Raw genomic sequence first — 72,089 nt, 5'->3', positions numbered from 1 at the left:
CTGACAAGCCAGACCCACATCAAGATTTTTGGTCTGGAAACTCACCATAGACAGGGTCTGGAAACTCACTTAATCCGAGGGGTTGTCTTTCAAACTCTTTCTGCACGCGATAGGATAGCGCTACACCAACCGGAGCAACGTCGGTGAAGGGGAGCTCGCTGACTGATTAAACATTCGCCGTATCCGTTCGGCTAAACTCCGAACACATCTTCCCTTTTTAAGAATGACTTCAGTGCCGTTCTTTGTTCTTTTCTCAGAGGAAAGCTTAACTCCAAGTCTTCCAGAGACGCGGGCAGAGCTGATTCGAAAGACCGCCGCCGTTTGCCAGTTTCTGTGTTTACTAGAAGACTGTGTTACTAGAAGCACGCAAACGCAACTCGGCCGTCGTCATTATGGCCCCGCCCGCCGACTCTATAGCCTACACGATGTGATTGGGCCGTCCAGATTCTGAGGAATACAGCTCAGATAGGAATTGAGAGTTGCTAGACCACACTTGCGGGCAAATAACATTTGCTGCCGCTAGGGTGCGTCTAGATTTCTAGGCTAGCGCGCAGCCAATGGGCATATGAAACGTCATCATGTACCATTACAGCACCGTGTTCTTGGGAAATGTAGGAAGTGCTGCCAGGGGGATAAATGACCGAGAACAGAGCCTTATGTATCATGCATGTAATGCCTCATGCATCACCGGCCAAACTGGGTAGTACGTTTTTATTAAAGGGTCATGAAACCCTAAACCAAATTTTCTGAGATTTTAACAGAAGTATGTGTGTTGAACATCATGGAAAACAATGTAGCCATCTGTTAAGTTTGAATGTGGGAGACAAGTAATACATTTTAAGCCTTTTTGCTCTATTTTCCACTTCCTGGTTTAAATTCACTTCATGTCAGCGTCCTAGGTTGTGACGGTTTCTTGTACTATAGTACGGCGATGACTCATCGCTGTCTCATAATTATTCATGAGACTTTGTGTCTTTATCTCCTATGAGAGGACGCATTGCTTAATTCATGACAGCACATGCTTAATTATTCATGACAGCACGCGTTTGACAGGCATTTCCCACTGACTGACGCAGCGGTGCTTCAAACAGTGAGATCGCATAGAGATGCATTAATGGATCAAAAACAAGTGTTTTTTCCGCTTTGTATGAGTGTCTGTGTTGCCTACGTTCTCTTCAGTAGATCCCGAGTCTTCACACAAACGCGATTCGTCCGCACTGTGAGTGGAATTGCTCTTCACGACTATTTAACCAACCAAATGGCTTATAAAACTGCACAAAAAAGCCTCAGAAATCATCAACGTTATACAACAGTGTGTTCACATATATTTTCAAAGCAGAGTACAAATTGCGAATGGCTGTGCATTAAATTGTGCATTGAATTATAGTCACAGGAAATATGTATTTGTGTAATGGTGAGCTTACAAATCCGTGTATTGGGTTGTGTGTAATGTAATAATCATTTGCAGCGTGCATTTGTGGAAAGCTTTAATGCTTTTAATGAGAGCGAAATAAAACTGTCTGAATCAGAAAAAGCTGTTGCTGTGCCGTCAGCTGTCAGTCTCCCCTCAGCCCCCTACACTCTGCTGTTAAACCAAGCCCAATTTTATAGCATTTTTCAAATCTTTGGGGACAACTGACTGCTGCTGAAACGGGGTATCATGACCCTTTAACACCCGCCAAAATGAATTTTAACCCACTTTTGGTGGGATGGCTGGTGTTAATTTAGAAACCTGGTCATGTTCAAGAAACCAATTTGAAATGATTCGAGCTTTGTGACATGTTGCATTATCCTGCTGGAAGTAGTCATCAGAGGATGGGTACATGGTGGTCATAAAGGGATGGACATGGTCAGAAACAATGCTCAGGTAGGCCTTGGCATTTAAATGATGCCCAATTGGCACTAAGGTGGGCCTAAAGTGTGCCAAGAAAACATCCCCCACACCATTACACCACCACCAGCAGCCTCTACAGTGGTAACAAGGCATTAAGGATCCAGGTTCTCATTCTGTTTACCCCAAATTCTGACCACCATCTGAATGTCTCAACAGAAATCGAGACTCATCAGACCATGCAACATTTTTCCAGTCTTCAACTGTCAAATTTTGGTGAGCTTGTGCAAATTGTAGCCTTTTTTTTCTATTTGTAGTGGAGATGAGTGGTACCCGGTGGGGTCTTCTGCTGTTGTAGCCCATCCGCCTCAGGGTTGTGCGTGCTGTGGCTTCACAAATGCTTTACTGCATACCTCGGTTGTAATGAGTGGTTATTTCAGTCAGAGTTGCTCTTCTATCAGCTTGAATCAGTCGGCCCATTCTCCGCTGACCTCTAGCATCAACAAGGCATTTTCTCTCACTGGACTGACACATACTGGATGTGGCACACCACCCTTTTCACACCATTCTTTGTAAACCCTAGAAATGGTTGTGCGTGAAAATCACAGTAACTGAGCAGATTGTGAAATACTCAGACCGGCCTGTCTGGCACCAATAACCATGCCACGCTCAAAACTGCTTAAATCACCTTTCTTTCCCATTCTGACATTCAGTTTAGAGTTCAGGAGATCGTCTTGACCAGGACCATACCCCTAAATGCATTATATATATGTTGGGGAAACAAAAATTGTTCTTCTATGGCATTAATGTGAAAACCCATTTTTGGTTCTTCCTGGTACCTTTATTTTTAAGGGTGTATAGTGCCAATATCTTGTTGATTTGAGTATGGTGTTTGCATTTTCATATTGAAAATAACCACCAAATAATTATTCAAACTCTATCCGCTTGTTAAGTTGTGACGTAAGGAACGCCGTTTCTGGGTCCAAGCCTCAACTCGTTTCACTTGAGAATGCCATTGACGCCAGTTTATGAGAGCCATTTTTTCATATTAAACATCAAACATTTAAAAAAGTTAAACATTTTAAATACTTAGTCTACACAACATTCTCTATGGTCACAGCGTTACAGACATTAATATTAACGATATACATTAATAGACATTAATAATAACGATTTATAAAAGATGAATCACTGTCTGGCCATCTGGAATTTTGCTATGGAGAAAAAGGTTATTATTATAACTTTTTTTGTAGTATTACACCACATTGTGTGTGTATATTAGCACCATTTGTAGTTTTTCTTGTGGTATAAGATAGAGCGTATGGACCCGGAAGCGCTGCTGCGTGATGTCAGCCTTAACAACCGGATAGAAAACTGCATCTGAAATAGTTAAAAATCTGTTATATATATATAAGAGGTATAATATTATTTGATGGAGTTACTAAAACATACATTCTCTGTGTTACAGGTACAGAATGACGGAGACTAGATGTTAGAGAATCAGGTGTATTTGAGCAACCAGTAGAGTGATAACTTTGACTGAGTGTTGACGTGACGGTGACTGGGTTTCTCAGGGTGAACTTCGGAGGATGTTGGAGAGGCTCAGGAGGGGAACGATGGAAAACACTAAACACACACGCTGGACACAAGAGATAGCTGGAGACTTGGAAGCAGCCGTTGGAGACTTGGAAGCAGCCGTTGGAGACTTGGAAGCAGCCGTTGGAGACTTGGAAGCAGCCGTTGGAGACTTGGAAGCAGCCGTTGGAGACTTGGAAGCAGCCGTTGGAGACTTGGAAGCAGCCGTTGGAGACTTGGAAGCAGCCGTTGGAGACTTGGAAGCAGCCGTTGGAGACTTGGAAGCAGCCGTTGGAGACTTGGAAGCAGCCGTTGGAGACTTGGAAGCAGCCGTTGGAGACTTGGAAGCAGCCGTTGGAGACTTGGAAGCAGCCGTTGGAGACTTGGAACCAGCCGTTGGAGACTTGGAACCAGCCGTTGGAGACTTGGAACCAGCCGTTGGAGACTTGGAAGCAGCCGTTGGAGACTTGGAAGCAGCCGTTGGAGACGGGTAAGAATCTTCGAGGGAGTCCTTAAGGTAAGCATAAGAGGTTAGTCCCTTAGTGCAAACGAGACCGGGCAGTGACTAGGTGCGTGTGTGTCTTTTGTGCTACTGGTGATGGGCGTGGTGATGTGCAGCAGGTGTGCGTGATTAGAACTCAGGTGAAAGTGATCGCTGTGTGTCTGTGACGTGGGAGCCTGGCGTGTCTGTGGAGATTGTTCAAGTTGTAAACATTTTAATTACCCTGGGAGATCTCTGCATCTTTGACAATGTCTCCATTTTATTGTTTATGCTTTAACTCTATAAAGCTTACTGTATCATATATGATACACACATTTAATTGATTAAGTTTAAGTAAAACTCTAAATGATCACATGCACTACATGCCTTCTGTCACCTGATTGATAGTTCATTAAAAAAGGCCTTTAAGTATAATTGTAAAAACATCCACATTTATCTTGTAATTCACATGTCTTTTTAATGTGAAATGTTTACTGGTTTTTATGTAATAAACGTAAGAATAACTTTTATATTGTTAGTAATATTTCAAGATGAACACTTACTGGACAGAAGCAGCTCTCCAGTACTTGAGGTTGACTTGAATTTTTAAGAGTCATGCTGGAATATGACTATCAAATGATCCATCAGGCTTCTGAGAAACCTTTGTTTATCTCTCAATCATCCTTCTATTGCATTGCATTATATGTTTTAAAACTATAGAGCTTTGATCAGAAAACTAATAAATATAATCTAAATAAGACATATCCTATTATTGGCAGATACTGGGTGAACTGATATTTATATGCATTACGCAAGTAGTCTGAAATACTGTCATAAAGATCTTACTCATTTATATTACAAGCTATCAGAAATTCATCTTAATTTTGTGCATATAAATATAAGCAACTGCACCTAATTACATATTTTTGGTATATACATTCAGTTTGGGCCCCCCGAATAAAATCGAAGCATGTTTTACATCAATTACAGCCTCAAGTCTTTTTGGGGTATGATGGAACAAGCTTTAAGCACCTGGAAGCTCTGGGGACTTTCGTCATCTCTGCATTTTGCTGCAATCAACTTTCCTCAAACCCTGAAGTTTCCTAGTGCCTGCCACTGAAAAACATCACCTATTCTTTCATCATAGTTCATGCCGCCATACTTCATTAATTGCTAAATATTTTATCCTGACTTGTGAAATTCATACATGCTGCATGTTGTCTGCCTTTTTGATCAGCTTTTATAATAATGTCTAAACATAGCATTTTAGAATGACAAATGACATTTTACAATGTTAATTAAAATATTTTGTCTAATCTCCTGGTCATTGTTTTGTTCTGTAAAAACATTTTAACCACAGCTTGAAGGAATACCTTTAATTAAAAACAGAACACACCGCTGACAAACCCATCACCTGTCCATGGTAAAATCCATTTCTTGTACCTTGCATTAATTTGACACAATGTGGACCAATTATCTGTGCTGATCATTGGATGGTGCAACGCAGGGCATTGATGCAACAACAGGTGTTGTGACTATATTTAGCACAGCAGATCCATTTAAAGACAGATCAATTTACTCAAACTATACACTCTAAAAGATGCTGGGCTGCTTGTTCCATGTTTGGGTCAAATATGGACAAACTGAACAGTTGGGTTTAAATGTTGTATCAAAAGATGTAAACTAACAGTTCAGTTTGTCCATATTTGACCCAACAATTGTTGAAACAACCCAGCATTTTTAGACTATATACTGTATATGATATATACATGTTTATGAGCTATGATTATTTTGTAGATTTGTTTTACTTCCAAACTTTCACTCTATTCAGGGAGGAAGCTTTGAATGGGTGGATCAGTGTCACCCTCAAATGTGCTTAAATTTCAATATGATCAACAACAAATTTGGATCAAACATGGTTTAAACCAACCATTGGGTTAAAAATGTACATTTTAAATCTAACGGTTGGGTTTGTCCTATTTGACACAAATTTGAGTTGAAACAACCCAACATTTTTTTAGAGTGTAATACAAATCTATTTTGCTTCTTTAAAAGACTCGAAATATATCAGTCAAGTGACATGGATTCATTTCACACTAACTTCATGCCCTTCATTCTTTGTGAACTCTCATATTAAAACTTTCATAAAATAAAACAAAAAACAGCTCAATCATTCTTCAACATATCTTCATCTTTGTTTGGGAGAAGAAAGAAAGTCATACAGGTTTGAAACAACTTGAATGTGGATATTATATCATTTTATTTTTTGGCCAAACTATTCCTTTATGTATCCATTATGTACAGTATGTTTTTTAGGTTATATGTTTAGTAATTTACAAACTTCTAATGCTATTCTTCTCATTGATCTAAATTAGTTGCTATTGATAAGAAAGACATTTGAAAATAAAAGCAGAAGTGTTTAACTAAGAAGTATTATTGGCAAGCTATCTTTTTTTAAAATTAATACACACATGCAGTTATTTGCAAGAATGTCCCAGGGGTGAAAATGAGGTAAACATGTCAAGTCCGCACACAAATATTTTAAAGGAGCCTAATCATCAAGGACAATGTGTGAGAATGTCAAAATTCGCAAGTATTAAAATTATAATCAGACAAATGTTAGTTTGATTATTACATGGCACTTCAACTACACCAATTGTAAATTGTGTTTTTTTTAAATACATTTTAAATGCTTATTATCTACTCTTATTCAGTGTGTTTGTTTTATGTTTTTGTTTTTTGCAATTGTTTGTGATATTTACTAGCAAGTAAAAAAAAAAAAAAACGCCATATCTTTTCCTTCCATTGTACACTTCTGACATTTGGTAATTTCCCTCAGGATATTAATATTCCACTATCATATCATAATAATATTACTTTATGATATAACCAAATAATCTACTTTGTTGTTTGAAACTGTACAGTTTGATTTAAAAATTATTACAATATGCAATTGAGCACAAGAACGTATGTTTTCTTTAAAATGCCATATCATACATTCCTTTATTCTGAGGGTTGTTGACATTTTGACACATAACCACGTCCAGCCCCTCCTAGACCTTCACACGAAAGCGGGTGGTATAAAATGGAAAACACCAGTGGTTTCCATTCTCAAACACCTGTGGATGATCCACAAATCCACAGGGCAAGCATGGAGAGATGTACCAGGAGAATTTTATGGATGCTTCAATGGATAGTACTGTACATTGGACTAAGCGCCTCAAAGACAGGTAACATTTTTTTAATATATATATATATCTTATACATACTACATATTAAGTAAAGTAAATGAACATACAAATTCTTTTATATGAACTTGACTGCTGGATCAGTAGGACCTTTTTAAATTCCCTGCCCTGCTCTTCCAGTTTTTCTATTGTCTTCTTCTATTGTGACACCGTAAGCTAGAGATACAATTCATATTTAAGCAATCCTTAAGAAAGGCATTAGTAATTCTATAAATAGTTTGAAGGCATTGTGGTACATAATCTTAGTTTGACATTGATCAATGATGTCAGCGTGACATAATTTATCAAATGACCAGAATATATGGCTTCAAATTATAAAAGGTTATTCATTATTATACATAATTTATTTACACTTGCTTTTTTTCTTTTTTTTTCTGAATGATTAAGGTTAATGTATGTAAAAGAGATGACTACATATACAGTGCATATTATATATATATATATATATATATATATATATATATATATATATATATATATATATATATATATATATATATCATTTTTTTTATGTGGTTCAGATACAATAATATTTTGAGTTTCTATTTATTAAACAAATTTCCTTCATTGTCTCAACTCAATTTTTTAATTTCAATAAACTCAAAATTTTAAGGCAACCAGGTTACTTACTTTTTTAAGTTAAACCAACAAAAACCAACAAACATTTTTACAGTGTATGTGTATTCCCTCGGCCAGCCATGCAGTCACGTAAAAGTTTCAACTTGCACGTAAAATTTTCAACCCTTATTTGCAACTTGTGAAGCTTGTGAACATATTATAGGGCCCTATAAAATCTTTTTTATTTTTTCCTAAATTAAAAATGATTGTTTCATATTTGTGTAATTGCGACTTTGTCATGGACACACATTTTTTAATTCGTTTCTTTCTTTAAGTGGTTTTCTTTACGTTCATTTGATCCTTTATAATTCATAGTTCCTTCTTGTTACTTCAGGTACATAAACTATTGTTGTATGTTCACAAAATGTGTTTGTGTAAAACGATTGCCTTTTTTGCGGAAATTACATGGCCCTAATATTAGCAACGCAGCTAGTAATGACAGTGTTCAGTTGTATTGATGTCATTAGTTAATACTACGTCTTAATTACATTACATTAGATTTGGCTGATGCAATACATCGTTAATACATCATGTTGTCAATATATTATAACTGTAAGTTTTGGCCACTGCCTGACATCATCAATGTTCACTTTCACCAGTCATTTTATTTCATGAAAATTCATGAATGCCGCTTTGACTGCTGGGTAGAAATCCTCTGCGAAGCTCACAGACTTGCGTGCTCAGCTGAAGGCGCATAGCTCGCGAGCACCCTTCTTTAAGCTTAAATGACGAATGGGGCACACTACGGTCTTGTGGGCTTAACAGACGCGCACGCAAGGGCCATTGTAAGTCCACAAGCATGAAAGTTCACATGTAGTGTGCCATTTGGGACAGGGCCTTATTCGTTTACGTGCAGGCAGTTGCTATGCTATGGTACCTGCTTGTAAAAGCAAATTAACATAAAATTAAAATTTGAGAATGCAACGGCGTGTAATATATTGTAACTCCAAACGATCAGTACATGATTGTAAGCGGTTGATAATCATATATTTTGATGATGCTAAAGATGCCCATGCTCACGCAGTGAGCAAGCAACATGAAAGGCAACATCAAACACAGAGTAATAGATCCAGTCTAGTAAGTCCATCAACACCCCTAATTCTTGCACAGTACAGCTCGTCCTGGGTCGACATTTCATTCTGTAATATATGATGTTGATGATCTTGTTATTTTACGCTTGTTTTTTGCTGTGATTGAAAAATTCTGTGATTGGTGGGGTATGAGGAAGCGTGTCCACCAAAGTGTTTTTAGCAAGCTGAAAATGTTAGGTGCTCTGCTGAAACCGCCTCGCTGTGGGCACTTGAGAGTGTTTTGGCAGCGCAGTTTTTTTTTTTTTTGTTTTCTGTTGAGACTCTTTGCTGGTTAGGGTATGGAATATCTGTGGAAGTATTACTAGTATCTCATTTCACAGGAAGTTTGTTTCTGTATTGATTCTATATGAAAAAAATGCAGATACAATGTAAAGTATATGCTCTGGCTCATGTTTTAAATGATTTTGTTCTGCTATGATGCTGCTTGTTTTCATCTGTTCTGATGATGTTTACGTTGTCCGAATGTGGCAGTTGGACGATGTTGTATTTGTCCCACCCCTCCTCCACTGTGATTGGAGGACTGGGGGAAGAGTGACAGTGATGAGCGCTGCGTTTTATTCAAAGTTGAACAATTTACCAGTAAAAAAATGATAAACGCTCAGCACTTGAGCGTGAAATACTTGCTCAGCGACTCGTTATGCTCATGACACTCTAAAAAAGCTTCCATTAAAAACAATTGAATACAGTAAATTCAGCAATATCTTCCCTTAGTTTCTGTTGAAGCCAATACGGAGGTAACTTAAACTGCAATTCATTGATTGGAAACTAGAGAAATGCTCCAGAAGTGAGCAGAATCTCATATGAGCCCCTTGTTAAAATTCCTTATTTTACAGCAGAAAAAAAAAAAAAAAACCTGGTACAAATTGTGGTTTTGGTCTATAAAGCAAATATTACCCTTCATAACAACCTTTAGAGGGGTATTTATAGAAGTCATTTATTAAAACCAAATAATTTATTAAAATAAGCTATTTTTATTGCTCTAACGTTATCTATCCACAAATGTTATCAGCAGCTTTTCTAGCGTTAGCTAGTTTTCAGTCCATTGAGTGCAAGAAATGTATTAATACCAAATATATTTCCAAATAAACAAATATCGTAAAATAAAAGGTATGCTTCTCTTGCCTTATGCACCATTTTTTCTCCTCCTTTTCCCTCAAGGAGTAAGCACCTTTGGCGAAAGAAATGATTGTAAATGAGCAAAGCACTCTACAGTCTGCCATGCTTTGTTTACATCTACCGCAATTCCTTGCACTCAGGCAGTTTGGCGTGACTTTGTCTGGAATGCAACAACCTCAAAACCTCAAAAACCTACCTGGAATATTTTTTTTTACAGTCTTTGGTGAAAAAACGCTTTGGTGGACGCATGGCCTTAAAGGGTTAGTTCACCCAAAAATATTTAAATTCTGTCATTTATTTACTCTGATGTCGTTTAAAACCCGTAATAACTTTGTCGTTTAAAACCCGTAAGATATTTGTTCATCTTCAGAACACAATTTAAGATATTTCTTTAGCTCTCTGAAACAGCCATAGGCAGCAGTCATTGCAACTTCCAAGATCCATAAAGGTAGTAGGCTAAAGACATCGGTAAAAGAGTGACTACTGTGGTTCAGACATAATTTATTAAGCAACTACAATAATTTTTTTGTGTGCAAATTTTTGGATAAACTAACCCTTTAAAAAAAAACAATATAATAAACAGAAATAACAAAACTGTACCAGGAAAAAAAAAAAGTGTTTTTTAATTTGTTGCCATTTACAGATTAGAAATATATTTCAAAGGATGTAGGACATGAAAAAAAAAAAACAACAACCTTAATTTCCTGTAGGGCTGCACGTTTTCAAGTTTTTCATTAACCGTTAACCGAGGCCCTTAGCGGTTAATACTCGGTTAACCATAGTGTGCGTCAGGGTTATTATTTTTAGTTTATTAATTTGACGACCGCCATCTCCGTATAATGAACGCGCCTATAGAGAGAAATTCACATCATGGATTACATAATCAGAGAGTAGCCTATTTCTTTTCGTTTTAAATTGTTAAAAGACATTTCAAGCTTTCTTAAAGGTCCCATTCTTTGTGTGTTTTCGAAGCTTTGATTATGTTTACAGTGTGCAATATAACATGAGTTCATGTTTCGCGTGTAAAAAAACACAGTATTTTTCAAACAATTTACTTATCTGTACAGCGCTGTTTCCTCTGTCCTAAAAACGGCCTGATGATTTCCTTGTTCTATGAAGTCCCTCCTTCAGAAATACGTAACGAGTTCTGATTAGGCCAGCGCTTCCCGCGCTGTGATTGGACAGCAGCTTAGCACGTTGCCCGGAAAGGTCATAATGGGTAGATACGCGCGCTCAATGTTATTGCAAAAATGTCTATTTGCCTTATCAATTTGAGCCGGAATCAGACCCGGAGAATATCGAAGAGGATCGATTACAACCTGCTCAGGAAAGACTTTTGCTGGATGTTTCAGAATGGTAAGCTGTCTATTCAGTAGTTTAAACTGATCATTACAAACACCAACAATCGAAGGTGTCTGAATGAATTACTACACTTTTAAATGCTAAGTTTTTCGGATTAGTTTCAATTACCATCTAACGTTAGTTAACAAAGCTAAACAGCGTTGCACTTTGTGTCATGAGTTACATAAACTGTTAAACGGACTGACTTAAATAATTAAATACACTTACCAGTTGTGGTCCATATAAACGACGCCTTCTCCAGACAAAGAGGGAACTGCGTCATCTTTTAAGAATAGTCTTTCTGCGAATCCGGCATTAAACTGATTGAGATTGAGGAAGCAGTCCTCAGCAAAATGTGCTGCACATAGTTTTAAATTGTGATTATAATTTTCCGGAACCGAGTTAACCATAAACTGTAGCCATTGATCTCTACATACAGCGTCCATGGGAAGGCCAAACAAAGGTGATTTGACTCCTGGATGAAAATAACAGCGTTTCAATGGCATGGCGACAAACACACTCTACAAAAACAACGCTTCCTATTCTCGACCTGCGAGAGCAAAAGGACAACGCCCCCGAATTTGCGTGTTCTTGTGGGCGGAGGGGTCGTCAACAAACGGTTTTAGTTGCGTCATTAAAGCAGGAAGTGCAGGGCTGTAGTCCAAACCGGCCGTTCGCTGTAGGCTTTGAAAGGGAACTTCGGTTAAATAAAATATCTCGCTTGGCATTGAACTTTGAGCTTTATAATTTTACAGGTATTATTTATGCTCTAACAGCAACATTACACACTAACTAAAGTTTGAAAGATGGAATCGCAAAGAATGGGACCTTTAAGATAAATTTCATGTCTGTGAGGCGTACGCTGAGTTTCGTTAAATTAGGATGAGATGCGCTCCAGTTCACGAGCAATGCAAGTGGCCGCGAGGACGCCTGCATGATTAGGGCATGTAGTAAAATATGCAGCCGAGAATTATTCACACAGCGTTTGACTCGCGCGGCTGAGCCTCTCCCGACAGAGAGTTCAAGCATCTGTGGACTCGTCCCTTCAGCTCTGGCCATCTTGCTTTCAGTCCGCTATTAGCTATTTTTTGTTTTCTTCATTACAGTTAAAGTAACCTCTGCTTTTCGCTAGTCCCTCACAAGTTTCTCACTTCAAACTTTCTTCTGATCCGTTATGTACAGCGCACGCGGCTCCCGCTCTGCTTCTGCCCTAATGCGACTTATAGTCCAGTGCAACTTGTTATTTTCCTCTTCATGACGCATTTTTTGACTGATGCGACGTATTCTCAGGAGCGACTTATAGCCTGAAAAATGCGGTAAGCACTGCATTGCAATACTTGCATTTTGCCCCGTCACTCTCCATTTTAAAGTGCTGTATTTTAAAATGCTGTATTTTTCTTTGCCCGCTTCATGTTAGAAAGCTGGTCATGACTTCTTCTTGTGGATATTACAAATGTCTGGGAGCGCTCTGGCGGTCTCTAGGAGTGCAAAAATATATTACAACTAAATTCAAAGCACGTCATTGACGCCACTTAACCGAGCAAAATGTTTCACTCGGTTACGCAATTTTTAACGGTTAATCGGTTAACCATGAACACCCCTAATTTCCTGCTATAAAAGGATGTCAAAAGTTTATGTAGGCCTTTATTTGTTGTTTGCATAAATCTTGCACCACACAAATTTACTTATAATTATTTTTATAGTGGCTTACATGACAGTGAACTCAATATTAATGGATTAAATGATAAGATAAAACATTATTTCCTGACGACGATAAATTTTTTGATTTATCCCATTGTTTTTGTGTTCTTTTTGTGTTTATTCATTATTTGCCTCTGTCCACTCAACTAAATGCATAGTTATGGTCTCCACATTTTGCTGTGTTTGCTACGTGCAAAAGCCTTCTTGCCATTATTGTCAGACTAGCTATTCCCCTTAAAAAAATCTAACCTGCCACATCTGGGAAAGTCAACAGGCACAGGATACTTACATTGTTTGGTTTTTGAAAAACGAGGTGATTGTTTTTTGTCTCTTCATTGTCTTTATGTGGCATTTATACATTTATAAAGCAGGGCTCGATATTAAGCCTGTTCAGGTGCTTGTCCTTTGGACAAGTAAATCTGTCATTCACTTGTCCGAGTAAAAAAATTAGCTTGTTCGGAATTTTTTATTTATTCATTTATTTTAAATATAATTTATTCTGAAGCAATATTCTCACCAATGTTCAGTCAGCTTTGTCATATTTAAATCTGCATATTTGTGATGTTTTTACCTTTTATAAAAGGCATTTTTTTTCTCTTATCTTATTAAATATAGGCTGTGCTTCAGCTTTCCTTTTATTTTCTTAAATTTGATTAATAAATTAAATTAGAAGACCCTACAGGGCTGTTTGTTCCAGATCAAATTAAATAATTTACACTGAAAAATTAAAACCGCATTAAATAAATGTTTTGAAATTGTTTTAAATATTTTTTGTATTTACAAATAAGAATGTTGGAAAGACCGTCTTAGTAAATGAGTCGATTTGTTGAAACGGCGGATTCACTCAAGAATGAGTCAGTCGTTTACGAACAGGTCACTGAATCTTTGATTCATTCAAAAAGCTGAATCATTAATTAACACGCTGTTGCTGCGAGATGCGTTCTGCTGTGATCTTTGAAACTTTTTCACTGCTGAAATAGAGCAAAAACAGTCTATATTGCATCTAAAATGTAAGTGACTAATGTTAATTCATTGTTTATGGATTGTCATATGAAAACAGTGTCATTTTCAGTCATGATGTTATTCAGGAAAACAGCACTCTGGTGGTGTGACGTTGCGACTGTATCGTGTTATAAATATAAAAAAATATTTTCACCACAGTATGTTAACGGAGTTTCTCTGCAAGCGCGCGCTAGGTCCCCGACCCAGGTCCAATTCGGTAATCAATCCCGGGACGTGCTTTCACACAGAAGGCGACCCGTTTGCGGGTCCGACGCGACTGGCATGAAGTTGGTTTGACGTTAGACGTTTGATATTCGCAAATTTAGGGACCGTCTCTAAAGTTGCATACGACATTGGTATGCACGTTTCAAACTTCAATAACATTTGAATGGAATAATTTACAGTCATAAATCCAACTGTACAGTGTTCATCCAGGTGTCGGCTATCATGCACATCTTTTATATTTTTGATTTATATTAAAATACACTGTCAAATCATACTTAAATATTGCTGTTTTTCACTACTGTATATTGGCTCATACATAAATATGTCATATTTTAGAGCTCAATAACATTTGAATGGAATAATTTACAGTCATAAATCCAACTGTACAGTGTTCATCCAGGTGACAGCAATCATGCACATCTTTTATATTTTTGATTTATATTAAAATACACTGTCAAATCATACTTAAATATTGCTGTTTTTCACTACTGTATATTGGCTCATACATAAATATGTCATATTTTAGAGCTCAATAACATTTGAATGGAATAATTTACAGTCATAAATCCAACTGTACAGTGTTCATCCAGGTGTCGGCTATCATGCACATCTTTTATATTTTTGATTTATATTAAAATACACTGTCAAATCATACTTAAATATTGCTGTTTTTCACTACTGTATATTGGCTCATACATAAATATGTCATATTTTAGAGCTCAATAACATTTGAATGGAATAATTTACAGTCATAAATCCAACTGTACAGTGTTCATCCAGGTGTCGGCTATCATGCACATCTTTTATATTTTTGATTTATATTAAAATACACTGTCAAATCATACTTAAATATTGCTGTTTTTCACTACTGTATATTGGCTCATACATAAATATGTCATATTTTAGAGCTCAATAACATTTGAATGGAATAATTTACCGTCATAAATCCAACTGTACAGTGATCATCCAGGTGTCGGCTATCATGCACATCTTTTATATTTTTGATTTATATTAAAATACACTGTCAAATCATACTTAAATATTGCTGTTTTCACTACTGTATATTGGCTCATACATAAATATGTCATAATTTAGAGCTCAATAACATTTGAATGGAATAATTTACAGTCATAAATCCAACTGTACAGTGTTCATCCAGGTGTCGGCTATCATGCACATCTTTTATATTTTTGATTTATATTAAAATACACTGTCAAATCATACTTAAATATTGCTGTTTTTCACTACTGTATATTGGCTCATACATAAATGTCAAAATTTACCAAAAAGGAGCAAAAAAATTATACATTTCTTAATAATGAAATCGAACAGATTACACAAACATTTTATTATATCAAATTAATATATATATTTATAATATATATAATTATAATATAAAGCGTCCGTGAAAACAAACAGGAACTAGCTTCTGATCCTTCAGCAAGCGATCTGTGTGAACCTGTCTGTCTATTTGGTGTTTTTGTCTGTCTATTGCAAGAGTTTTTCCACCCTTTTGTTATATATTCCATATATATATATAACAAAAAAAGAGAAAATAAAATAGATAGAGAATGGCGAGCGAAAGCAGCAATTTCAGGAAGTGTGTTCATCCCTGCCCACGCTACATCACGGGTGGGGATACACACTCTCTCTGTGTTGCCTGCTTGGGAGCGCAGCATGCCCAGGCAGCCCTTGAGGGGGCTGCTTGCGAGCATTGTGAGAAGTTACCGCTGAGAACGCTGCGCTCCCGCCGGGCACTCTTTGAGGAGGGTGCCTCGGCTCGTGTTCCCCGCGGCTCTGGTCCCGCTTGCTGCCGAGGCGGAGCGGAGGCTGCAGTCGTGGGGATCACAATTGGATGTTGCAGAGGGGTTAGAGATGGGCGCTGCCTTATCTCTGCCCTCACCTGCACCATCCAGCGGCTCTTCTCGGGGCATGGAAGCACGCATGGCGGTTTCTTCCCCCCCGAGAGAGTCGCCGGTGCTTCAACTGTCCAGCTCTGAGGAGGTGGACGTTGAAAGCATCGAGACTGAAGAATCGCCACTTCAGTCCCCTGCATGCGAGGAGCTCGTTGAGGTTCTGACGCGAGCGGTGGCCAGGCTTAACATCGACTGGGCAGCCGAGAGATATGAGGCAGGAAGAAAGCGTACAAGCAAATTAGACGAGAGATTCCTGCCTTCTCACGCCTCAGAGACGGGGATTGCCGTTCTTTCACGACTTGCACACTGAGGTGGCAAGGTCGTGGAGAAGACCGGCATCATATCGTGTTTTCAGCCCACAGACTTCGGTCTACAGTAACATCGCTGGGCTGAAACAGTATGGTTATGGGGCGATGCCAAAGGTCGAGGAGACGCTCGCGAGCCATCTCTCGCCTTCTTCGGCATCGTCCCTTAAAGCCCCGACTTTGCCCACCAGACCTTTAAAAACAACGTCGGCGCTGGTGGGCAAAGCGTACTCGGCAGCGGGTCAGGCGCTGCATGCCTGCACACGATGGCAATCGTGCAGGCGTACCAGGCTGACCTGCTGAGGGATCTGGATAGTAGTGATGTCGTGGGGGGAGATATTATTACAGAGCTGCGTTCCTCCGCTGATCTAGCTCTCCGGGCCACCAAGGAGACGGCCAGATGTGTGGGCCGCTCTATGGCAGCCTTGGTGGCCACGGAGAGGCATCTCTGGTTAAACCCCACAGACATCAAGGAGAGGGAGGAAGCCTTTCTGCTCGATGCGCCGCTTTCTCCTGGAGGCCTCTTCGGTGACGCAGTCCATACTGTCACCGAGAGGTTCCAGGAGACGAAAAAGCAAGCTGCGGCGCTCAAGCAGTTCCTCCCTCTCCGGGTCCAGGTCCCTGGGGCTGCTGCTGACATCAAGCAGCCCAAACCGAGTACGAGCGCCTCGCACAGGGCAAAGCAAAAACAGAGCGTCGCCACCCGAACTCCCCCTCAGCGCGGGGACGAGGGGCGGCGCTCTCAGACGAGGCCTTCGAGGGGCAGGGCTGATCTGAGGACAGTCCTGATCGCCAAGAAGGCCTCGTCGAAGCGTTCCTGATGCCAGAAGCGTCAGGACGCTGAGGGTGGTTCCCCCCGTAGGAAAACGGTGTTTACCCCTGCCAACGGTACCCGTTTCTCTGCGGCACCCTCTGGGGGCCGCGCTGCCAACCCCGCCGCAATGTCGGGGCGCAGTCGGTCTCCGCGGGCCACCCGAGGGTGGTCCGCGCCCCCCTCGGGGGGCCCCCGAGCAGTCAAGTCAGTTGTTCCCTGCCGGTCCGCCGCTTCAGGGCACTGTGCTTGTTGCTCAAAGTACACCAGAGGCCAGCCTCGAGAGGCTGGTTCCCTTAGTAGATTTTCTAGACGAGTGGAAACGTCTATCAAATATATCTCATTGGGTCCTGCAGATAATCGAAAGGGGGTACGCCATTCAATTCAAAAGTCGGCCACCTCCTTTCAACGGTGTCCTACCTACAGAGGTGGGCCCGGAGCAGGCTCTGGTAATGGCACAGGAAGTACAGACACGCCTGCAAAAAGGGGCTATAGAGAGGGTTCCCCCTCCCAGCAGGGAGTCTGGGTTTTACAGCCGTTACTTCATCGTGCCGAAGAAGGATGGGGGCTTACGCCCGATATTAGATCTGCGTCTACTAAATCGCTCGGTGGCCAAGCTCAAGTTCAAGATGCTCACACTCAGACAGATTGTGTCGCAGATCAAACTAGAGGATTGGTTTGTCCCCATAGACCTCAAAGATGCGTATTTTCATGTCTCCATCCTTCCACATCACAGGAAGTTCCTCAGGTTTGCCTTCGGGGGAGAGGCGTTCCAATATCGAGTACTTCCTTTCGGTCTAGCACTGTCACCCCGCACATTCACCAAGTGTGTGGATGCAGCTCTGGCGCCGTTGCGTCTGCAGGGCATCCGCACACTGAATTATATCGACGACTTGCTGATTCTAGCGAATACAGAGCAGATGGCGGTTCAGCATCGAGATGCTGTTCTCGCGCATATGTCGAAGTTGGGGTTGAGGCTGAACGCCAAGAAGAGTGTGCTTTCTCCGGCTCAGAGAACCACTTTTCTAGGTGTGAACTGGGACTCGGTAATAATGCGGGCGCAATTATCGCCAACACGCATAGCATCGATCCTGGCAGCAGTCAAAGAGCAGAAGCTAGACCGGGCCGTCACTGTGAAACAGTTCCAGAAACTGTTACGTCTCATGGCAGCAGCGTCCAACGTAATACCTCTTGGCCTACTGTACATGAGGCCACTGCAGTGGTGGCTCAAAACAAAGGGGTTCTCCCCGAGGGGAAATCCGCTCCGCACGATCAAAGTCACGCGGCGATGCCTACGTGCTCTGGTCATGTGGAAAAACCCGGGGTTTCTATCTCAGGGTCCCGTGTTAGGGGCTCATGTTCGTCGCGTAACGCTAACGACAGATGCCTCTCTCACGGGCTGGGGGGCGACCATGAGTGGTCGCTCATCCCAGGGTCTATGGCAGGAACATCAGCAGCACTGGCACATAAATCGGCTAGAGATGCTCGCAGTGTTTCTTGCATTGAAACAGTTTCTGCCCGACCTCAGGGGCCACCATGTGTTAGTCAGGTCAGACAACACATCGGTGGTCGCCTATATAAATCATCAGGGGGGTCTGAGGTCCCGTCCACTGGACAAATTGGCGCATCGGATCCTCCTGTGGGCCCAAGGGAAATTGCTGTCAATCAGGGCAGTATATATCCCGGGGGTCCTGAATCAGGAAGCAGACAGCCTGTCGAGGCAGGGGCCGAGGCCCGGGGAATGGAGACTTCACCCAGAGGTGGTGGAGCTCCTATGGAAGGTATATGGGAAGGCAGAGATAGATCTTTTTGCTTCGGCGGAGAATTCCCACTGCCCGCAGTGGTTTTCTCTGTCCCATCCAGCCCCGCTAGGGTTGGATGCCATGGTACAGGAGTGGCCGAGGCTACCCCTGTACGCCTTCCCCCCGATTGTCTTGCTTCCAGGAGTTCTGGAGAGGGTACGCCGGGACGGGGCCCAAGTACTTCTGGTGGCTCCGTACTGGCCGACCAGAGTATGGTTTTCGGACCTGGTATCTCTCCTGGAAGGCTCTCCGATGGAGATTCCGACCAGGAGGGATCTACTCTCTCAGGCGGGCGGGAGATTCCTGCACCCACGCCCAGAGATGTGGAAACTATGGGCTTGGCCTCTGAGGGGGCCAGGCTCATAGAGGAAGGTCTCTCGGCCGAGGTCGTTGAGACCATCCTTCACTCCAGAGCTCCGTCCACGAGGAAGCTGTACGCTCTGAAATGGAAGCTTTTCTCAGCTTGGTGCAGAGAACGCCAGTGGGACCCAGTTAACTGCCCGGTTGGTACAGTGCTGGAGTTTCTGCAGGCTAGGTTCTCGGCAGGGTTGACCCCCTCCACAATAAAGGTGTACGTGGCGGCCTTGGGTGCCTTCCACGTCCCTTTGGGTGGAGTGTCTTTGGGAAGACACCCTCTGATTACACGCTTCCTCCGTGGTACTTTAAGGTTGAGGCCGGCTATGCACTCGAGGGTCCCAGCTTGGGACTTGGCCATTGTTTTGAGGGGCTTGTGCGGGCCGCCATTCGAACCCTTAGAGGAGGTTTTGGACAAGTTCCTCACCCTAAAAACTATCCTTCTTTTGGCCATATCGTCTCTCAAAAGAATAGGAGATATTCAGTCCCTGTCAGTGAGGCCCTCATGTTTAGAGTTTGCGCCGGGATGGTGAGGGCCTTTCTACATCCGGGTTACGTCCCCAAGGTTCCTACGAGCCCACGGGGCCCCATTACTCTCCAAGCCTTCTGTCCTCCTCCGTTCACGATGTCAGACCAGGAAAGATTAAATCTGCTCTGCCCTGTTAGGGCATTAGATACATATGTCCACAGAGCTGCCCTGTGGAGAAAGACCGATCAGTTATTCGTCTGTTTCGGAGCCCCTAAGAAAGGGGCTCCAGTATCTAAGCAGAGAATGAGCAAGTGGGTGGTCGAGGCCATTTCACTTGCTTACGATATTTAAGTATGATTTGACAGTGTATTTTAATATAAATCAAAAATATAAAAGATGTGCATGATAGCCGACACCTGGATGAACACTGAACAGTTGGATTTATGACTGTAAATTATTCCATTCAAATGTTATTGAGCTCTAAATTATGACATATTTATGTATGAGCCAATATACAGTAGTGAAAACAGCAATATTTAAGTATGACTTGACAGTGTATTTTAATATAAATCAAAAATATAAAAGATGTGCATGATAGCCGACACCTGGATGATCACTGTACAGTTGGATTTATGACTGTAAATTATTCCATTCAAATGTTATTGAGCTCTAAATTATGACATATTTATGTATGAGCCAATATACAGTAGTGAAAAACAGCAATATTTAAGTATGATTTGACAGTGTATTTTAATATAAATCAAAAATATAAAAGATGTGCATGATTGCTGTCACCTGGATGAACACTGTACAGTTGGATTTATGGCCGTAAATTATTCCATTCAAATGTTATTGAGCTCTAAATTATGACATATTTATGTATGAGCCAATATACAGTAGTGAAAAACAGCAATATTTAAGTATGACTTGACAGTTTATTTCAATACAAATCAAAAATATAAAAGATGTGCATGATAGCCGACACCTGGATGAACACTGTACAGTTGGATTTATGACTGTAAATTATTCCATTCAAATGTTATTGAGCTCTAAATTATGACATATTTATGTATGAGCCAATATACAGTAGTGAAAACAGCAATATTTAAGTATGATTTGACAGTGTATTTTAATATAAATCAAAAATATAAAAGATGTGCATGATAGCCGACACCTGGATGATCACTGTACAGTTGGATTTATGACTGTAAATTATTCCATTCAAATGTTATTGAGCTCTAAATTATTACATATTTATGTATGAGCCAATATACAGTAGTGAAAACAGCAATATTTAAGTATGACTTGACAGTGTATTTTAATATAAATCAAAAATATAAAAGATGTGCATGATTGCTGTCACCTGGATGAACACTGTACAGTTGGATTTATGACTGTAAATTATTCCATTCAAATGTTATTGAGCTCTAAATTATGACATATTTATGTATGAGCCAATATACAGTAGTGAAAACAGCAATATTTAAGTATGACTTGACAGTGTATTTTAATATAAATCAAAAATATAAAAGATGTGCATGATAGCCGACACCTGGATGAACACTGTACAGTTGGATTTATGACTGTAAATTATTCCATTCAAATGTTATTGAGCTCTAAATTATGACATATTTATGTATGAGCCCATATACAGTAGTGAAAACAGCAATATTTAAGTATGACTTGACAGTGTATTTTAATATAAATCAAAAATATAAAAGATGTGCATGATTGCTGTCACCTGGATGAACACGGTACAGTTGGATTTATGAATGTAAATTATTCCATTCAAATGTTATTGAGCTCTAAATTATGACATATTTATGTATGAGCCAATATACAGTAGTGAAAACAGCAATATTTAAGTATGACTTGACAGTGTATTTTAATATAAATCAAAAATATAAAAGATGTGCATGATTGCTGTCACCTGGATGAACACTGTACAGTTGGATTTATGACTGTAAATTATTCCATTCAAATGTTATTGAGCTCTAAAATATGACATATTTATGTATGAGCCAATATACAGTAGTGAAAAACAGCAATATTTAAGTATGATTTGACAGTGTATTTTAATATAAATCAAAAATATAAAAGATGTGCATGATAGCCGACACCTGGATGAACACTGTACAGTTGGATTTATGACTGTAAATTATTCCATTCAAATGTTATTGAAGTTTGAAACGTGCATACCAATGTCGTATGCAACTTTAGAGACGGTCCCTAAATTTGCGAATATCAAACGTCTAACGTCAAACCAACTTCATGCCAGTTGTGAAATGGGCTCTATAGAGAGAGCGAGCGAGCGTAAACGTCGTTGGCATCGTGTATTTATTGACAACAGAACAGCGTGTAGTGAGAAAAGTAGTGAGGCATGTCCGCGCCATATGCGCGCCTGTAGCGTAGCGTTGTGTGTGTGTGTGTGTGTGTGTGTGTGTGTGTGTGTTTGTGATAAAGAAATATCCGCGGTGTTATCTCAGTTCAAAGATTGTTTGTTTCTATATTGTTTCTATATAAAAATGTTGACACAATGTGAAGTATCCGCTCTAGCTCTTATTTTCAATAATTTAGCTCAGTTTTTATGCCTCTTGTTGTAAACTGTTGTATTGGACATTGGACTGTTGCGTTGGTCATTGTACAAACATTGTACGAAATGTGACTGTTGGTCAGTGTGTTTAACAGACCCAGACTTTAACAGCTGGGTTAAAGTCATTCCACAATTTCTGTTTGTGTTCTGCATTGGAGCTGATTTTCGACAAATTTTGTAACAAAAAGTAATTGCTATACTCTCCCATTGACTGAAATTATATAAATATGCTGAAATCCAGCCAACACTGCACACATGTAAAACATTTTGGTAAAACATGATTTAAAGGAGTAATATTAGCTACATTGTGTCTATTTTTTTTTTAAACAATCTGAGTTCATTAAGTTTATTAATTATAATATTAATCATCACCTGGTCAGGCTGTCAGGACTAGGGTGAGAAAGAACATTCAAATAATACAATTTTAATGTATTTAATTTTTAGATTTTTATTGTATTAACAACTCAGATATGTGGACTGGACACCTTTTTTGGGGGTAGAAATGCATATTGCATTTTTTGTTGCAAATAAAACTCTCATAGTCCATAACTACTGTAGTTGTAGCTCATTTTAATATATAAATTGAGTAAATCATCGAATCATCAACTTGCCAGTGACTTTCTTGACCCAAGCTATGATATGACTTGACTTGCTTGACATAAAGCAGTGACATGACTTGATTTGATTTTCACAACAAATGACTTGGACTGGCTTGAGACTTGAAGGTTAAGACTTGAGACTTGCTTGTGACTTGCACATGTGTGCTTCCACCTCTGTCAATTAGTATTACCAATATCGTAAAAAAATAAAAAGGCTGGCAATGTAATTTATTATTTACAAAAATAGTCATATATAAAATATTTAGATTTAAAATTTATATTAAAACAATAACATGAGACTGAAAAATAATAACAAAACTTTAAAGTTTTGAAACAATTAAAAAACAATTAAAGTTTATTTACATCTATAAGTATATTTAATATTATATAACATAACATAATATGATATTATATTTAAAGGGTTACTTCGGCGATTAGCATATGGCTTTGTATCAGTAGAAACCCTGGAGTATATTCAAATGGCCATGCGTTTATGCATTTCATTCCTGGAAAAATTCCTCCTATGACGTAAATATTGTCAATTTGCGTCATCTGAGAAATTTTTGGCCAGAGGCTAAAGACTACACCAGCAGAGGGAGCCATTTCCGCATGTTTTCAACCCCCGCTCGGGCAGCCAACAGTATGAAACTGCAGACTCGGAGCCTGCATCTACAGTCCCGCACTCAGAGTCCCGCATTATCAGACCCCTCGTTTTTTTCGAAACAGTGATCAGATTTCTCTTCAGATGGAGAACACTGAGTTTCAGTCAATCTCATGTCAATCTTGAGTACCTATAGAGTAGTATTGCATCCTTCATATCTCCAAAATGTCTTAAGTTTTATTATATTTATAAAAGAAAGATAGGCTGTACCGAGTCTTTCCGGAAAAAAAAAACGAGCGGATGGAGGCGTATCGTGTCGGCTTACATCAGTAACATGATTGTCAAAAACATAGACATTTGAAGCAGTTTTACTCACTGCCTGCTTCCAAAGCACGGTTGTAAACCTTTATCGTTGGGACCGCTCTGTCAAAAACACTGACACATGTGACGCTTCCCGTCATGTGTGCATTCAAATCGGTTTAAATGCAGCGCTGCCTTCCCGGAATGCTATGCGGGCACGTTAAAGTCGCTTGACGTCACCCATAGGAATAAAGGTGCAGATCCACTTTTCTGTGCAACACTTCTGTCGCGCCGCTCTCCACTTTATTCCTATGGGTGACGTCAAGCAACTTTAACTCAGCCGGATAGCATTCCGGGAAGGCAGCGCTGCATTTGAACCGATTTGAACGGAGAAATGACGGGAAGCGTCACAACATCACGCTTCAGTTGTGTCGCAAAAGTGGATCTCAACGGTAAAGTGGAGTGTGGCGCGACAGAAGTGTTGCACGGTGGATCTACACCTTGAGAGCAGTGTTTATGGAGGTACATTTGCTCTCTCGCTATGGTCGCTCGCACACGCACCCTTCTGGGAGAAGAGCCCAAACGGCCCATACAAGGACATTCGCCGTGTTGACGTCAAGCAGACCCATAAAAAAACTCTCCACGAAACTTGTGAGAAACCGGAAGGAGTATTTTTGACACAGAAATACTTCATCAAACGTCCAACTTAATTTTTGAAACTTTGTTCATGTTTAGGATGGGAATCCAAGTCTTTAACAGAGTAAAAAGCTCAGTATGCATGAAACAGCATCCCCCCCCCCCCCAATATAATATCAATTGGGTCAGGCTTTCTATATAGAAGGCTTCAAGGACAATTCAATGTTTAGTTGAATTAAAAATAACAGCCTTAAGATTGCTTTGTTTGTAAATTAATATAATATTTTGCCATCCCACCTCTTAGACAAACAAGTCTGTAGCACATGGGGTAACTACCACTTCAAGAAGTTTGATGGAGACATTTTCCACCTACCATCCACTTGTAATTATATCATGTGTGCAATGTGTGGGAGCAGTTATGAGGATTTCAACATTCAGATGAGACGAAAAGTGGTAAATGACCAACCAACTATCACTAACATCACAATGAAGTTGAAAAGCACTGTAGTGGAGCTCACCAAAAACTCTGTCAGGGTAGACGGATCACTGTAAGTAAAAGTTATTTATTAAGGTCAAAGTTAAAGTTACTTTTTTGAAAGGCTGTGATTCAATGTATATTTTGTGTTAGGATGACTCTGCCTTTTAGCCACTCTGGTGTTCTTATTGATAAGAGTTCGTCTTACATCAAAGTGACTGCTAAGCTCGGACTAGTGGCCAAATGGAATGAGGATGACTCTTTCACAGTGAGTAGGATATCATTATGAACAATTTCAGATGTTTAGCAAGAAAGAAGCTGTAATTGTTTGTCTTTTGTTTCAGGTTGAATTGGACATGATGTACCAAAATAAGATCTGTGGTTTGTGTGGTGACTTCAATGGCATCAAGTTACACAATGAGTTCATCAAATATGGTAACTAATAAATACATACACCTTGTTTAGTTATGTATAAACTATGTATGTATGTATGTATGTATATATATATATATATATATATATATATATATATATATATATATATATATATATATATATATATCCTTGGATACTAATTTTCACATTACAAAATGTTATAAGTATTTCAACCTGATTTCACAACCTGATACTTCACTATGTGATTGAATTAATGGTAAGCGCTAAAATGACAAACCTAAAATATGTTTTATATGGATAATTATATGAAACTCATATTTAATTAAGATGTTGGCAGATCTATATATGACTATGGATACTTAAAGATGGATAGTTCAACAGAGAGTTGTATGGAACAAACCAGCTCAACAAAAGCATGCAAAAAAATGGTAAGTTCTTTGTCTTCACTATTAAAAATAACCTAATGTTTCTATTAGTTTATTTCATTTTTGTTTTGTTATTGTCTTTGTTCTTGCAAATGTTATTTGCAGCCATGTAATAAAAAAAGCATGAACCTATGGTTAACCTACCTAAAAGCCTAAAACCAAATTTTTACTCTGTATATAACTGTTAACCATTTTAAGCAAAGCTAGAAGCAAAAGTTAGATTTATTTAATTATATTTAAACTTTGCCCATTACACCGTCCACAGCATTAAAATGTGACATTAATGTTTTTCCTATAAATCTTGTCCTTAGTGGCTCAGATAGTTTCCACACCAAGCCACACAGAAATGACTAAACAGAATTTAATTTTTACTGTGGTTTAGAACATGCTATGAAAGCTTGTTTCCGCCACTGAATAATAATAATAATAAAAAAAAAAAAAAAAATTGCAACTTTTTATCCCACAATTATGACTTTTCTCTCAGAACTGTGTGATATAAACTGACACAACTCTTACTGGCCTAAGACTGTTACACTCAACCCCCTATACTGTACATCACTCCCATCTGGGTCACAACATCAAAAGTAACCAGTGCTACTTGACTTGTTCCAAACGGAATTCGAATGGTGGTCTCCAGTGTGGGCACCTAACATGGACACTGCAGCCGCTAGCGCACCAAGGCCAGTGGACTGAGGTTTACATTCACAGCTCTTACTGTCCTACTTCCATTACACTCACCCTCCTAAACGTCACTCCCATCTGGTTTCAGCAGGCTTCAAACCATGGTTTCTGACGTGGGAGGACGGCAAAGACCACAGTCACTAATGCATCTTTTGAGTCAAAAAAGTCTGAATCATAAGTTAAAAAGTTGCAGTTACCTTTTTTATTTTTAATTCTGTGGCGGACACAAGCTTCCATACATTGCAAACGGAACGACAGTGACCCAAAACGAGTGCTGTATCTTACAAACTTGAAATCCAGCTATCTACCATTGCAAATGAGAAGCAAGTTATAAACAATTAAAGATGTTGAAGTGTTTTGTTTGACGAACATATTAAAACATTAAAGAGATGGTTAATTGCGACTTTTGAAATTGAGCACCACTATTTTTGATACCCAGTCTTTTTCATTTATTTATTTTCATTTATTTTTCAACATATCTTGCTTTATGCTTTTTCTAGACAACAGTATGTGAGCAGCTGCTCTCAGGCCCATCTTTCAATAGCTGTAAGGACCTCGTACCGCTTGACTCCTTCATCAAAGCCTGTGAATTGGACATGTGCTACTGCACCAAGAGGACCAGATCCTTTTGTTTTTGCAGAACAATCTCGGAATACTCTCGTCAATGTAAACAGGCAGGTGGAAAGCCTGACTCGTGGAAGACTGAGCAGTTCTGTAGTAAGTTGAAACTTTTTTCAGCAGCCTGTTCCAAATCTGTTTTAAGTTGAAGTGTGAATGGCTTTAGCATTATACATCTCTTTAGGTAAATCATGTCCTTACCACAATATGGTGCACCAAGAATGTGGAAACCCTTGTATCAACACATGTTCAAACCCTGACAGAGGTCATATTTGTGAGGACCACTGTATCGATGGGTGTTTCTGTCCTGCAGGTATAATCTGATTTCAAATGTACAGCTTTAATAGCTTTACAATTTCTTTTTTCATACAAATGCAAAATTATTTCCAAATTAAGAAAATGGCTACATAATATATTGTGTTATAGGGTACCTCTTTGATGATCTCACGGGTAGAGGCTGTATTGCCAAGAATCAGTGTCCCTGCATCCACAATGGAAAAATATACAAACCTGGACAAACTTACAGAAGTAACTGTAAAGAATGGTAAATATTTTTTTATGTACTATATATGTTTCTTTATTTCTTAAAGGTGGGTAAGTGACATTTAAAAAAGTGCCTCAGAAAAGTGTCTCAGGCCGAGTACTAAAACAAACTTGTAGCCAATCATCAGTAAGGGGCGTGTCTACTAATGATGAGGAGAAGAGAGCACTCAGTGCACTCATTATAAGACACGACACACAGCACAGACATTAGCTGAGCGATGACAGAAAAAGAGAAATTAATCGTATTGATCGTATTGTTGTTCAGCGAAGTAAAGACCCATTCATTTACAGACCCGATAAGCCTGGAGCATCTAAAGCTTTACCCCACCTTTAAGTTAATTTGTGATTTTTGTTGTTGTTATTGTTGTCTATGTACTAGAGCATAACATGCAGAGATTTATTAAACATGGCAAGTTAAAATATTTGTTTATTTAAAACATAATGCTAGAGCCAGTTATTCTATCACTGGAATGCCTGTTTTTGTTTTGGTCTTTTTGATCCCGCTCTCTACCAATTTACCCAATAGTATTCCGACGCGTCGTTTTGCCAGTTGGTGGAAAAGACAACATATTACATCTATGGATGGCAGGAAACAAATTGGTTTAAAGATTGTAGATTCAACCCGACCTAAAAAGCCTCAGCATCCATCCAAAAAGTTATATGACCAGAAGCATATTAAAATGCAGATAAATGCTGGAGATGCATTTGAGAGATGGAGATAGCTTAAAGCCCAGAAAAACTTTAAAACAAATGCTGATTTGGTTAATTTCTCATTGATAGGTACGCATAGAGCGTCTGATAAAGTTAGCTAGTTAATGAATTCAGGATACTAGTAGGGATGATATTAGCTGAATAACTTGCAGTGTAAGGCTTCTCGATTTTTCTATTATCAAAAGTGCTTGTTACAACTTTCTCCAATATTTAGAATTTAGAATGCTGTACACATTTTAACCACAATCTGTCAAAATTACATACTGCACATTTAACTGATGCAAAATATACGTTGATAACAAAACTGTAAAAAAAATGTCTCCAATTGAAAATTTTCTAGTGACTGATCAAATCTAAATTTTTCAGTTGGCCAAATTGAATTTATGTTAACTGATGCAATTTAATTAACAGATTTTTTTTTTTACAGTGAAAATTATCGCCTACATTTACATTACATGCACCCCCATAATATGATTGTAATAAGATTTAGGCAATATTTAAATAAGATTTTGCCTCATGTAAACTTCGATCAAATTGATTTATTTAAAGGGGTACTGCCTTTTCATATTAAACTATGTTATTCCCTTAACTTAAACAAGTTGATACATACCTCTCTCGTCTCAGTGCGTGCACTTAATCTCTCTGACGGGCAGTGACGATCTGATAGCATTTAGCTTAGCCCACTAAGCCCAGTTCATTCACTATGGAACCAAACAGAGATCAAGTTAGAAGTACCAAACACCTCCACATTTCCCCTATTTAAATACAGTTACACGAATAGTTGAACGATCAAGTATGGTGACAAAATAAAATTTGGCGTGTTTCTAATTGGATTAAAAAGGAGAACTATAATGTATGGCGGAATAGCACTTCTGAGAGTACTTCGTCCCGCCGAAACATCTTCCCTCACATCTCCCTATTGACAGAAATGAGAGAGTGAGGGGGAGGTGTGAGGAAAGATGTTTCGGTCGGGACTTTTTACTGCGCCGAGCCGAAGTACTCTCAGAAGTGCTAATCCGCCATACATTATAGTTCTCCTTTTTAATCCGATTAGAGAAGTACCATGTTTTATTTTGTCACCATACTTGATCGTTTAACTATTCGTGTAACTGTATTTAAATAGGGAAAACGTGGAGGTGTTTGGTACTTCTAACTTGATCTCTGTTTGGTTCCATAGTGAATGAACTGGGCTTAGTGGGCTAAGCTAAATGCTATCAGATCATCACCACGCTTCAGAGAGATTAAGTGCATGCACTGAGACGAGAGAGGTATGTATCAACTCGTTTAAGTTAAGGGAATAGCATAGATTAATATGAAAAAGCGGTGAAGTAACCCTTTAAGCTCAAAATCGTAGTTATCATATTAGTAGCAAAATATGTGGCTTATGTCGATTTTATTTTTAAAAAAAATCCAGGTCTCCAATAAAAAATGTTCCATTGACTGATCACATCTAAATTTTTCAGTTGGCCAAATTGAATTTCTGTGAATTGATACAATTTATTTCACAAAAATTACATTTGGCCAACTAAAACATTTAGATGGGATCGGTCACTAGAACATTTTCCTGAGATTGACCAGATTTTTTTTTTACAGTGTAAATGGATATATAAACACTTTAAATCCCTTCTATTCCTAGAGATGGGAAAAACAAAGCTTTCTGAAACTTTGGGCCCTATTTTAACGATCTGAAACGCAAGTGTCAAAGCGCGGAGCGCAAGTAACTTTGTGGGCGGGTCTCGGTGCTGTTGCTATTTTCCCGGCGGGATAAATGGCTCTTGCGCCCGGCGCAAATCTAAAATGGGTTGGTCTGAAGTAGCGTCTTTAATTATAGGTGTGGTTTGGGCGTAACGTGAATAAACCAATCAGAGCGTCATCCAACATTCCCTTTAAAAGCAGGTGCGCAAGTTCCATAATGGATTGCTATTATAATGGCGTATTTACCAGGCGCACGCCAGAAGCGGTTCACAGCCGACGTGACTGATGTTCTTGTAAGAGCAGAAAGACAGAGAAGTTGTGTTGTATGGGGATGGGAGAAACCCACCCAAAATGCTGTCGGTTAAACAGTTTTTTCAGTTTTTCAGTCGATTTTTTTCCTGGTTCTTGACGGACAAACCAATTTGTCAGATGTCCTTATATACACATATATGTCTTGCCACTATTGGGCAAACAGGTCTGATCCTTAATTACTACAATTAGCCTGAATAATTTGTAAGCTAGATTTATGCCTATTTTTTCACATCTTCATGGCAAACCACAATGATTTCCGTCATCTCATGTGTTAATATTTTTTTAGTGTAACAATTTAGGATTTGCAAATATAACTGTTGCATCTGTGTAGATTACATGAGCAAAGTGTATGCGCGTTGTGCACGCTATACATTATGGTCAAGCATGCGCCCTTAAAATAGCATAATGAACAACGCGCAACGGGCCACTGACTTTAGACTAGGTTTTTTCTGGTCAGTGGCGCAATTGTTTAATGGAACAGCAAAATAGCACCAGGGATTGTTTGCGCCGGAACACGCCTCCTTTTTTGCGCTGAACCGCCCAGGGAGCGCAAGTTCATTCACTAGTTTAGCGACGTGCTTCTGTGGAGGGAAAAGCGCGCTTTGCGCGGGTGCAAAATAGGAATGACACATGCGTCGGTGTACAAAGTCAATTGCGCTGGGTGCAAGATAGGGCCCTTTGAATCAATTGAACCAATTGCTTTACAAAATGATTTACTTTTTGAAGCATCGGCAGGAACAGCATAATATAATAACAGAACAACATAAATGCAGTGAAAACCTAGTTCTATTAAATGCAAAGTCCTATTAAATGCATTGAACAATTCACAACAAGTGTTATTTTATTAAATTGTAGTATTTGTTTTGTTTGTTTTAGAGAGATTGGTAATCAGATCACTATGAGACTTTTAACTACAGTCTCTGTACATACAGTTTATGTCATTAAATGCCTACAAATTTATAAAACTGATCCTTGATCAGGTAAAAATCCTATGTGAACACTGGTTCATGAGTTCACAGAGACCTCTAGCTGCAACATTTCGAGACAGTTGTGATATAACGAATCCTCGTTTACTCATATCACATGAAAAGTGTGTTTCGAAAGCACCCATCACTTAGCCTAGAAATCTACATGCACCCTAGTGGCAGCAAATGTTATTTGCAGCCAGGGTCGTCTAGCAACTCTCCTTTGGCTTGTGAGCTTGAAAAATCAAAATCTAGTTAGGCCAATCACATCGTGTATAGAGTCGGTGGAAGATGTGTTCAGAGTTTTGCAGACTGGCAAAAGTTTATCAACTTGCTCCTCTTCACCTTCTATGTTGCTCTGGTGGTTGTAGCGCTATCCTATTGCGTGCAGATGGAATTTGAAAGACAACCATTTATCCCACCTCTCGGATTGAGTCCTGCCAATAGTGTGCTCCCAGACCCAACATCTTGATGTGGGTCTGGCTTGTCAGGCTACCCATCGCTATGGCTGCATCCAAAATTGTGTACTTCCCTACTATATAGTAGCCAAAAAGCAGTCTGTGACAGAGTTGCCAAAATGTACACGGCGAGGTTCTATGTGCATGAAGATGGACACTTTACTATACCACTGTGGCTTTCAAACTTTTTTAGTGAATAGATGAATATTAATGTTTAGAATTTAGATGAATATCTTAATTTGCACTAGACTTCTGCAGATGATTGTGCTAAACTAACACAATACAATAAGATGAGGGCGTCAGCTAACACAACATTAAAAAATTACCAGTAAAAGTAGAACATTAAAAAGTATCATAGCAAAAATAAGTAATATTGAGTTAATACATATAAAAATACAAACCAACACATTCTCACCTGTAAAAAGTTATCCCATTTCTTTGGGAATTTAAATCTCTGTAGTGTCACAACCAGAAATTTGTGATGACACGTTGACCATTCCAAGATGGCGGGCGCACCTGAATTGACATGTCTGAAGCAGTCAAATGTGGCATCTATGTATATGGTTGAATCATTTACAATAAAAAAAAAAGCAATATCATACAACATAACTGAATAACTACACTGAGTTAAGTTAGGGCATATCATATACAATAATAAAACTGTACTGAGTTTTCAGAATGAGCTTTTTGACATTTGTAATACATATGTTGAAGTGTCTCGTCCATATGCTGATCTGATGTCATGATCAATCCAGTTATCTATCATTAGTGCAGATTTTTGTTTGTCTCACTAAGGCACATTTTATAGCTATCCTATCTAATTACACAATTAACTGTAAATGTATTTAAACATGATTTCTGCATAACTTTACAAAGTTGATGTTTGATTGGAAAATATATTTAATTAATTATTAAATAAAAATATATTCTGTATATTCTTGTTTGATGAAAACACTTGACTCATGTTTCTTGTCTTTGTTTCCTTGGTAACCAAGTACACTAACCTTTAAAAGTTTTTACCTGGCCTTTTGTAGGTCAATTATGTAGTGTAAAAATAACAAAATAATCATGGTTCTCCAATAATACATTTTGCATCATACCTGTTTGCACAGCAGAATTTGCATTATCGATACTCCTTTTACCCTTTCTCTTATACACTTATGCATCTTTTTGTATCGTATTTTTTCTAAATGCTATTATCTTATGAGTTTTTTTTTCTTCAAGATTGTCTATTTTCAATTGCACAATCTGCTCATATACACATTCATATGAAATCACTAACTTGTATACTAATGAATACTTACATCAACATTTATATCTGTATGTGCAGTACCTGTAATGAAAGGAAATGGCAATGTACCACAAACCTGTGCTATGGAACCTGCACAGTTTATGGAGATGGCCATTACATTACATTTGATGGGAAAAGATACACTTTTGATGGAGACTGTGAATACACATTAATCAGAGTAAGTGCATAATAAACCTATACAAGACACAATACACTTTGGTTTAATTTGCTTGCATAAGAATTTGCCTTCAAATGCTTTATGATGTTATTAAAATAATAATCATAGTAAATATAGCTGCATTTAAAATGTTGGTACGACTTCAAATTGAATTATGGACCCCAAGCTGAAGGATTTCCCTAATGTTATTGGTAAAAATGTAAGAAAAAAAGATAATACATTTTAATATAAATACAGAGACAAATTTGTGTGATTTTCACAGGATAATTGTGGTCATGCCAATGCCAGTGGTACATTCAGTGTTCTCACCGAAAACATTCCATGTGGAACTACTGGCGCCACTTGCTCTAAGGCTGTCAGAGTCTTCCTTGGGGTGAGAGTCCTTGTATTTAAGTAATATTTCAGTTTTTGTTTATCAATATATATATAAACACAGGTGGCTGATAAATAAATGTATTTTACTCTTTTAGAACAAGGAATTCAAATTGAGAGAAGGAGGTTATCAGATTCATCATAGAGATGAGGGGGTGGACATTCCTTATCAAATTTGGATGAGAGGAATTTACATGGTCATTGAGGCAAATAATGGTCTAATTGTCATGTGGGACCAAAGGACAAATATCTTCATCAAACTCAGTCCAAATTTTAAGGTGAAAAATAAATGAGTCAATGACTATTATACTGAATAATTCAATGACTGAATAACTGCCCCAGAGACTACAGTACAAAAATATATGCCTCGGAGATTACAGTTTATTGTTTAGATTTAGTTGTCTTGAAAGGCTGTTGAATGTTTTTGATATATGATAATTTATTTAATATGCCTCTTGTTCTGTCTCAGGGTACTGTGTGTGGTCTTTGTGGGAACTATGATGAGAACACAAACAACGACTTCATGTTGAGAAGTCAGGAGGTGGTAATTAAACCCTTGGACTTTGGAAATGATTGGAAAGAGTCCGCTAGCTGTCCTGTTGCTATGGCAATTAGAAATCCCTGCTCAAATAACCCTTACAGGGAAGCATGGGCTCAGAGACAATGCAGTATCATTAAAAGTCAAGTTTTTACAACATGTCATTCTCAAGTAAGTTTACAACACAGTAAGCATGTACAATACCCTATTGTTCTTGTATAGATAATCAATTGCATTTGTCTCATGAAGGTGGATCCCAGTCATTTTTATAATGCTTGTGTGAGAGACTCATGTGCTTGTGATAGCGGTGGGGATCGTGACTGTTTGTGCGCCGCTATAGCAGCCTATGCACAAGCCTGTAATGATGCTGGAACCTGTGTTGCCTGGAGAACACCTAACATATGCCGTGAGTCACTGATCATTTTCCCAGTTTAATTTTAACCACTGAAAAACAATTACATATAAGAGACCAGCACAAAACGTTTTTTCTTTTGCTTTCTTTTTTCTTTCAGCATTGTTCTGTGATTATTACAACCCTTCGGGTGAATGTGAGTGGCATTACAAACCTTGTGGAGGTCCCTGCATGCAGACATGCAGAAATCCAACTGGGCAGTGTTCAAGTGAGATACTAGCGCTTGAAGGTAAAAAAAAATTTTGTTTTACAGTTTACAAGTTTTACATGTTTTACATAACTGAAAACAACAACAAAAACACTTTAAAAAAATCCAATAATGGTATGTAGGGGTTCAAACAGTTATTCAGTTAACATTTAGGTATTCTGATTCTAATAGCTATAGAAATTAATGAAAAACAAAAAGTACACTATCAGTCAAAATCTTCTCTGTTCACACCGGTTGCATGTAATGAATCTAATAAATAGAGCTGCGTGATGGAGAATGACGATATATATATATATATATATATATATATATATATATATATATATATATATATATATATATATTTTATATACAGGTCCTTGATAAAGATTAAACTTTCATATATTTTAGATTCATTGCACACCAACTTAAATATTTCAGGTCTTTTATTGTTTTAATACTGATGATTTTGGCATACAGCTCATGAAAACCCCAAATTCCCAAAAATCTAAAAAAAATTAGCATATCATGAAAAGGTTCTCTAAACGAGCTATTAACCTAATCATCTGAATCAACTAATTAACTCTAAACACCTGCAAAAGATTCCTGAGGCTTTTAAAATCTCCCAGCCTGGTTCATTACTCAAAACCGCAATCATGGGTAAGACTGCCGACCTGACTGCTGTCCAGAAGGCCATCATTGACACCCTCAAGCGAGAAGGTAATACACAAAAAAGAAATTTCTGAATGAATAGGCTGTTCCAAGAGTGCTGTATCAAGGCACCTCAGTGGGAAGTCTGTGGGAAGGAAAAAGTGTGGCAAAAAATGCTGCACAACGAGAAGAGGGGACCGGACCCTGAGGAATATTGTGGAAAAGGACCGATTCCAGACCTTAAAAATCCAGAGCCACCGTGCACAGGCGTGTGCAGGAAATGGGCTAGAGGTGCCGTATTTCCAAGGTCAAGCCACTTTTGGGCTACAGATAAGCAGCACTGGACTGTTGCTCAGTGGTCCAAAGTACATTTTTCACATAATTTTGCATATCATTCGGAAATCAAGGTGCCAGAGTCTGGAGGAAGACTGGGGAGAAGGAAATGCCAAAATGCCTAAAGTCCAGTGTTAAGTACCCACAGTCAATGATGGTCTGGGGTGCCATGTCAGCTGCTGGTGTTGGTCCACTGTATTTTATTAAGGGCAGGGTCAATGCAGCTAGCTATCAGGAGATTTTGGAGCACTTCATGCTTCCATCTGCTGAAAAGCTTTATGGAGATGAAGATTTCGTTTTTCAGCACGACCTGGCACCTGCTCACAGTGCCAAAACCACTGGTAAATGGTTTACTGACCATGGTATTACTGTGCTCAATTGGCCTGCTAACCCTCCTGACCTGAACCCCATGGGAGAATCTGTGGGATATTGTGAAGAGAAGGTTGAGAGACGCAAGACCCAACACTCTGGATGAGCTTAAGGCCGCTATCGAAGCATCCTGGGCCTCCATAACACCTCAGCAGTGCCACAGGCTGATCGCCTCCATGCCACGCCGCATTGAAGCAGTCATTTCTACAAAAGGATTCCCGACCAAGTATTGAGTGCACAACTGAACATAATTATTTGAAGGTTGACTTTTTTTTGTATTAAAAACACTTTTCTTTTATTGGGCGGATGAAATATGCTATTTTTTTTAGATAGGAATTTTGGGTTTTCATGAGCTGTATGCCAAAATCATCAATATTAAAACAATAAAAGACCTGAAATATTTCAGTTGGTGTGAAATGAATCTAAAATATATGAAAGTTTAATTGTTATCATTACATTATGGAAAATAATGAACTTTATCACAATATGCTAATTTTTTGAGAAGGACACACACACACACACACACACACACACACATATTTATACAAGATTATATAAATAGAAACAATTTAGAACACACTTCACAACTTCCATAAACTTCAAAAACAAACAGAACTGAGGAAACTGAGGGCTTAAATACGATTAAATAAATTAACGACACAGGGAACAGGTGTTTACCAATCAGAAACTATAGTAACAAATGAATGAGAACCCCGTGACAAAGAAAACATTGACCTAGAAACAAAACAGAACATGACAATGAAACTATTAAACTAAACAAGACATGATAAAGAAACTAAAAATGGCATGACTGTGACATAACACACCTCACCCCAGAAAGAGTATCCTTAGTATCCTCAAAAGGACAACAGAGGAAGGAAAGAGGGGGATCTAGAGATGGATGAGGATTTGGAGATGGACTTGATCATGGAGGGGCTTGCATAAGAGAACATTATTGCGACGATGGAGGGAGGAACCATGGAGGAGGCAACAGATGGAGTAGCCAGAGGATAACCCAGGTCAGAGCCAGGATGAAGGCCCATGGTGGAACTGATGAAGGCAGGAGCCAGGATGGAACCAGGAGCCTGAATGACAGTTGTGATAAGAGGAGACCCATGTGGAACCGAGACAAAGACTCATATCTGAGATGGAGACATAGACTAGGTAGTCCAAGTCGGAGTCGGTGCGACTGAAAACCATGGTGGAACTGGAGGGAGGGTGGACCTGCCAAAGGTATGAGGGAGCCCAGCAAAGCCTAAGGAATGACATACCACTGTGGAGCCAATGGGTCGTAGGGCCAAAGTGGAGTCCCTGGTTCGGAGGCTCAAGGTGGAGCTGAGGGATCCATAGCCCAGTGCAGAGCTGACGACCAGAAAACCCAGCTGGAGCAGGGCAGACTTGGAACTGGGCAGAGGCCATGGTGACAAAGGAGACTTGGGACTGGGCTAAATCAGCAGTGATGAAGATGATTTGGGACTGGGCAGAACGATCAGAGATGACGGCAACTTGGGACTGAGTTAAACTGAAGACAACAGGGGACTAGATGGGACCAGCTACCAGACCGGAGACCTTGAAACGTTTCATCATCCAGCTCATCAAATAATACTTTAGTGGTGACCCAGCTCATTGAACGCCCCTTAGCGACTGAAGTGTGGGCGAGGCTGCTGATGAACACCAATAAAATTTTCACGGCTCATGCTCCTATTCAGACTCTGCGATGGGCTCGGAGATGAAATTGGCCTATGGCAAATTGCCAGAGCTTCCTCTGTGGTGCTTATCTTTCTCTTTTGCTGCTTTAATCTTCTCTAGGTTCATCGTTCTGTTATGGTAGTGTTGCAAATCCAATAAACGGAGATGTGTGATGCATGTATAAATAAATGAATAATTAAAGTGTTTTTACTATATTCTCAATAAACATAAAACAAATGTTTTTTTTTAATATCTTAGTCCGTTTGCTAGTGATGTGGCATTTGAACCGAGGCATCGTAGCATAAATTGGCATGCCAGATGAAGTCTCAATTCGAGGCATGTGTTGTTAACGTAGAAATCACGTGACAAATGAATGTCAAACAAAGACTTTTCAATTTCGATCTCTGCGTTATTCATTTTGCGCGTCTGAATGTTCGAACCCCCAGATCTTACTTTATGAGTACATTTTCATTCAGACTTATTCAATTGCATTTTTAAATACTCATTAGTCATTAAAGTAATATGAAGAACATACATTATTTCAACATTTACAGTATGTGTATATTATTCTTCTGTTACATCATATGGTATTCATAGTGGCATTACATTTTTTCTCAATCGATTTGACACATTTCTCTAAATTAATGTATTTGCTCTCAAAACTATTAACACAGCAAACTAAACACACTCTTATGTTGGCAAAACAGTTCAGTATTTACTGCATAATGAAGCACTGCAATTTATTCTATTAATACATTTATTAAAAATAAATACTAACATTAAAACTACAAGTGTGTTCTCTGTTGATTTAATAAAAAAATCAGCTGTAGATACACAAATACATGAATGAAAATACACATTTTTCATGTTCTTTAAAGGGTCATGAAACCCCAAAACACTTTTTTTGAGATGTAAACAGATATGTATAGGCTGCACATCATTGAAAACACTAAGGGTACTCATTAATGGTATTCATATGTGAAAATAGTTATTTTTGCATTTTTCAGAGCGATTTCTGTCTTCTGGTTTGAAAAGCTTAGTCGGAGCAACGTCACAAATGCTGACGTCGGCGCGGCCTTTTCGGCCCAAGTATGGGCTGCTGGGCACATGCTGACGTCGACCGCTCCGAGCGATTCTCGATATATATTCATGACATAAAGCTCATTCAGTCCAGTCCCTGCGCTGTAGTATGCATACAAGATAATTTAGTTAATATGCATGAGACAGTCACTTCTGTCAGGCTCGTCTGACATCATTATTGTAGAGATATGGTGGGGAAGTTTTGGAAGCAGCGTGCGGAAAAGTCTCGGAGGAAAGCTGGGCGTTGTGCTGATACGAAGTAACGTAAAGGGCGCCGAGCGAGCTGTAACCGGCGCCGTCTGTGGAAGTCTTTGCTACAAAGGCTCGGTAAAGTAAAATTCACCTGAGGAATCGCACGCCGAACCTCCAAGCGTTGACTATCTATGTCAGGAGTGCAAAATAACCAATCTGTAATCTGTAGGCTAATGAACAAAAGCCACGTCCTCTCCGTTTTATTTGTCGTCACAGCCATGCACTAAACCGCATGTGTTCGGGCTCTTAGTGAAACAGTGTGCTGCATATTTGGACAAATATAGATTTAGCTGCCGAGTGATAGACAGCGCGGATCGTCACGGCAACCCAGCGTGCGTCGCTCTGCTTCAGATGCGCGGTCGAGACTAGCCTCAAACACCTTCGCTTTTACCCCGATCTAGAATTACACATCTCTGTCACATCGCATGTTGGGTGGTTCACGTTCTCTTATCACGTCGGCGCGTTGTTCATCTTGCCAAACAGCGAGCATATTTGGACAAATATAGTTTTATCACGTTTGCAAAATATTTCGTCATGCAGAATAACATTTATTTTCATTTCTCACTGAATTATGCTGGTTTGAACTTTGAAGAGCTGAATGATTTGCGATCTCTGCTGCACGCCACTCATAGCTCTCTCTGTACTCATCCCTCATTTAATCTCACTGTGGTAAACAATGCCAACGGGAACCAAGAACATGTCTCAGAACCGCTGTAACTGCTGCTGTTGGTATCGCTAATCTTAATGCACCTACTGACAGACACTCCCCTATTTATGCAAACCATTCCCTCTTTCCACACAATACCATCCCACCTTTTCACAGTCGACCACTCCCCTTTTAACAAGCTTTTTCAAATCGAAGGTGTGAAAAAACACCGCTGCAGCAGGGGGGTTTCATGACCCTTTAATTGTGTTCTTCAAAGTTCTTTAATGACGAGTTTATTTGTATACACTGTAAAAAAAAAATCAGGTCTCCAATTGGACATTTTCAAGTGACTGATCACATCTAAATGTTGGCCGAATTAAATTTCTGTGAATGAAATTGCATCAACTCACAGTTTTGTTTGTTGTGTTTTGAAAATGGTACAAAATTGCTTGTGATCTTTGTAAAGACCAATGCAAAAGCTGCAAATGTTTTTCCTGATATATTAAAGATTTGGTTGGCTGTATGAACTGCTGTGATAACATTAGGAAATTTTGTGCATAGTGTTTTGAGAAAATGATGCTTTTGATTTGTAATTTGTATGAAATAAGGAGAATTTATTATCTGTTTAGGAAAATTACAAAGTGTACAGATCACTGTATTAAATGTTTTGAGAGCAGTTACCTGAGTTTGGAGAAATGTACCAAATCGATTGAAAAAAACTGTAAATGCCATAGTTGATCGGTTAAATGAATGTATCACAGAGAAAAAAAAGCCTTCCCAAAAAGCCTTCCCAAATTCGTAATGAGAATCATTTATAAATATGTTGTTGTCAACAAATAGAAGTAGCCTACTAATGTCTTCCTGCGTGAATTTCTGCCAAAATAAAATCTCTGTTTAATGTTTGAAAGAAATTTACCAACATTTCTTGTTTTAAAAGAAGTCTCTTATGCTCACCAAGGCTGCATTTATTTGATAAAAAATACAGTGAAAAAGTCTCGGTTAGGTCTGTAACATTAGTTCCCTAAATTGGGAACGAGACGCTGCGTCACCGCTTTGGGAACGCCTCTGCGTGATTGCGTCGTGAAGCACGTATGTCATCAGTCCAATAGGAAGACGGAACGTCATAGGCGGGTGACGTCATGGACCTGGAAACTATAAAGCACACCGGCAAACACACGCCGTTAACTTCTGAACAGGATGAAACAAGGCGCTTGCGGGCATGCCGGGAGTATGGCACCGTGACGCAGCGTCTTGTTCCCAATTCAGGGAAGTAAGGTTACAGACGTAACCGAGACATTCCCTATCATAGGAACTCGAGCTGCGTCACCACTTTGGGAACTACAATACCCACGCCCCCATAGGAGCCGGATGCCCGCCTGTGAAGTGTCAGGAGGCGAGTACCCGAGCCCCAGGAGTAGAATAAATGTCAAGTTCATAGAATCTGACAAAGGTATGTGGCAAAGACCAACCTGCCGCATCAGACATCCTGCAGGAAGGAACCTGACAAGAGTGCCTGCGAAGAAGCCATACTCCTGGTAGAATGGGACCGGACGGCCAAGGAGAAGGCTGTCCGGCCGTCACATAAGCAAGTAAGATAGCCTCCCCCAGAGGAAATTCGATAACAGACAAATAACTGTACTGTTCTCCTCAACAGTTCAGCTATGTGGACATAAGTGTCTAGGCACAAACAGTGCACGAGCAGATAAGATGTCCTGGTCCGATGTCACCAGAGGCGGAGGACAAAGGCTTGCAGCACAAAGGTTCGAGGAGCCTTAGGAACATAGCCCGGCCTAGGGTACAAGAAGGCCTTGGCCATACCAGGCGCAAATTCCAGACACAAGGGTGCCACTGAGAGAGCTTGTAAATCTCCTATACTCTTAGGGAGAAAAGCATCTTTAGAACAACAAACTTCTCTGAAACTTCCTCGAGTGGCTCAAAGGGAGCCTCGGAAAGACCTTGAAGGACCAAGAGATCCCAGGTCGGCTCCCTGGTGCGTACTGCAGGCTTCAGCCTCCAAGCGCCACGAAGGAAACGAGTAACCAGAGGGAGTCGCCCCAAGAAACACCACCCAAATGAGTGTGGTAAGCACCTGAGGCCGCCACATACACCTTTAATGTTGGGGGAGCTAGCCCAGCTGAGAATCTCCCCTGCAGGAACTCCAGCACCGCGCTCGCAGGGCAGTTAACTGGATCCCACAGGCGATCTCTGCACCATAGGTTGAAGAGCCTCCACTTCAGTGTGTACAGTTTCCTCGTGGAAGGAGCTCTAGAGTGTAGAATGGTCACAACAACCTCGGTTGAGAGACCAGAATTTATGAGCTGGGCCCCCTCAGAGGCCAAGCCCATGGTTTCCACAACTCCTGGCGAGAGAGAATGTCCCTCCTGATCGGACTCTCCAGAGGAGAGCCGTCGAGGAGAGACACAAGGTCCGAGAACCATTCTCGGCCTGGCCAGAACGGGGCTACTAACAGAAGACGGGCCCCGTCCCGACGCACTCTCTCTAGAACTCCTGGAAGCAGAGCAATTAGGGGAAAGATGTACAGAGGCAGCCTCGGCCACTCCTGTACCATAGCATCCAATCCGAGAGGAACTGGAGACACTAGAGAGAACCACAGACGAAAATGCATATTCTCGTGAGTGGCGAGCAGGTCACTTGAGCCCTGCCAAATTTCTCCCAAAGGAGCTCCACCACCTCGGTGTGGAGTCTCCACTCCCCGGGCCTTGGCCCCTGCCTCGACAGGATGTCTGCTTCCACATTCAACCGCCCAGGAATGTACATAGCCCTCACTGAGAGCAGTTCCACTTGGACCAGAGGGGAATAAGGCGCGCCAGCTTGTATAACTGGCGTGACCTCGGACCTCCCTGATGGTTGATATACGAGACCACTGATGTGCTGTCTGTGTGAACGAGCACATGATGGCCCCTGAGATACGGCAGGAAGTGTTTCAGCATTCTAGACAATTATGCCACAAATTATGGTGTTCCTACCATAGGCCCTGGGCCGAGCAACCACTCATGGTCGCCCCTCCCAGCCCGTAAGGGAGGCATCCATGCTCAGAGATACCCGCTGGCATGGTGCCCCCAGTAACGGGCCTTGGCCTAGAAAGCAAGGGTCCCTCCGCATGACCAAGGAGCGGAGACACCGCTGCGTTACCTTGATCACATGGAAAGGATTTCCCCTCAGGGAAAGCCCTTGGTTTTGAGTCACCACTGTAGCGGTCTCATGTACAACAGGCCGCACGGAATCATATTGGCCGCTGCTGCCATGAGACCCAACAGCCTCTGAAACTGTTTCACAGTGAGCAACTGGCCTAGTTTCACCCCTCTTAAGGCCGAGCCGGTCGACCCTATGCAAAGCTCTGAAAACCAGGCCTGCATAGAGGCCGACCTAGATACGTTATTCTCTGCATAGAGAAAGAACGCTCTTCTTGGAGTTGAGCCTCAGCCCAACTCCCTCGTGTGCGCGAGAACAACATCTCGATGTTGAACCGCGAGATGAGCTGACTGTACCAGAATCAGCCAGTTGTCGATTTAATGTGTGTCCAAACTCTGGTGAACGTGCAGGGTGAAGTGCTAGACCAAAGGGAATGGCGACGCTCTGTTTTTGTTGCGCCATATGCGAGGAGCTCGTAACAAGAAAATGCCTCTCTGTACGACCAGGTCTTTGCCATAGTGTTTTAATTCCCTTTTCTTTTTAAAACCTGTGGCATCGAACGACCATCTTTACCATATGGAAGATAGGCTGATAATATCTAGCTTCTCAAAGTCAGATAAACCCTTTAATTCCTCAGAATTAAAGCCATAATCACCCATCAATGAACATGGTCCGAATGATAGACTGAAAGAACATATCTAACTCCTTAAAGTCAGATTATATTAATTTTAATTCCTCAGAATTAAATCAGCCATAATCACAAGACGAGACTGTTTTTATATATTTATTCATACGGAATCGTCATCTACACGCTGCCTCAGCAAACGCGAGATACGATCCGTCTACAACATATTTGGCTTTCATCCCTCGAGATGAAAGACCAAAGATGCAAGGATGAAATCCCCGAAAAACATACGCATTTTCTCTATACGCGTCGAGATATTTCTCAATGAACACAGCCAGCACCCTCAGGAACTGACTGCCCAAACAGTATCACATGTACACTGATGCTTGTGTTTCTATGGACCGAAGTCTGAGGCTGAGCAGAGCGCGCGGGGAGAACGCGCTCGTCAAGCCTGCTTTTAACACAGACTCGCTCATGATGCTCCTCACTAGCAGGGGATTGAAGTGGCGAGTCCTCAACCCCTGCATCGACGCTGCAGACATCCACCTCCTCGGAGGAAGACAGCTGCAGCATCGCGGCCGCTCCCCGGGCGGGAGAAACTGCAGTGCGGGCTCCAAAACCCAGAGAAGCGGCACTGGATCTGACAGGTGAAGGCTGAGAAAGGGCTGGCCCGTCTCACACCCCTCCGTCAGATCCATATGTGAACCCCGCGATCTGAGCTGCCGCTGTACCTTACGAGCCGGGGAACGCGAGCTGGAACGCCCTCCTCATAAGCGCCCGGCGGGATCACAGCACGCGGAGAGGCAGAGCCTCATAATGCTCACAGCTGGCACCCTCGAGTGCCGCCTGGGCGTGCTGATCACCCAGACAAACAATGCACATAGAGTGTGTATCCCTGTCTGTGATGTAGTGAGGACAGGAAGGAACACACTATCTGTACGATCGTTCGCTCGCCATAATCTCCTTCCTCTTATATCAGTGTGAGTGCAAACTTGTAAAACAAGGGTCTGAACTCAGACACAAACAGATATTTGGACAGACAAATGACACAAATGAGCGCTTGTTGAAGACAACAGAAGCTAATGGCGTGTGTTTGCCGGTGTGCTTTATAGTTTCCGGGTCCGTGACATCACCCGCCTACTGATGACAAACGTGCTTCAAGACGCAATCACACAGAGGCGTTCCCAAAGTGGTGACGCAGCTCGAGTTTCCCATGATAGGGAGCAGTTATATTGTGAGATATTATTGCAATTTAAAATAGCTGTTTTCTATGAGGTATTTGTTATGAATATCAAGTAAATTGTAATGTGTTTCTGTAATCAAAGCTGAATTTTCAGCATCATAACACCAGTGTCACATGATCCTTCACAAATTATTATCATCATGATTTGCTGCTCAAGAAACATTATTTTTTTATTATCATGTTGAAAACAGTTGTGTAAACATCTTTTTTTTTTATTCATTGAAAGCTTTATATTTTAGATTAATTCTGTTCTTTTGAACTTTCTATTCATCAAAGAACCCCCGGGGTAAAGAATTGTGAGCATATTTAGCGTAAGAGACTTCTTTAGAATCTTTTAAAAAAAATCGTATATATCCCAGTCTGAACCGTACTGTAAGACTTTGAATATTAAAGTGCAAATGAACACCTGAGCACTCTTGTGGGTTTACTACTGTTACAATTAAAAACTGTATAGGGGTAAAAACATGACAGACAGACATGATGCAAGCAACACAGCTACAACTAATAAAATTGATAAGGGTGTGCAATTATTATCATGAATTGACAATAGTCAATCGGTACTGAGGGGCCACAAAATAACATTCTGCTTAGGGCCACGTGAAGGCTTGGGCAGGCTCTGTGGTTTGCTGGAATGGTAAGTCTTTTAAAAGTAACTCCTCAATCCAGTTGTTTGGTGATCACCATTTGGTCGTTTTTACTTCATTCATGCTGCCTCCTTTATGCTGGCTATTTCCTGTTTTCTGACATGTGATCAATCACATGACAGGTAGCCCAGTAACATTTAAAAACATTAAAACAGATAAGAGGAATAAAATGGCTAAGACAACATGAACACCTATTAAAACTCTAAATTCTATATGCAAATACTCAACTCGTACGTCATCATGATACATTAAATGCAACGTATTGTGCAGATTCTGCGCATATCTGGCTTACTTGAACACACAAGTCACTACCCAACAAATAACGATGTGCTTGTTAATTTGCATTGAAGCAATAGCAAAGATAAAAAACATACTGTGGCGATAGTTACTTGTTACTAACCCCAGTGAAAAAAGGAAAGACCCGCCAAGCAAAAGAAAAGGACACCAACAAAGGAATATTAGAAGTTTTAATACTAGTATTAATACTAGTGTATATAATAGTGGCTAACTGGTCATGAGTGGTTCGTCTTTGACTAAACACACAATGTAATGTATTATGAGGACTGCATGACATATGCTTTGGAAAAACACAAAACAGTTTTGTACTGCATTGTTCTGTCCACCTAAAACATATTTTTTGGTGATGAGGATGAAAGAGGAAGAGGCAGTTAATCTGGTTGAATTCTTCTTCTTTCCCGCCCGTTTGGATAGTATAAGTTCTGGATGGCCGGTAACTAAAAATAATAGTAATTTAGCCAAATTTGCCAGTGAGCGAAAAAGTTAATTTCAATCCCTGCTAACACTTGTGTTATAAACACCTTGCAAAACTTTTAATTGGGTTGATATAATCACTCTATATTTGTGACAATATCTTGCATTGCAATTGACCATGCTTGAGTAACACACAGATGTCAACATTCACCATGCAAAACACAACAATGGTAGCAATTAAATTTTAAAGTAAATGATCAAGTACTATCTGCAGTCATTTTTTACTAAAACTCCTAGTTGCAAGCTATACTAAGCATCTGTCAGTTTAACATACTATTCCTATTTCCTATTTTATGTTTAATTAGTTAGATGTTACATTCTATTAATGAGAGGCAAAGATGAAGAGAACATGACAATAAAACTATTAACCTATTTTATTTTATTTATTTATTTTGTCAATTTTTCCTTTTTCATAAGGTTGTTACCCCAAATGTCCCCCTGGACATCCTTACTTTGACGAGGATGCAATGAAATGTGTTAAAAGTGAGCAGTGTGGCTGCTATGATAAACAGGGGGAATATTACGGCAATCATGAGAGAGTTGTTTCAAGAGAAAACTGTCAAATATGGTATGCTATTATTTCATGTCAAGAATTACAGTCTACTGTCATAAAATCTTGTTTTAATTTAAAAAAAAAAATTTTTTCTATAGCTATTGTGATTCCATGGAGATCAAATGCAAATACAATGCAACAGGTAAGAAAAAGATTTACTCCTCTGTTTTCTTTTATCTTTAATTAGACACTAAACTGATTGAGTAAATGTGTTTATCCCTAAATTTGCAGCTTGCACCTGCATATTCAAAGGGAAAAAATATATGTATGGTGATACAGTATATAATACTACTGATGGACTTGGGAGCTGCATGACAGCTGTCTGTGAAGAACATGGAATAATTCAAAAAGATTCATACACTTGTCAAACATCTCATCCAACAACAACCCATATTCCAACTACTATATTTGACTTCTCCATTGAAACAACTGGTAACTGTTTTACTACTATCTTCTCAAGTACAAAAAGTTTTTAGTTGGAATCAATTAAGCAATCTTTTTTGGATGGGGTGTGTGTGTGTGTGTGTGTGTGGGGGGGGGGGGGGGTGTTGTTAGTATTTTTATATATATATTTATATGTATGTTTTAGTAGCGTTTTAGTATGGAGTTAAAATTATGTAATGTGACGTGGTCACTACCAAGACATTAATGTCCCTACTTCTAAAAAAATGTGCAGTCACGACCGAAACATGGTATGTTTTGACAAAAATATAGTATTGATTTATCAACTAAGATATTATGATAGTGTTTGGTTCAGTGTGTATTCAAACTAACGAATCCTTAACTTTAAAATCTGTATGAATATCTTTATGCCTTTTATAAAGAAAGATTAGATTTCAAATCTTCAAAAAATAAATAACACTTGAAATACTGTTAAAATTGTAATTTTTATTTATTTACCTGTGAAAACCTTTTAAAAAATAGCAAAAAATATATTGACATATACTCAATATATATATATATATATATATATATATATATATATATATATATATATATATATATATATATATATATATATATATATATATATATATTTATTTATATATATATATATATTTATTTATATATATATATATATATATATATATATATACTCAATTCCGTCGGTAGAAATAAATTTGGGAAGAGGAAAAATATTCTAAAACTTTATAAAAGTACAATATGAAAATGACTTGCACAACTACTAGAAATGTGTACCTTGGATATTATACAATTTGCATACATTTAACAGAATAAGATGATGAAAGATGTTTCAAACTCTTACTTTGAACCAGTTCTGTAGAATGGCCCAAATATTAAAATTAGTCATACACCAGTCACAAGGTTTGAGAATGAAGATGCTACATTGCTGCTTGCAATTATGTTGCAGGAAATGGCTTAATTATTGTTATAGTAAAATTACATTAATTATTTTAATTTGGAATATTTTATTGCAGAGACAACTGTTCCAGGAATGTCAACCAAATACACTACAGAAACTGTTCCAACAAAGACCTTTTTTTCATTCAGTACATCCACTACTACTATGACCATATCTACAACTCCAAAAACAACAACTTCTACTTCTACACCTTCACCAAGTTTGTCAACAAGCACGCCTATACCACCAAAAACACCAACAGTTCAAAAATCCAACACTGTTACAAGAAAATCAACAACTATGTCAACAAATGCATTTACTACAAGTGCTTTATCAACTTCTCCAACATCCACAACACTGAAAACAACCACTCTTACTCCTATCCCTGGATGTATTTGCCATTGGTCAGATTGGAATGACCATGGCACCCCAACAACAGGTCCTGGAGGTGGTGAAATAGTACCTATTAAAGTAATTACTGACACCTTACCTAGTATCTGCTCAACACTAAAGGAAGTACAGTGTCGTGCAAAACGTTATCCTGGAGTTCCTCTTACACAGCTTGGCCAGGTTGTAAAATGCAATATGAACAATGGACTAGTTTGCTTGAATAAACACCAAGGCCTTGCACAGCAATGTTATGACTATGAGATTAGAGCTTTCTGTTGTGATGAAAACTGTGGCAACATTACAACACAATCCTTAAATACACCTGTTACAACAATGTCATCAACAAGCATGCATCTACCACCAAGTACAACAGCAGCAGTTCAAAGTTTCTCCACCGTTACAAGCATATCAACAGATTCATCAACAACAATTTCTGTTAGTACACCTTCACCAACTTTTTCAAACAGCATGTCTACACTTCCAAGTACAACATCAACAAGCCATATGTCCTCCACAAGCGTAAACAAATCAACATCTACTGAAGCAACTTCCCCAATAATTTCTGTCAATCCTTCAATCTCTTCAACAAGCAGCTTTACACCAAATGTTACAACACCAACAATCTATAACTCCAATACAGGGGAAAGCATACCCACAACTAGAACCATATCTACACCTTCACAAATGGTTTCAACTGGAATGACTACACCACTGAATGAAATATCTTCAGCCCAACATTCCTCTAATATTACAAGCATGCATACAACTCCAATAGCAAAAACGTCTACAACTCTGTCAATGACTTCTCCAAAATCCACAACATTGAAAACAAGCATCCTTACTCTAAGTCCTGGATGTAACTGTTATTGGTCAGATTGGAAGAACTTTGGTGGCCCAACACCAGGTCTTGATGGGGGTGAAATAGTACCTATTGAACGAATAACGGACACCTCTCCTAGCATCTGCTCAGCACTAAAAGACATACAATGCCGTGCAAAACGTTATCCTGGAGTTCCTCTTACACAGCTTGGCCAGGTTGTGAAATGCAATACAGAAGATGGGTTTGTTTGCTTGAACAAACATCAAGGCCTGGCAAAGCAATGTTATGACTATGAGATCAGAGCATTGTGCTGTGATGAAAACTGTGGCAACATCACAACACAGTCCTTATATACAGGTGCTTCGACTATGTCATCAACAAGCGTGCACGTATCACCAAGTACACAATCAGCAGACCAAAGTGTCTCCACCATTACAAGCAAATCAACTGATTCACCAAAAACTATTTCTGCTAGTACTCCATCACCAACTTTTTCAAACAGCATGTCTAAACCACCAAGTACAACATCAACAAGCCATATGTCCTCCACAAGCCTAAGCATATCAACATCTACATCAGCAACTTCCAAAATAATTTCTGCCAAACCAATGATTTCTTCAACAAGCAGGTTTACAACAAATGTTACAACAGCAACAGTGCGTAGTTCCCCTACAGGTACAACTATAACCACAACTTCAACAATATCTACATCTTCACCAAAGTTTTCAACTGGCGTAACTACACCACTGACTAAAACATCTTCAGTCCAGAATTCCTCCAATATTACAAACATGCCTACAACACAAACATTTACAACTCCATCAACAACTTCTCCAACATTTACAACATTAAAAACAAGCACCATTACTCTTAGCCTTGGATGTAACTGTCATTGGTCAGATTGGAATGACTTTGGTGGCCCAACACCAGGTCTGGATGGTGGTGAAATAGTACCTATTGAACGAATAACGGACACCTCTCCTAGCATCTGCTCAGCACTAAAGGACATACAATGCCGTGCAAAACGTTATCCTGCAGTTCCTCTTACACAGCTTGGCCAGGTTGTGAAATGCAATACAGATGGTGGATTTGTTTGCTTGAACAAACATCAAGGCCTTGCACAGCAATGTTATGACTATGAGATCAGAGTATTGTGCTGTGATGAAAACTGTGGCAACATCACAACACAGTCCTTAAATACAGGTGCTACAACAATGTCATCAACAAGTATGCGTGTATCACCAAGTACAACATCAGCAGTCCAAAGTTCCTCCACCTTTATAAGCATATCAAGATATTCATCAACAATTTCTGCTGGTATACCTTCATCAACATTTTCAACCAGCCTTACTACACCATCAACAACATCAACAAGCCATATTTCCCCCACAAGCATGAGCATATCAAAAACTACAGAAGCAACATCCACAATAATTTCTGCCACACCTTTAGTTTCTTCAACAAGGAGGTTTACACCAAAAGAAACAACACCAACAGTCCATAGTTACACTACGGGTAAGAGCATAAACACTCCTTCAATAACGTCTACACCTTCACAAACATTTTCAACTGGAATTACTACAACACTGACTGAAAAATCTTCAGCCCAGAATTTTTCCAATATTACAAGAATGTCTACAACTCCAACAACACAAATGTCTACAACTCTGTCAATGACTTCTCCAACATCCACAACATTGAAAACACATGTCCTCACTGTAAGTCCTGGATGTAATTGTTATTGGTCAGATTGGAAGAACTTTGATGGCCCAACACCAGGTCTTGATGGTGGTGAAATAGTTCCTATTGAACAAATAACGGACACCTCTCCTAGCATCTGCTCAGCATTGAAGGACATACAATGCCGTGCAAAACGTTATCCTGGAGTTCCTCTTACACAGCTTGGCCAGGTTGTGAAATGCAATACAGAAGATGGGTTTGTTTGCTTGAACAAACATCAAGGCCTGGCAAAGCAATGTTATGACTATGAGATCAGAGCATTGTGCTGTGATGAAAACTGTGGCAACATCACAACACAGTCCTTATATACAGGTGCTTCGACTATGTCATCAACAAGCGTGCATGTATCACCAAGTACACAATCAGCAGACCAAAGTGTCTCCACCATTACAAGCAAATCAACTGATTCACCAAAAACTATTTCTGCTAGTACACCATCACCAACTATTTCAAACAGCATGTCTAAACCACCAAGTACAACATCAACAAGCCATATGTCACCCACAAGCCTAAGCATATCAACATCTACATCAGCAACTTCCAAAATAATTTCTGCCAAACCAATGATTTCTTCAACAAGCAGGTTTACACCAAATGTTACAACAGCAACAGTGCGTAGTTCCCCTACAGGTACAACTATACCCACAACTTCAACAATATCTACATCTTCACCAAAGTTTTCAACTGGCGTAACTACACCACTGACTAAAACATCTTCAGTCCAGAATTCCTCCAATATTACAAACATGCCTACAACACAAACATTTACAACTCCATCAACAACTTCTCCAACATTTACAACATTAAAAACAAGCACCCTTACTCTTAGCCTTGGATGTAACTGTCATTGGTCAGATTGGAATGACTTTGGTGGCCCAACACCAGGTCTGGATGGTGGTGAAATAGTACCTATTGAACGAATAACGGACACCTATCCTAGCATCTGCTCAGCACTAAAGGACATACAATGCCGTGCAAAACGTTATCCTGGAGTTCCTCTTACACAGCTTGGCCAGGTTGTGAAATGCAATACAGATGGTGGATTTGTTTGCTTGAACAAACATCAAGGCCTTGCACAGCAATGTTATGACTATGAGATCAGAGTATTGTGCTGTGATGAAAACTGTGGCAACATCACAACACAGTCCTTAAATACAGGTGCTACAACAATGTCATCAACAAGTATGCGTGTATCACCAAGTACAACATCAGCAGTCCAAAGTTCCTCCACCTTTATAAGCATATCAAGATATTCATCAACAATTTCCGCTGGTATACCTTCATCAACATTTTCAACCAGCCTTACTACACCATCAACAACATCAACAAGCCATATTTCCCCCACAAGCATGAGCATATCAAAAACTACAGAAGCAACATCCACAATAATTTCTGCCACACCTTTAATTTCTTCAACAAGGAGGTTTACACCAAAAGGAACAACATCAACAGTCCATAGTTACACTACGGGTAAGAGCATAGCCACTCCTTCAACAACGTCTACACCTTCACAAACATTTTCAACTGGAATGACTACAACACTGACTGAAAAATCTTCAGCCCAGAATTTTTCCAATATTACAAGAATGTCTACAACTCCAACAACACAAATGTCTACAACTCTGTCAATGACTTCTCCAACATCCACAACATTGAAAACACATGTCCTCACTGTAAGTCCTGGATGTAATTGTTATTGGTCAGATTGGAAGAACTTTGATGGCCCAACACCAGGTCTTGATGGTGGTGAAATTGTTCCTATTGAACAAATAACGGACACCTCTCCTAGCATCTGCTCAGCACTAAAAGACATACAATGCCGTGCAAAACGTTATCCTGGAGTTCCTCTTACACAGCTTGGCCAGGTTGTGAAATGCAATACAGAAGATGGGTTTGTTTGCTTGAACAAACATCAAGGCCTGGCAAAACAATGTTATGACTATGAGATCAGAGCATTGTGCTGTGATGAAAACTGTGGCAACATCACAACACAGTCCTTATATACAGGTGCTTCGACTATGTCATCAACAAGCGTGCACGTATCACCAAGTACACAATCAGAGGACCAAAGTGTCTCCACCATTACAAGCAAATCAACTGATTCACCAAAAACAATTTCTGCTAGTACACCATCACCAACTTTTTCAAACAGCATGTCTAAACCACCAAGTACAACATCAACAAGCCATATGTCATCCACAAGCCTAAGCATATCAACATCTACATCAGCAACTTCCAAAATAATTTCTGCCAAACCAATGATTTCTTCAACAAGCAGGTTTACACCAAATGTTACAACAGCAACAGTGCGTAGTTCCCCTACAGGTAGAACTATACCCACAACTTCAACAATATCTACATCTTCACCAAAGTTTTCAACTGGCGTAACTACACCACTGACTAAAACATCTTCAGTCCAGAATTCCTCCAATATTACAAAAATGCCTACAATACGAACATCTACAACTCCATCAACAACTTCTCCAACATTTACAACATTAAAAACAAGCACCCTTACTCTTAGCCTTGGATGTAACTGTCATTGGTCAGATTGGAATGACTTTGGTAGCCCAACACCAGGTCTGGATGGTGGTGAAATAGTACCTATTGAACGAATAACGGACACCTCTCCTAGCATCTGCTCATCACTAAAGGACATACAATGCCGTGCAAAACGTTATCCTGGAGTTCCTCTTACACAGCTTGGTCAAGTTGTAAAATGCAATACAAAAGATGGATTAGTTTGCCTGAACAAGCACCAAGGTCTTGCACAGCAATGTTATGATTATGAGATTAGAGTATTGTGCTGTGATGAAAACTGTGGCAACATCACAACACAGTCCTTAAATACAGGTGCTTCGACTATGTCATCAACAAGCGTACATGTATCACCAAGTACAACATCAGCAGACCAAAGTGTCTCCACTGTTACAAGCAAATCAAGATATTCATCAACAATTTCTGCTGGTATACCTTCATCAACATTTTCAACCAGCCTTACTACACCATCAACAACATCAACAAGCCATATTTCCCCCACAAGCATGAGCATATCAAAAACTACAGAAGCAACATCCACAATAATTTCTGCCACACCTTTAATTTCTTCAACAAGGAGGTTTACACCAAAAGGAACAACAACAACAGTCCATAGTTACACTACGGGTAAGAGCATAGCCACTCCTTCAACAACGTCTACACCTTCACAAACATTTTCAACTGGAATGACTACAACACTGACTGAAAAATCTTCAGCCCAGAATTTTTCCAATATTACAAGAATGTCTACAACTCCAACAACACAAATGTCTACAACTCTGTCAATGACTTCTCCAACATCCACAACATTGAAAACACATGTCCTCACTGTAAGTCCTGGATGTAATTGTTATTGGTCAGATTGGAAGAACTTTGATGGCCCAACACCAGGTCTTGATGGTGGTGAAATAGTTCCTATTGAACAAATAACGGACACCTCTCCTAGCATCTGCTCAGCACTAAAAGACATACAATGCCGTGCAAAACGTTATCCTGGAGTTCCTCTTACACAGCTTGGCCAGGTTGTGAAATGCAATACAGAAGATGGGTTTGTTTGCTTGAACAAACATCAAGGCCTGGCAAAGCAATGTTATGACTATGAGATCAGAGCATTGTGCTGTGATGAAAACTGTGGCAACATCACAACACAGTCCTTATATACAGGTGCTTCGACTATGTCATCAACAAGCGTGCACGTATCACCAAGTACACAATCAGCAGACCAAAGTGTCTCCACCATTACAAGCAAATCAACTGATTCACCAAAAACAATTTCTGGTAGTACACCATCACCAACTATTTCAAACAGCATGTCTAAACCACCAAGTACAACATCAACAAGCCATATGTCATCCACAAGCCTAAGCATATCAACATCTACATCAGCAACTTCCAAAATAATTTCTGCCAAACCAATGATTTCTTCAACAAGCAGGTTTACACCAAATGTTACAACAGCAACAGTGCGTAGTTCCCCTACAGGTAGAACTATACCCACAACTTCAACAATATCTACATCTTCACCAAAGTTTTCAACTGGCGTAACTACACCACTGACTAAAACATCTTCAGTCCAGAATTCCTCCAATATTACAAAAATGCCTACAATACGAACATCTACAACTCCATCAACAACTTCTCCAACATTTACAACATTAAAAACAAGCACCCTTACTCTTAGCCTTGGATGTAACTGTCATTGGTCAGATTGGAATGACTTTGGTAGCCCAACACCAGGTCTGGATGGTGGTGAAATAGTACCTATTGAACGAATAACGGACACCTCTCCTAGCATCTGCTCAGCACTAAAGGACATACAATGCCGTGCAAAACGTTATCCTGGAGTTCCTCTTACACAGCTTGGTCAAGTTGTAAAATGCAATACAAAAGATGGATTAGTTTGCCTGAACAAGCACCAAGGTCTTGCACAGCAATGTTATGATTATGAGATTAGAGTATTGTGCTGTGATGAAAACTGTGGCAACATCACAACACAGTCCTTAAATACAGGTGCTTCGACTATGTCATCAACAAGCGTACATGTATCACCAAGTACAACATCAGCAGACCAAAGTGTCTCCACTGTTACAAGCAAATCAAGATATTCATCAACAATTTCTGCTGGTATACCTTCATCAACATTTTCAACCAGCCTTACTACACCATCAACAACATCAACAAGCCATATTTCCCCCACAAGCATGAGCATATCAAAAACTACAGAAGCAACATCCACAATAATTTCTGCCACACCTTTAATTTCTTCAACAAGGAGGTTTACACCAAAAGGAACAACAACAACAGTCCATAGTTACACTACGGGTAAGAGCATAGCCACTCCTTCAACAACGTCTACACCTTCACAAACATTTTCAACTGGAATGACTACAACACTGACTGAAAAATCTTCAGCCCAGAATTTTTCCAATATTACAAGAATGTCTACAACTCCAACAACACAAATGTCTACAACTCTGTCAATGACTTCTCCAACATCCACAACATTGAAAACACATGTCCTCACTGTAAGTCCTGGATGTAATTGTTATTGGTCAGATTGGAAGAACTTTGATGGCCCAACACCAGGTCTTGATGGTGGTGAAATAGTTCCTATTGAACAAATAACGGACACCTCTCCTAGCATCTGCTCAGCACTAAAAGACATACAATGCCGTGCAAAACGTTATCCTGGAGTTCCTCTTACACAGCTTGGCCAGGTTGTGAAATGCAATACAGAAGATGGGTTTGTTTGCTTGAACAAACATCAAGGCCTGGCAAAGCAATGTTATGACTATGAGATCAGAGCATTGTGCTGTGATGAAAACTGTGGCAACATCACAACACAGTCCTTATATACAGGTGCTTCGACTATGTCATCAACAAGTGTGCACGTATCACCAAGTACACAATCAGCAGACCAAAGTGTCTCCACCATTACAAGCAAATCAACTGATTCACCAAAAACAATTTCTGGTAGTACACCATCACCAACTATTTCAAACAGCATGTCTAAACCACCAAGTACAACATCAACAAGCCATATGTCCTCAATAAGCATATCAACATCTACAGCAGCAACTTCCAGAATAATTTCCGCCAAACCTTTAATTTCTTCAACAAGCAGGTTTACACCAAATGTTACAACAGCAACGGTGCGTAATTCCCCTACAGGTACAACCATAGCCACAACTTCAACACTATCTACATCTTCACCAAAGTTTTCAACTGGCATGACTACACCACTGACTAAAACATATTCAGTCCCGATTTCCTCCAATATTACAAAAATGCCTACAACACAAACATCAACAACTTCTCCAACATTTACAACATTAAAAACAAGCACCCTTACTCTTAGCCCTGTATGTAGCTGTCATTGGTCAGATTGGATCGACTTTGGTGGCCCAACACCAGGTCTTGATGGTAGTAAAATAGTTCCTATTGAACAAATAACTAACACCTCTGCTAGCATCTGCTCAGCATTAAAGGACATACAGTGCCGTGCAAAACGTTATCCTGGAGTTCCTCTTACACAACTTGGCCAGGTTGTGAAATGCAGTACAGAAGATGGATTTGTTTGCTTGAACAAACATCAAGGCCTTGCACAGCAATGTTATGACTATGAGATCAGAGTATTGTGCTGTGATGAAAACTGTGGCAACAACACAACACAGTCCTTAAATACAGGTGCTACAACAATGTCATCAACAAGTATGCGTGTATCACCAAGTACCACATCAGCCATCCAAAGTTCCTCCACCTTTATAAGCATATCAAGATATTCATCAACAATTTCTGCTGGTATACCTTCACCAACATTTTCAAGCAGCCTTACTACACCATCAACATCATCAACAAGCCATATTTCCCCCACAAGCATGAGCATTTCAAAAACTACAGCAACAATTTCCACAATAATTTCTGCCATACCTTCAGTTTCTTCAACAAGGAGTTTTACACCAAAAGGAACAACACCAACAGTCCATAGTTACCCTACTAGTAAGAGCATAACCACTACTTCAACAACGTCTAAACCTTCACAAACATTTTCAACTGGAATGACTACATCACTGACTGAAATATCTTCAGCCCAGAATTTCTCCAATATTACAAGAATGTCTACAACTCCAACAACACAAATGTCTACAACTCTGGCAATGACTTCTCCAACATCCACAACATTGAAAACACATGTCCTCACTATAAGTCCTGGATGTAATTGTCATTGGTCAGATTGGATCGACTTTGGTGGCCCAACACCAGGTCTTGATGGTAGTAAAATAGTTCCTATTGAACAAATAACTGACACCTCTGCTATCATCTGCTCAGCACTAAAGGACATACAGTGCCGTGCAAAACGTTATCCTGGAGTTCCTCTTACACAACTTGGCCAGGTTGTGAAATGCAGTAAAGATGATGGATTTGTTTGCTTAAACAAACATCAAGGCCTTGCACAGCAATGTTATGACTATGAGATCAGAGCATTGTGCTGTGATGAAAATTGTGGCAACATCACAACACAGTCCTTAAATACAGGTGCTACAACAATGTCATCAACAAGTAGTCGGGTATCACCAAGTACCACATCAGCTGTCCAAAGTTCCTCCACCTTTATAAGCATATCAAGATATTCATCAACTATTTCTGCTGGTATACCTTCACCAACATTTTCAACCAGCCTTACTACACCATCAACAACATCAACAAGCCATATTTCCCCCACAAGCATGAGCATATCAAAAACTACAGCAGCAATTTCCACAATCATTTCTACCATACCTTCAGTTTCTTCAACAAGGAGGTTTACACCAAAAGGAACAACACCAACAGTCCATAGTTACCCTACTAGTAAGAGCATAAACAATACTTCAACAACATCTAAACCTTCACAAACATTTTCAACTGGAATGACTAAACCACTGACTGAAATATCTTCAGCCCAGAATTTCTCCAATATTACAAGAATGTCTACAACTCCAACAACAAAAATGTCTACAACTCTGTCAATGACTTCTCCAACATCCACAACATTGAAAACACATGTCCTCACTATAAGTCCTGGATGTAATTGTTATTGGTCAGATTGGAACAACTTTGGTGGCCCAACACCAGGTCTTGATGGTGGTGAAATAGTACCTATTGAACAAATAACTGATACCTCTCCTAGCATCTGCTCAGAGCTAAAGGATATACAATGCCGTGCAACGCGTTATCCTGGAGTTCCGTTTACACAGCTTGGCCAAGTTGTGAAATGCAATACAAAAGATGGGTTAGTTTGCCTGAACAAGCACCAAGGTCTTTCACAGCAATGTTATGACTATGAAATTAGAGTATTGTGCTGTGATGAAAACTGTGGCAAATTAACAACACAGTCCTTAAATACAGGTGCTTCGACTATGTCATCAACAAGAGTGCATGTCCATGTATCACCAAGTACAACATCAGCAGACCAAAGTATCTCCACTGTTACAAGCAAATCAACTGATTCGCCAACAACAATTTCTGTTAATATACCTTCACCAACATTTTCAAATGGCATGTCTAAACCACCAAGTACAAAATCAACAAGCCATATGTCCTACACAAGCATAAGCATATCAACATCTACAGCAGCAACTACCAGAATAATTTCTGCCAAACCTTTAATTTCTTCAACAAGCAGGTTTACAGCAAATGTTACAGCAGCAACAGTACGTAGTTCCCCTACAGGTAAAACCATACCCACAACTTCAACTATATCTACAACTTCATCGAAGTTTTCAACTGGCATGACTACACCACTGACTAAAACATTTTCACTCCCGATTTCCTCCAATATTACAAAAATGCCTACAACACAAACATCTACAACTCCATCAACAACTTCTCCAATATTTACAACATTAAAAACAAGCACCCTTACTCTTAGCCCTGTATGTAACTGTCATTGGTCAGATTGGAATGACTTTGGTGGCCCAACACCAGGTCGTGATGGTGGTGAAATAGTTCCTATTATACAAATAACTGAGACATCTCCTAGCTTCTGCCCAGCACTTAAGGACATACAATGCCGTGCAAAACGTTATCCTGGTGTTCCTCTTACACAGCTTGGCCAGGTTGTGAAATGCAATACAGAAGATGGATTTGTTTGCTTGAACAAACATCAAGGCCTTGCACAGCAATGTTATGACTATGAGATCAGAGGATTGTGCTGTGATGAAAACTGTGGCAACATCACAACACAGTCCTTAAATACAGGTGCTACAACAATTTCATCAACAAGTATGCGTGTATCACCAAGTACAACATCAGCGGTTCAAAGTTCCTCCAGCTTTATAAGCATATCAAGATATTCATCAACAATTTCTGCTGGTATACCTTCAACAACATTTTCAAGCAGCCTTACTACACCATCAACAACATCAACAAGCCATATTTCCCCCACAAGCATGAGCATATCAACAACTACAGCAGCAACAGTGCGTAGTTCCCCTACAGGTGAAACCATACCCACAACTTCAACAATATCTACAACTTCATCAAAGTTTTCAACTGGCATGACTACACTACTGTCTAAAACATTTTCAGTCCCGATTTTCTCCAATATTACAAAAATGCCTACAACACAAACATCTACAACTCCATCAACAACTTTTCCAACATTTACAACATTAAAAACAAGCACCCTTACTCTTAGCCCTGTGTGTAACTGTCATTGGTCAGATTGGAATGACTTTGGTGGCCCAACACCAGGTCTTGATGGTGGTGAAATAGTTCCTATTATACAAATAACTGACACATCTCCTAGCTTCTGCCAAGCACTAAAGGACATACAATGCCGTGCAAAACGTTATCCTGGAGTTCCTCTTACACAGCTTGGCCAGGTTGTGAAATGCAATACAGAAGATGGATTTGTTTGCTTGAACAAAAATCAAGGCCTTGCACAGCAATGTTATGACTATGAGATCAGAGTATTGTGTTGTGATGAAATCTGTGGCAACATCACAACACAGTCCTTAAATACAGGTGATTCAACTATGTCATCAACAAGCGTGCATGTGCATGTATCACCAAGTACAACATCAGCAGACCAAAGTGTCTCCACTGTTACAAGCAAATCAACTGATTCATCAACAGCAATTTCTGTTAGTACACCTTCACCAACATTTTCAAATAGCATGTCTAAACCACCAAGTACAACATCAACAAGCCATATGTCCTCCACAAGCATAAGCATATCAACATCTACAGAAGCAACTTCCAGAATAATTTCTGCCAAACCTTTAATTTCTTCCACAAGCAGGTTAACACCAAATGTTACAACAGCAACAGTGCATAGTTCCCCTACAGGTAAAACCATACCCACAACTTCAACAATATCTACATCTTCACCAAAGTTTTCAACTGGCATGACTACACCACTGACAAAAACATCTTCAGTCCCGATTTCCTCCAATATTACAAAAATGCCTACAACACAAACATCTACAACTCCATCAACAACTTCTCCAACATTTACAACATTAAAAACAAGCACCCTTTCTCTTAGCCCTGTATGTAACTGTCATTGGTCAGATTGGAATGACTTTGGTGGCCCAACGCCAGGTCTTGATGGGGTTGAAGCAGTTCCTATTGAACAAATAACTGACACATCTCGTAGCATCTGCCCAGCACTAAAGGACATACAATGCCGTGCAAAACGTTATCCTGGAGTTCCTCTTACACAGCTTGGCCAGGTTGTGAAATGCAATACAGAAGATGGATTTGTTTGCTTGAACAAAATTCAAGGCCTTGCACAGCAATGTTATGACTTTGAGATCAGAGTATTGTGTTGTGATGAAAACTGCGGCAACATCACAACACAGTCCTTAAATTCAGGTGCTACAACAATGTCATCAACGAACATGCGTGTATCACCAAGTACAACATCAGCGGCACAAAGTTCCTCCACCTTTGTAAACATATCAACTGATTCACCAACAAAAATGTCTGTTAGTACACCTTCACCAACATTTTCAAGCAGCATGTCTAAACAACCAAGTACAACATCAACAAGCCATATGTCCTCCACAAGCTTAAGCATATCAACCTCTACAGCAGCAACTTCCAGAAAAAATTCTGCCAAACCATTCATTTCTTCAACAAGCAGGTTTACACCAAATGTTACAACAGCAACAGTGCGTAGTTCCCCTACAGGTAAAACCATACCCACAACTTCCACGATATCTACGTCTTCACCAAAGTTTTCATCTGGCATGACTACACCACTGACTAAAACATCTTCAGTCCAGAATTCCTCCAATATTACAAACATGCCTACAATACGAACATCTACAAGTTCATCAATAACTTCTCCAGCAGTAAAAACAAGCACCCTTACTCTTAGCCCTGGATGTAACTGTCATTGGTCAGATTGGAACGACTTTGGTGGCCCAACACCAGGTCATGATGGTGGTGAAATAGTACCTATTGAACAAATAACTGACACCTCTCCTAGCATCTGCTCAGCACTTAAGGACATACAATGCCGTGCAAAACGTTATCCTGGAGTTCCTCTTAAACAGGTTGGCCAGGTTGTGAAATGCAATCCAAAAGATGGATTTGTTTGTTTGAACAAACATCAAGGCCTTGCACAGCAATGTTATGACTATGAGATCAGAGCATTGTGCTGTGATGAAAACTGTGGCAACATTACAACACAGTCCTTAAATACAGGTGCTACAACAATGTCATCAACAAGCATGCGTGTATCACCAAGTACAACATCAGCGGTCCAAAGTTCCTCCACCTTTGTAAACATATCAACTGATTCACCAACAAAAATGTCTGTTAGTACACCTTCACCAACATTTTCAAGCAGCATATCTAAACCACCAAGTACAACATCAACAAGCCATATGTCCTCCACAAGCTTAAGCATATCAACATCTACAGCAGCAACTTCCAGAAAAATTTCTGCCAAACCATTAATTTCTTCAACAAGCAGGTTTACACCAAATGTTACAACAGCAACAGTGCATAGTTCCCCTACAGGTAAAACCATACCCACAACTTCCACGATATCTACATCTTCAGCAAAGTTTTCAACTGGCATGACTACACCACTGACTAAAACATCTTCAGTCCAGAATTCCTCCAATATTACAAACATGCCTACAATACAAACATTTACAACTTCATCAATAACTTCTCCAGCAGTAAAAACAAGCACCCTTACTCTTAGCCCTGGATGTAACTGTCATTGGTCAGATTGGAACGACTTTGGTGGCCCAACACCAGGTCATGATGGTGGTGAAATAGTACCTATTGAACAAATAACTGACACCTCTCCTAGCATCTGCTCAGCACTTAAGGACATACAGTGCCGTGCAAAACGTTATCCTGGAGTTCCTCTTAAACAGGTTGGCCAGGTTGTGAAATGCAATCCAAAAGATGGATTTGTTTGCTTGAACAAACATCAAGGCCTTGCACAGCAATGTTATGACTATGAGATCAGATCATTGTGCTGTGATGAAAACTGTAGCAACATTACAACACAGTCTTTAAATACAGGTGCTACAACAAGCATGCGTGTATCACCAAGTACAACATCAGCGGTCCAAAGTTCTTCCACCTTTGTAAACATATCAACTGATTCACCAACAAAAAAGTCTGTTAGTACACCTTCACCAACATTTTCAAGCAGCATGTCTAAACCACCAAGTACAACATCAACAAGCCATATGTCCTTCACAAGCTTGAGCATATCAACATCTACAGCAGCAACTTCCAGAAAAATTTCTGCCAAACCATTAATTTCTTCAACAAGCAGGTTTACACCAAATGTTACAACAGCAACAGTGCGTAGTTCCCCTACAGGTAAAACCATACCCACAACTTCCACATTATCTACATCTTCACCAAAGTTTTCAACTGGCATGACTACACCACTGACTAAAACATCTTCAGTCCAGAATTCCTCCAATATTACAAACATTCCTACAATACAAACATCTACAACTTCATCAATAACTTCTCCAGCAGTAAAAACAAGCACCCTTACTCTTAGCCCTGGATGTAACTGTCATTGGTCAGATTGGAACGACTTTGGTGGCCCAACACCAGGTCATGATGGTGGTGAAATAGTACCTATTGAACAAATAACTGACACCTCTCCTAGCATCTGCTCAGCACTTAAGGACATACAGTGCCGTGCAAAACGTTATCCTGCAGTTCCTCTTAAACAGGTTGGCCAGGTTGTGAAATGCAATCCAAAAGATGGATTTGTTTGCTTGAACAAACATCAAGGACTTGCACAGCAATGTTATGACTATGAGATCAGAGCATTGTGCTGTGATGATAACTGTGGCAACATTATAACACAGTCCTTAAATACAGGTGCTACAACAACTTCATCAACAAGCATGCGTGTATCACCAAGCACAACATCAGCGGTCCAAAGTTCCTCCACCTTTATAAACATACCAACATATTCATCTACAATTTCTGCTAGTACACCTTCACCAATAATTTTAACCAGCCTTACTACACCATCAACAACATCATCAAGCAATATTTCCTCCACAAGCTTGAGCATATCAACATCTACAGCAGCAACTTCCAGAAATATTTCTGTCAAACCATTAATTTCTTCAACAAGCAGGTTAACACTAAATGTTACAACAGCAACAGTGCGTAGTTCCCCTACAGGTAAAACCATACCCACAACTTCCACGATATCTACATCTTCACCAAAGTTTTCAACTGGCATGACTACACCACTGACTAAAACATCTTCAGTCCAGAATTCCTCCAATATTACAAACATGCCTACAATACAAACCTTTACAACTTCATCAATAACTTCTCTAGCAGTAAAAACAAGCACCCTTACTCTTAGCCCTGGATGTAACTGTCATTGGTCAGATTGGAACGACTTTGGTGGCCCGACACCAGGTCTTGATGGTGGTGAAATAGTACGTATTGAACAGATAACTGACAGCTCTCCTAGCATCTGCATAGCACTAAAGGACATACAATGCCGTGCAAAACGTTATCCTGGAGTTCCTTTTACACAGCTTGGCCAGGTTGTGAAATGCAATCCAAAAGATGGATTTGTTTGCCTGAACAAACACCAAGGTCTTGCACAGCAATGTTATGACTATGAGATTAGAGCATTGTGCTGTGATAAAAACTGTGGTAACATCACAACACAGTCCTTATATACAGGTGCTTCGACTATGTCATCAACAAGCGTGCATGTATCACCAAGTACAACATCAGCAGACCAAAGTTTCTCCACCATTACAAGCAAAGCAACTGATTCACCAACAACAATTTATGTTAGTACACCTTCACCAACATTTTCAAACAGCATGTCTAAATCACCAAGTACAACATCAACAAGCCATATGTCCTCTACAAGCATAAGCATAACAACATCTACATCAACAACTTCTAGAATAATTTCTGCCAAACCTTTAATTTCTTCAACAAGCAGATTTACACCAAATGTTACAACAGCAACAGTCCATAATTCTCCTACAGGAAAAACCATATCCACAACTTCAACAATATCTACATCTTCACCAATGTTTCCAACTGGCAGGACTACACCACTAACTAAAACATCTTCAGTCCATAATTCCTCCAATATTACAAACATGCCTACAACACAAACATCTACATCTCCATCAACAACTTCTCCAACATTTACAACATTGAAAACAAGCACCCTTACTCTTAGCCCTGGATGTAACTGTCATTGGTCAGATTGGAACGACTTCGGTGGACCAACACCAGGTCTTGATGGTGGTGAAATAGTTCCTATTGAATGGATAACTAACACCTCTCATATCATCTGCACAGCACTAAAGGACATACAATGCCGTGCAAAACGTTATCCTGGAGTTCCTCTTACACAGGTTGGCCAGGTTGTGAAATGCAATCCAAAAGATGGATTTGTTTGCTTGAACAAACATCAAGGCCTTGTACAGCAATGTTATGACTATGAGATCAGAGCATTATGTTGTGATGATAACTGTGGGAACATCACAACGCAAATCTTAACTACAGCTGCTACAACATCTTCAACAAGCATACGTATTCCACTAAGTTTGACATCATCGAGCCAAAGTTCCTCTACTGTTATAGGCATATTCACAGATCCATCAACAACCATTTCTACTGCTACACCTTTACCAAATTTTTCAACTAGCATTACTACACCACCGACTACAACATCAACAGTCAAGAATTTCTTTAATACTACAAGAATGACAACACAGTCTTTAAGTACAACCGCTACAAGAAGGTCATCAACAAGAATGCATACAGCACCAACTATAAAATCAACAATCTATAGTTCCTCCATTGTTACAAGCATATCTAAAAATCCATCAACAACAATTTCTTCTGGTACACCTTCAACAACTTATTCAACAAGCATGCATATACCACCAACTACGACATCATTAAGCCTTCCTGCCTCCACAAGTACAAGCATGACAAGTAGAGCAACAACTTCAACTAAGTTTCCTGATACACCTTCCATTTCATCAACAATCAGGTTGACACAACAAGTTACAATACCAACAGTCCAGAGTTCCCCCACTGATAAAAGCATATCCACAGCTCCAACAACAATCTCGACTGATACCTCTTCCCAATTGTTTTCAACTGGCACGACTATACATCCATCTAAAGCATCAGCAGTCCAGAATACTACAAGAATGACAACACAATCTTTAAGATCAACAGCTACAAGTATGTCATCAACAGGAATGCATATAGCACCAAATATAACATCAACAGTGCATAGTTCCTCCGTTGTTACAAGCATGTCTAATAATCCATCAACAGCAATTTCTTCTGGTACACCTTTACCAACTTATTCAACAAGCATGCCTATACCTCCGACTACGACATCATTAAGCCTTACTTCCTCCCCAAGTACAAGCATGCCACCAAGTACAACAACAACTTCAACTAAGTTTCCTGTTACACCTTCCATTTCATCAACAATCAGGTTGACACAACAAGTTACAATACCAACAGTCCAGAGTTCCCCCACTGATAAAAGCATATCCACAGCTCCAACAACAATCTCGACTGATACCTCTTCCCAATTGTTTTCAACTGGCACGACTATACATCCATCTAAAGCATCAGCAGTCCAGAATACTACAAGAATGACAACACAATCTTTAAGATCAACGCCTACAAGTATGTCATCAACGGGAATGCATATAGCACCAATTATAACATCAACAGTGCATAGTTCCTCCATTGTTACAAGCATGTCTAATAATCCATCAACAACAATGTCTTCTGGTACACCTTTACCAACTTATTCAACAAGCATGCCTATACCTCCGACTACGACATCCTTAAGCCTTACTTCCTCCCCAAGTACAAGCATGCCACCAAGTACAACAACAGCTTCAACTAAGTTTCCTGTTACACCTTCCATTTCATCAACAATCAGGTTGACACAACAAGTTACAGTACCAACAGTCCAGAGTTTCCCCACTGATAAAAGCATATCCACAGCTCCAACAACAATCTCGACTGATACTTCTTCCCAATTGTTTTCAACTGGCACGACTATACAATCATCTAAAGCATCAGCAGTCCAGAATACAACAAGAATGACAACACAATATTTAAGATCAACAGCTACAAGTATGTCATCATCAGGAATGCATATAGCACAAAATTTAACATCAACAGTGCATAGTTCCTCCGTCGTTACAAGCATGTCTAATAATCCGTCAACATCAATTTCTTCTGGTACACCTTTACCAACTTATTCAACAAGCATGCCTATACCTCCGACTACGACATCAAGCATGCCACCAAGTACGACAACAACTTCAACTAAGTTTCCTGTTACACCTTCCATTTCATCAACAATCAGGTTGACACAACAAGTTACAATACCAACAGTCCAGAGTTCCCCCACTGATAAAAGCATATCCACAGCTCCAACAACAATCTCGACTGATACTTCTTCCCAATTGTTTTCAACTGGCACGACTATACATCCATCTAAAGCATCAGCAGTCCAGAATACTACAAGAATGACAACACAATCTTTAAGATCAACAGCTACAAGTATGTCATCAACAGGAATGCATATAGCGCCAAATATAACATCAACAGTGCATAGTTCCTCCGTTGTTACAAGCATGTCTAATAATCCCTCAACAGCAATTTCTTCTGGTACACCTTTACCAACTTATTCAACAAGCATGCCTATACCTCAGACTACGACATCATTAAGCCTTACTTCCTCCCCAAGTACAAGCATGCCACCAAGTACAGCAACAACTTCAACTAAGTTTCCTGTTACACCTTCCATTTCATCAACAATCAGGTTGACACAACAAGTTACAATACCAACAGTCCAGAGTTCCCCCACTGATAAAAGCATTTCCACAGCTCTAACAACAATCTCGACTGATACCTCTTCCCAATTGTTTTCAACTGGCACGACTATACAATCATCTAAAGCATCAGCATTCCAGAATACAACAAGAATGACAACACAATATTTAAGATCAACAGCTACAAGTATGTCATCATCAGGAATGCATATAGCACAAAATATAACATCAACAGTGCATAGTTCCTCCGTCGTTACAAGCATGTCTAATAATCCGTCAACAGCAATTTCTTCTGGTACACCTTTACCAACTTATTCAACAAGCATGCCTATACCTCCGACTACGACATCAAGCATGCCACCAAGTACGACAACAACTTCAACTAAGTTTCCTGTTACACCTTCCATTTCATCAACAATCAGGTTGACACAACAAGTTACAATACCAACAGTCCAGAGTTCCCCCACTGATAAAAGCATATCCACAGCTCCAACAACAATCTCGACTGATACTTTTTCCCAATTGTTTTCAACTGGCACGACTATACATCCATCTAAAGCATCAGCAGTCCAGAATACTACAAGAATGACAACACAATCTTTAAGATCAACAGCTACAAGTATGTCATCAACAGGAACACATATAGCACCAACTATAACATCAACCGTGCATAGTTCCTTCGTTGTTACAAGAATATCTAAAAATCCATCAACAACAATGTCTTCTGGTACACCTTTACCAACTTATTCAACAAGCATGCCTATACCTCCGACTACGACATCTTTAAGCCTTACTTCCTCCCCAAGTACAAGCATGCCACCAAGTACAGCAACAACTTCAACTAAGTTTCCTGTTACACCTTCCATTTCATCAACAATCAGGTTGACACAACAAGTTACAGTACCAACAGTCCAGAGTTCCCCCTCTGATAAAAGCATATCCACAGCTCCAACAACAATCTCGACTGATACCTCTTCCCAATTGTTTTCAACTGACACGACTATACATCCATCTAAAGCATCAGCAGTCCAGAATACTACAAGAATGACAACACAATCTTTAAGATCAACAGCTACAAGTATGTCATCAACAGGAATGCATATAGCACCAACTATAACATCAACAGTGCATAGTTCCTTCGTTGTTACAAGCATGTCTAATAATCCATCAACAGCAATTTCTTCTGGTACACCTTTACCAACTTATTCAACAAGCATGCCTATACCTCCGACTACGACATCATTAAGCCTTACTTCCTCCCCAAGTACAAGCATGACAACAAGTACAGCAACAACTTCAACTAAGTTTCCTGTTACACCTTCCATTTCATCAACAATCAGGTTGACACAACAAGTTACAATACCAACAGTCCAGAGTTCCCCCACTGATAAAAGCATATCCACAGCTCCAACAACAATCTCGACTGATACCTCTTCCCAATTGTTTTCAACTGGCACGACTATACATCCATCTAAAGCATCAGCAGTCCAGAATACTACAAGAATGACAACACAATCTTTAAGATCAACAGCTACAAGTATGTCATCAACAGGAATGCATATAGCACCAAATATAACATCAACAGTGCATAGTTCCTCCGTCGTTACAAGCATGTCTAATGATCCATCAACAGCAATTTCTTCTGGTACACCTTTACCAACTTATTCAACAAGCATGCCTATACCTCCGACTACGACATCATTAAGCCTTACTTCCTCCCCAAGTACAAGCATGCCACCAAGTACAACAACAACTTCAACTAAGTTTCCTGTTACAGCTTCCATTTCATCAACAATCAGGTTGACACAACAAGTTACAATACCAACAGTCCAGAGTTCCCCCACTGATAAAAGCATATCCACAGCTCCAACAACAATCTCGACTGATACCTCTTCCCAATTGTTTTCAACTGCCACCACTATACAATCATCTAAAGCATCAGCAGTCCAGAATACTACAAGAATGACAACACAATCTTTAAGTTCAACAGCTACAAGTATGTCATCAACAGGAATGCACATAGCACCAAATATAACATCAACCGTGCATAGTTCCTCCGTTGATACAAGCATGTCTAATAATCCATCAACAGCAATTTCTTCTGGTACACCTTTACCAACTTATTCAACAAGCATGCCTATACCTCCGACTATGACATCACTAAGCCTTACTTCCTCCCCAAGTACAAGTATGCCACCAAGTACGACAACAACTTCAACTAAGTTTCCTGTTACACCTTCCATTTCATCAACAATCAGGTTGACACAACAAGTTACAATACCAACAGTCCAGAGTTCCCCCACTGATAAAAGCATATCCACAGCTCCAAAAACAATCTCGACTGATACCTCTTCCCAATTGTTTTCAACTGGCACGACTATACATCCATCTAAAGCATCAGCAGTCCAGAATACTACAAGAATGACAACACAATCTTTAAGATCAACAGCTACAAGTATGTCATCAACAGGAATGCATATAGCACCGACTATAACATCAACAGTGCATAGTTCCTTCGTTGTTACAAGCATGTCTAATAATCCATCAACAGCAATTTCTTCTGGTACACCTTTACCAACTTATTCAACAAGCATGCCTATACCTCCGACTACGACATCATTAAGCCTTACTTCCTCCCCAAGTACAAGCATGACAACAAGTACAGCAACAACTTCAACTAAATTTCCTGTTACACCTTCCATTTCATCAACAATCAGGTTGACACAACAAGTTACAATACCAACAGTCCAGAGTTCCCCCACTGATAAAAGCATATCCACAGCTCCAACAACAATCTCAACTGATACCTCTTCCCAATTGTTTTCAACTGCCACCACTATACAATCATCTAAAGCATCAGCAGTCCAGAATACTACAAGAATGACAACACAATCTTTAAGTTCAACAGCTACAAGTATGCCATCAACAGGAATGCATATAGCACCAAATATAACATCAACAGTGCATAGTTCCTCCTTTGATACAAGCATGTCTAATAATCCATCAACAGCAATTTCTTCTGGTACACCTTTACCAATTTATTCAACAAGCATGCCTATACCTCCGACTACGACATCTTTAAGCCTTACTTCCTCCCCAAGTACAAGCATGCCACCAAGTACAACAACAACTTCAACTAAGTTTCCTGTTACACCTTCCATTTCATCAACAATCAGGTTGACACAACAAGTTACAATACCAACAGTCCAGAGTTCCCCCACTGATAAAAGCATATCCACAGCTCCAACAACAATCTCGACTGATACCTCTTCCCAATTGTTTTCAACTGACACGACTATACATCCATCTAAAGCATCAGCAGTCCAGAATACTACAAGAATGACAACACAATCTTTAAGATCAACAGCTACAAGTATGTCATCAACAGGAATGCATATAGCACCAACTATAACATCAACAGTGCATAGTTCCTTCGTTGTTACAAGCATGTCTAATAATCCATCAACAGCAATTTCTTCTGGTACACCTTTACCAACTTATTCAACAAGCATGCCTATACCTCCGACTACGACATCATTAAGCCTTACTTCCTCCCCAAGTACAAGCATGACAACAAGTACAGCAACAACTTCAACTAAGTTTCCTGTTACACCTTCCATTTCATCAACAATCAGGTTGACACAACAAGTTACAATACCAACAGTCCAGAGTTCCCCCACTGATAAAAGCATATCCACAGCTCCAACAACAATCTCGACTGATACCTCTTCCCAATTGTTTTCAACTGGCACGACTATACATCCATCTAAAGCATCAGCAGTCCAGAATACTACAAGAATGACAACACAATCTTTAAGATCAACAGCTACAAGTATGTCATCAACAGGAATGCATATAGCACCAAATATAACATCAACAGTGCATAGTTCCTCCGTCGTTACAAGCATGTCTAATGATCCATCAACAGCAATTTCTTCTGGTACACCTTTACCAACTTATTCAACAAGCATGCCTATACCTCCGACTACGACATCATTAAGCCTTACTTCCT

The 72,089-nt window shown here is 39.7% G+C and overlaps 1 protein-coding gene across 1 annotated transcript; it reads left to right on the top strand.

The window, feature by feature from the left end:
• The first annotated feature begins 16,716 nt into the window (after positions 1–16,716).
• Positions 16,717–56,043, top strand: LOC137056496 (uncharacterized). The gene is made up of 23 exons (XM_067432455.1): positions 16,717–16,978; positions 24,920–25,163; positions 25,244–25,358; positions 25,435–25,525; positions 25,814–25,914; positions 27,093–27,309; positions 27,395–27,523; positions 27,637–27,754; positions 33,225–33,363; positions 33,626–33,736; positions 33,834–34,013; positions 34,205–34,444; positions 34,523–34,679; positions 34,786–34,914; positions 46,746–46,867; positions 48,394–48,635; positions 50,658–50,957; positions 51,060–51,172; positions 52,340–52,652; positions 52,755–52,867; positions 54,035–54,347; positions 54,450–54,562; positions 55,730–56,043. The coding sequence occupies exons 1-23, from the start codon at positions 16,717–16,719 to the stop codon at positions 56,041–56,043; spliced, it is 4,176 nt and encodes a 1,391-aa protein (XP_067288556.1).
• Positions 56,044–72,089: the final 16,046 nt, after the last annotated feature.

This window comes from Pseudorasbora parva, chromosome 1 (genome assembly GCF_024679245.1).
Source record: "Pseudorasbora parva isolate DD20220531a chromosome 1, ASM2467924v1, whole genome shotgun sequence".
Lineage (NCBI taxonomy): Eukaryota > Metazoa > Chordata > Actinopteri > Cypriniformes > Gobionidae > Pseudorasbora > Pseudorasbora parva.
This window is presented reverse-complemented; position numbering and strand designations above follow the sequence as displayed.

Excerpts from the sequence above, each read along its gene's own strand:
- LOC137056496 (XM_067432455.1), top strand. The coding sequence starts at position 16,717 with ATGGCAATCGTGCAGGCGTACCAGGCTGACCTGCTGAGGGATCTGGAT. Across the intron at positions 27,755-33,224 it reads AGAAGTAACTGTAAAGAATG|TACCTGTAATGAAAGGAAAT; the intron begins GTAAATATTTTT and ends CTGTATGTGCAG. Across the intron at positions 33,364-33,625 it reads GTGAATACACATTAATCAGA|GATAATTGTGGTCATGCCAA; the intron begins GTAAGTGCATAA and ends TGATTTTCACAG.